This window comes from Impatiens glandulifera, chromosome 6 (assembly GCF_907164915.1).
Source record: "Impatiens glandulifera chromosome 6, dImpGla2.1, whole genome shotgun sequence".
In the NCBI taxonomy this organism is placed as follows: domain Eukaryota; kingdom Viridiplantae; phylum Streptophyta; class Magnoliopsida; order Ericales; family Balsaminaceae; genus Impatiens; species Impatiens glandulifera.
The window spans coordinates 7,579,489-7,651,577 of NC_061867.1; the positions used below are offsets into that span (position 1 = coordinate 7,579,489).

Genomic DNA, 72,089 nt, shown 5'->3' on the forward strand with positions numbered 1-72,089 from the left:
AGACAAATGTATTAGAAAAGATTCATAAAAGTAAAATTATGCAAAAAAAATAAAATAATTATTATAAACAAATATCTCAATCTTTTACCTTCTACACAATGTAATAAATCTTGAATAAAATAGAAAATCGTTTGTGGATAGTTTTTGAAATTTTATTAAATCATCATATATTCCAAACACGAGTATCAAACTACATAATACCACACATTATTGCTACAAGGAAAGACGTGAACGAGAATTCATCCGACTAGTAGAAAAGTATTTTTAATGACCAACATTAACCATGACGATCATACGCCGTGATTAACAGTATGCGATAACGCCCGTTATTGGTCTCGCCACATTGGCAGCGTTGTCCGAAAAGGCGAGTTGGTGCCACATCGTCTCAAAAACTGGTCTGATATCTCCCAATCCCAATTGAACCATATATGGTAGTCTATCTCCGTGAGTTTTATATTTTTTAACGTGTTATCTTATAATATGAAATTTTCACAATCCTAAAATATATGTTGTTATTTTCAGGATCATTTCGAGAGTTCAACATACATTCTCATTGAAGCCTATAGAAATAAGACGATGCCACAAGCAAAAGAAGTCATGGGATAGGTGGAGATATGCGAACAACATGACTTACATCGACCTATATACTGATAATGAGGACATAATCAGAATAAACCCTCCTCGGGGGTTTTATTACGAATATTTGAATTATTTGCTTCACAATCACTACTTTACGCTTGAATTTAAGGTATAATGCATAGTCATTTATATTTCATTATATGTATTTTTCGTCTATTAACTAACAACTACTATCTTATAATTGCAGAAAAAAGTAAGATAAACGCTGACAATAGAAAAAAATTGATGTTCCCCCACCACACCGGCAACAAATCATTTTCGCAGAAGGAACAAGATATGGTAATTTTTATTAAAAATATTCAATTTACATAATATCTAACATATGATATATGTATGTTATTTTTTATAGAAGATGGAGATGGGTCACCCCTAGTCAAGCAGAGTTCTCCCTACAAACACACACTAGGAGAGCGACTGTCGATGATCTGACTTCCGCGCATTCTCTGCTAATTCAGCTGACCATCGTAAATTTTTATAATTTCTATCGTTTTAGTTTGGATGTTTAAGTTTAAAATTACTAACTTTAGTGTTCTAAATGATTGTAGACTATGATGCGCGAGCGGCTCGAAGCAAACCCTAATATGTCGTTGCTCGAGGTGTTTGAGTCTGCTTTGGGATGACAAGGACACGTGAGGGTGATCGGGATGGGATCGGGAATACGTCACACTCACTCCAGACCCGATCAAAGGGGAAGTTCTTCTTCTAATGTCAACTCACATGTGTCACAACAAACGCTGATGGAGGAGAACAAAATCCTACGAGAAGAGGTGGAGATGTTGCGTGCAAATCAGGAAGCACAAATTGACGCACATGAGCAGAGGATGAACAATATTCAGGCACAAGTGTGCGCACAACAAGAGGCTTTAGAAGCGCTCATGTCTAGGATTCCCCCTCCTCCCCCCAATTAGTGATTAACATACGATTTGATTTGAGATTTTTGTATTACGATTTCAGATTTTTGTCGAATTTAGAATTAAATTTGATTTATGAATTGTCTTTTCTTTGCGTAAAAATATTTGAAACAGGTTTTGTGAAATTCAAAAAATAACCAAAAACTAGAGAGTGACAATTATTAATGTCGGCGTTAGGGAAGGTCGACGTTAATAAGTGAACCATAAAAACCAGAGAGCGACAATTATTAACCACGACGTTATCCTAAGGTCGTGGTTAATAATGATACATTATTATGCTGGGTTGATCGGCTAGGAAGTCTGCAACAACACTTCTTTTGACGGATTTCTGAGCGGTATATGTTATGTCGTATTTAGAAATCATCATCATCCATTTAGTGAGTTTAGGTGACAAAAACGTTCGCTGGAATAGATAATGCATGAGATCTAATTGGGATACCAACTTGATCGAATGGGCTTGAATATAGTGTCTGAGTCTTTTAGTGACCCATGTAAGTGCCCAACATACATTTTCAGGTAAAGAATAGTTCGATTTGCATCCCGTCATTCTCTTACTAAGATAGTAGACAGCGACTTCGAGTTTACTATCGTTTTCTTGAGCCAACAGGCTGCCCATAGCCGAGTTTAAGTGGTGTGAATATTGGTTACTATAAACCGATATTGATTTTGATTTAATTTTTTCAAACCGACTTCAACAATTTAGTCGCAACCGAAACACTAAGAGATTATTATTAAAAAAAATAAAGAGAAAGGAAATCATATGGATGAGCGTGCCGTCGCGAGACATGATTGTGTCGTCGCGAGATGCAATCGTGTCATCGCGAGACGTGACCAACCGTGTTGCGACTGTGCCGCGACTGTGTCTCATCTTCTCTTTCCACACTACCACGACAATGACGCGATTGTGCTGCCTCTTCGAATTCCATGCTGCTGCGACCGTGAAAAATGGTTGGTCGCCTTCCGTTTTCACCGTTCGCCGTTTAGGGTTTGAGTTTAGAGAGAATGAGGAGAAAAACGGGAATAGAGAATGGGAAAAAAGAAATGAAAAAAAGGGAAAATTATAATAAATATTAAGTGTATTCTTTGATTTTTCATAGACCATCACATTGCGTCACGCAACGTTGCGTGATGCGAAGGGGTATTTTTGTCCCAAGGGTTATTTTGCAATGTTTATTGGGCGCTGATCATTTCCCAAATAAGGGCATTATTAGGGTCATTTTATCAAATTTCTCGCTTATTCACCTAACGAAGAAAATCAAATCCCCCATAGTAACAACTCATTTAGGTCCTAGATTACAATCAAATATATCTAATCAAATATATCCCTAAATACATGCAATTCAAAAATTATTAATTACAAAAATAATTTGAATGAAATGAGTAACCCATTAATATAACTAATGTGTCAAGGTGAGTCTAAAGGTCAAGAATAAATGGAATAGGTCGATACATTATTTTTGTTTAATTTGTTAAGGTAAGAAGTCAAAATTACCCGGCTAACTCGTTAACTAGTCAAATATTTTTTAATTCTTTTTTTTTTTCTATATTAGGAAATTAGGTTTACCATGCCCATTAGTAAGACATAAATTTTTTCAATACATTAATTTTCATTTAGTTCAATTTGTTCACTAAACTTGTATAATTGTCTCAAATAACTTATTTTCACAAAGAAAATATTTCACAATCAGATATTAACTTTATCTTTTATTAATTGTTTCATTTTTTATTTTCATATTATCTAACGAAATAACTATAATTTACGCAACAATAAAATGAATACAATAGACTTGTAACAACGAAATAACTATAAGTGTTATTTTTTGAATTTAAACGAAATAACAAAGAAAGCAATGGTGATCGGAGTCTTTTGAGGGAAAATAGAATAGTACAATAAAATAGTAAAAGAAAACAATGGTGATCGGAGTCTTTTGAGGTAATGGGATGGGCAGAATGATGATGAAAATGCTCCACCAAAACCCTAGCTACTTATTATTTTATATTTGATTGTCATATTGTCTTATTTTCATATACAACTTTTGACATTTCAACTTATATGTAATGATTATCTAATTAAAAAGTGGCATCTAATATTTAAATTAGGACCCCTACAAAACATAAATTGAAATTAATCACATACAAAATTGGACCACAATTTCCTTTCCGTGTGGACCATACATACAATAATACACGCTTTTCTTTTGAAAATTCAGAAAATGAATGATTAACAATCTTAAGAAAATAAAGTTACTTTAAAATTAATTAATATTCAAGTTATAATCTTTTCTCATGAAGAATTAAGTATAAGTTAATATTGATTTATAATTTTATTTCATACCAAATCTTAACGGCAAAAACAAACTCTCAATTTCATTATAATGAAGAGAAATAACCGAGTCACAATATCATTATTCATTTAAATAAAAAAAATTCTATGTCAAAACAATAAAATAATTAACTACTAAATTTTTAATATTCCAATTCTGTTGGATATTAAATCATCTTCATATATAAGAAATGTTTAAATTAACTTAAAAAATATAACACTAAATCTATTGTAAACGTGTCAAATACTTATTTTACCTTTTGAAATATTAGTCTAAATCAAACTTTTCTAATTCATACATACACTAACAAAATTTAGGAACTTTTATAATAGAAAATACTTATTTATATTTTCTCTCAATTCAATTCAATTCAATGCAACAACATCATTGTGTGGACAAAGATATGGAGAACAATTAAGTATATTTACATATAAGGTTAAGGTGTTTTTTAGAGACAAAAGTATTAGTCTAAATTAAAGTTTTTAATTCTCAATAAATTTTTAAGGACTAGACTGAATATCTAAATAAAAAACGCTTCATTAGCGACACAAATTTACCGACCATTATGGATTGTCGGTGACGTGCGATGGATTTTGCGACAGTATTTTCCACTCAAAATATGATCCGTTGCAAATATTAATAAATAAATGAAACATTGTCCTAAATATTCAATACATGATTAGTCTTCGCTAAATTAAGAATTTTGGACGGATTTAACCACGAATTTTACCATGAATAAAAGGTTGTCGCAAAATCTGACAAAATAAAATATTACATAATTTTATCTTTAGCAAAAGTCGTCAGTAATATTTTGAATAATTCCAAATTTCGTAGCATCTTTCATAAAATTCATTTCACATGAAATCATTTCCTAGGAAATCAGCCTTAATTTAGGTAGATATTTCATTCAAAGTTTAGTATAATAATTTAAGAAGTATAAAAATTTGAAGAACTTGTATGTTAAAATATTAAATACCTTCGAAAATTATGTCAGAAACATAGATATTACAATCCCAGTTGAAAGTTGAAGATAATAAATTTATAACTATAAAAACCATAAGTATATGTATTACAAAATATTACCGTCAAAAAATTTATCAAAAGATTTGGATAATATAGATCGTAGTGACCGATAGAAACATTTTATAAAATTATTTACTCTTACAATATTTCAGCATTCTCTGATTTTTCCTCTGATATAGTTTCTTTCTCCTCTGATATAGTTCTCTTCTCCATTTTATTAGTTAGCACAAGTTAAGTAAGATCTGACATGTATCATCTGTATTTTTATTGATTTCAGTATAGCTAGCAGATTAGAAGAAGATGGAAGTCAGTAATTAACACAACAAATACTTTTACAAATTAAAATGAAAATATAATTAACTTATTTTCATCATCATTGCAAAGTAATATCAAATTTATGCATATTATAGCTCTATGTTATTTTCAGGTTATTCAATATTAGGCTTTCAATATGCTTAAAATGTTGTGATTTGTACATAATCATATGCACACCTATATTAATATTGAATCAATTCGCTAGGTTATGTTAATGATAATGATGTATTGATTAATTTGTTTGTTTATTATATGATGTATATACATTGAAGCAATCTGTTATTTGACTTTAGGATGTTCAATTCCTTAAGTGTTTTATATGACTATGTTTCACTATCTATTGGTTCCTCATTAATTTGTTTGGTTGAATCTAATGTGCATACTCAACGATAACGTTTTATTTGAAAACAAATATTTCATGCATTGTATGATTAATAAAGAGACAACATATTGGAGATGGTAGATATCAAGATTTTTCACCAATATTTATATCCTTTGTATTGCTTGTAACGTCATCCTTTTTTTAGCTTATTTTAGTTATCATAGGAGTAATATTTTTCAAATGGGATGTTTTATAAACAATACAATGAAATTCTCGTTGTGGCGATGATTCAATAATTTGTCAAATAAAGATGTTGATTGCTTATTTATGACAATGATTTAAATGAGTTGTGTATGTTTTGTATTCTCACATATTTTGGACTCCATGTGTTGTGCACACACTTAATTTGGCTTTGAAGAATATATGTGCTGCTAAGAATATCGAGTCTAATGAGGATGTATATGTTGAGTGTCACTGGATTACAGAGGTTGGAGACAAAGCACTAATGATTAAGAATTATATTCTTAATCATAATATGGTTTCAACAATGTTTAATCAATTTGCTCCTTTAAAACTTATTTCTATTGCTCAAACGAGATTTGCTTCGATACTTGTCATGCTCAAAAGATTTAAATTAGTGAAACGAGCAATTGAATCAATGGTTCTTTGTAATGAGTGGAGTACTTACCGAGAATGTGATCCCTCGAAAGCTCAAACTATTAGGAGCACGGTGCTTGATGATTTATGGTGGGATAAACTTGATTATATTATAGAATTCACTGCTCCTATTTATGATATGCTTCGTTTTGCGGATACCGATAGACCTTAACTTCATTTGATATATGATATGTGGGACGATATGATAGAGAAGGTAAAAAATATCATATATAGGCATGAAGAGAAAGAGCTCACGGAGGGTTCTGAATTTTATGATGTAGTCTATGCAATACTAACAGATAGATGGACTAAAAGCTCTTCACCGCTTCATTGCTTGGCTCATTCACTAAATCCGAGGTGAACTTTTATTTTATAATATAATACCATACTTCTTAAGATCATTTTTGTCATCTTTGAGCTTTAATTTAATTTATTTATTTGTTTTTGTTTAGGTATTATAGTGACACGTGGCTTAGTGCCGCTCCGAATCGTATTCCTCCTCATCTTGATATTAAGCTATCGGAAGAAAGAAATAAGTTCCTCAAACGATACTTTCCATCAAGTGAAGCAAGAACAACGGTAAATATTGAATTTGCTCGCTTTTCGGGGCAAATGGATATTTTTGGTTGTCCCAATTCTGTGGAAGAAAGAGGCATTATGGAACCACGAATGTGGTGGATTGTTCGTGGAGCTTCAGCACCAAATCTCCAAAAAATAGCTTTGAAACTATTATGCCAACCTTGTTCTTCTTTTGTTGTGAGCGAAATTGGAGCACATATTCCTTTATTCACTCAATTCGAAGGAATAAGATACTACCAAAACGAGCGGAAGATTTAGTTTTTGTGCACAACAATCTTAGGCTTCTTTCAAGAACGAATGAACATTACAAATAAGGACAATCAAGGTTGTGGGATGTAGGAGGTGACCGATTTGATCCACTTGATGGTGCCAAAGAACTTGAAATATCTAGCCTTTCACTAGATGAGCCGGAGTTTGAAGCAATGTTTTTACAAGATGATTAAGACTGTTGACAATATAGAAGTCTGATTGTAACTTTGTGTACTTATAATTTATATAATTATATAATTATATTTTATATGACGTATTCCCGCACCCGAATCCTTGTTTTTTAAATTTTGCCGAATCGGCGTATCCCCGCACTCACGCACCCGTATCCGTGCTTCCTAGATCTATTATAATTTGTTAACAGGTCAACTACTTATTTTACCTTTTTCTTTTTCATATTAGATATTTAAGAGCATTCTCTTTATTGACTCTCTCAAATTTAATTAGGTATATCATGTCTATAAGACATTTATTATTACATTTATCTTCAGCTTAATTTGTCCAATAAAATGTATCATTGTCTAAAATAACTTATTTTCACAAATAAAATATTTCACAATCATATATAAACTTCATCTTTTATTGATTGTTTCCTTTTTTACTTTCATAGTGTCTAACTAAATAAGAAATTATAACTTACATAACCATAAAATAAATATAGCTAACTTCTAACAACCAACTAACTACCAAATAACTATAATTGTTACACTATAGTTAACATTTGTAAATATGTTACAACATTTCTTGATCAAACTTACACAGCCATGTCACTAATATGTAGCTGATTTTGCGCATCAAATTACAATGAATTTTAGGGACCAAATTTACAACTAGTATGATTAAGTCATTTTGCAACCGGTATAAAGGATTGCAAATAAAACTAGTATGGATTTTACAATCTTTATTTAAAATATTTTTTATATAAAAATGGTCAAGGTGTAAAATTATTTCAAACCCATTAATTTATGGGCATTATTTTTTTCCTTTGTACCAATAGTCTTCTCTCATCATCTTTCGACTCTAACTCTCTTACTCTTTACTCTTTACTCTTTACTCTTTATTTAGTTTAAACTAAAGTTTTATAAATCAAAATAAAACTTTAATGGTCTAAATTAATAAAATAAAGTTTAAAAACTTGTAATAATTTTTTTTATCTATACGTAGTTTTCCCTCCATTCAATACAACGAATATCGCGTGTGGATAAATAATAGACGTAGAAAAATTAAATTTCAATGTATAAAGCGTTTGAAATATTAGTCTAAATAAAACTTTTCTAACTCGCAATAAAACTTAAAGGGTCTACATACAAGATCAAAATTTAGGAACTTGTATAATAGAAAATACTTATTTATATTTTCTCTTAATTCAATACAACAACATGTGTTGTGTGGACCAAGATATGGAGAACAATCTTTATAAAAAAAATTAAATTGCAATGTACATATAAGGTGTTTGTTAAAGACAAATATTAGTCTAAATTAAAGTTTTTTAATTCTCAATAAATTTTAAAGACTAGACTGACTATAAAAACAAAGTTTAGGGGCTTGTATTATAAAATATACTTAATTGTACTTTTTCCTCAATTTATCTTGAAGTGGATGGTCATCCCTCTATACTTTTGAATGGGTGATATAAATGGAACAATACAGGAATCTTTTTGAAACAAAATGAAAACTTTTCAAAATATTTATAAATGGAACAATACAGGAATCTTTTTGAAACAAAATGAACACTTTTCAAAATATTTGAGAAGCAAATCTCGTCGTCCAAGGAGACTAGTTGTCTCCTTGTGATCTTAAAAATATCTTTAATTCAAGTTTTGTTTCTAACCTCTTCTATCTTTTAGTATTTGGTTGGTAGAAATCAAACTATCAAACTATAGGTAACGTATCAAATTTCTTTTTCATTTATATTATTATTGTGAAATATTCTCTCATCATGTCTTGTTTTTCACAACAGGTGAATGAAATTGTTTTATTTGTTTCTTTAAAAAATGCATCCTTAAGAAATATAAAATTATAAACAAATTTTCATATGGGAGATCATAATAAATTAACCTTAGGCAGTTATTATCTTTTATTTTTTTCATATGAGATATCTCCCATTTATTGATCATTCATTTGCATCATTATGGTTTCAAAACTAAAAAGAACATTTACATTTTCTAGCTAGTTTTTTGTGTGCCCACTTATATTTACATTAACACCACTAGTTTCCTTCATCATCCTTTTCAAAGTTGAACTCCTTTTCATCTGCATCACCCATTTTTTTAAATTAAAAAGAAAAACAAATATTCGTTTTAGCCAAAGTAAACAACAAAACCAAAGTGTATTAGCAAAAAAATAAATTAAAAGAATAAAAGGAGTATATTATTAAGAATCTCATATTATTTTCTTATGTAATGGAATAACTCATCATTAAAGAAAAAACAATTAGGAATTTATCACTGTAGAGATGCCAAGTTTGAAAGCAAACCAGTGATTAGAGCTGCATCAACCATGGTGATTTCTCTCTAAAATGAAATCTGAGAATAAAAGTTGAAATCAATCCATACTTTGTGACTTGTAAGCATGTGTTGATGCTGCAGTTGAGACAAAAATAAAATAAGATCTATTTGCAAGTGGCTTGTTGACCAAAAGAAAATTAGATTGCAATGTATAAAAATTTGAAATCCGGACATATGATCAATTTATTTAAATGGTCTATTCATTAAATAGGAATGAAGTCATTTTAGCAAAAGAAAAGCAAATCCAAGAATAAATGGAATAGGTCGATACATTATTTTTGTTTAATTTGTTAAGGTAAGAAGTTAAAATTACCATGCTAACTTGTTAACTGGTAAAATACTTCTTTTTTTAAGGAAATTAGGTTTACCATATTGTAAAACATCAATTTTTTCCATACATTAATTTTCACCATGTACAATTATGTTTAGTTCAATTTGTTCACTAAACTTGTATAATTGTCTCAAATAACTTATTTTCACAAAAAAAAAATCGCAATCATCCATTAACTTTAACTTTTATTAATTATTTCATTTTTTACTTTCATAGTGTCTAACGAAATAACTATAATTTATCCAACAATAAAATGACTACAATTGACTTGTAACAACCAAATAACTATAAATGTTATCTTTGAATTTGAGTGGGGACCATGACGGTAAATGTCATTCTAATTATTCTTTAATTAAAAAAAAACTATAAATAATTATCATATATATATATATATATATATAATATAATATAATATAGTTACCATTGGTATATGATGTTAAACATTTCTTGAGACTTACAAAACAATGTTACTAATATGTAGTGCATTTTTTAAATCAAATTGAAATGGAGTTTAGGGATCAAATTTATAATTTTGTATGATTAATCATTTTGCAATAGGTTTTAACCATTGCAAATAGAAGTAATACAATTTTACATTTTTCTTTACAACCTTTTTTGGGTATAAAAATGGCCTCCTGTAAAGCTATTTTGAACCCATGAATTTCTTGGCATAAGTTTTTTTTGGCTCACAAGAGTTTCTCCCATCATCTTTCATTTCATTTCATTTCTATTTCACTTGAGCTCTCTTACGCTTTATGCGGACAAATATTAGTCTAAGCTAAAGTTTTCAAACTTAGAATAAAGCTTTAACTGAAATATAAAAATAAAGTTTAGAAACTTGTGTAATAAATATATAAGCCGAATTGTCAAATTAGGACTCCTTATTGGGTCCAATTGGGATTTCCGTCCTCTTCTTCTAAACTTCATAATTTGGGTTCTTATTGTTAAAGTTATAAATAACGAGATTTTTGTCTTAATGATTTCAAATATTCTTAACTTATTATCTATATTTATTCATAAGTAAATAAATAAAAGATTCACGTATTCACTCACAAACTCAAGACATAAGACATGATTAAAAAAAGGAATACATTTTTATTTCAGTTAATCTTCTCTCTGCAAATACAACTATTCTAATAATAGGAAAAAAAACTCTTAAATTTTAAAAACTTTCACGATCAGAATTAATGCAAATTAAGACACCTATAAAACAAAAGATAATAATGTATAATTTTTAATTAATTAATTTTATTTTCAACACTCACTTGTAAAATTAATTCTTCTTTGTTAATTTTAAAAAACCTATTAACACAAATTTTGCAACCAATTAAGTTATTGTGAAAAATAGAGTTACACATGGAATTTTGTTGCATAAATCGTGATATGCGAATCAAATATACACGGTCTAAGAAATGAGCTAAGACAAATTTATTAGAAAAGATTCATAAAAGTAAAATTATGCAAAAAAAAATTAATTATTATAAACAAATATCTCAATCTTTTACCTTCTACACAATGCAATAAATCTTGAATAAAATAGAAAATATTTGTGGATAGTTTTTGCAATTTTATTAAATCATCATATATCCCAAACACGAGTATCAAACTACAGAATACCACCACACATTATGTAAACAAGTTGCAAATTGCTACAAGGAAATGCGTGAATTCATCCCACTAGTAAAAAAAATATTTTTAACGACCAATAATAACCACGACGATTATACGCCGTGATTAATAATATTTATAAGTGTCGGAAATCGAATCGCAGTTGATAATAATATTTATTAGTGTCGTCAATGTGACGCCGACACTAATAAATATTATTAACCACGACTTTCATTGTATTCGTCTTGGCTAATGTTTTAGCTTTCCCGCCACACTCCTGCCATTATTATTTGCCATGGTTTTGTGGTGAATGTCGTGGCTAAAAGTCATATTTTCTCGTGCTTTCCCGCCTTTTTTAGAGAATATTAATAACCACGGCAATATCATATTTTCGTGGTTAATAAAAAGTTTATTAATCACGACTTTATGATAACGTCGTCAATCGTCCACTAAACAATTCTAGATCATTGATTATTAAGGACAATGGTATCATAAAGCCGTGGTTAATAAATTTTTTATTAACCACAATATTATGATAACGTCGTCCTTAATAATCGTCCACTGACAAATTCTAGATTATTGATTATTAAGGATGACATTATCATAAAGTCATGGATAATAAACTATTTATTAACCACGGTTTTATGATAACGTTGTCCTTAATAATCGTCCACTGACAAATTTCAGATTATTGATTATTAAGGATGACGTTATCATAAATCTGTGGTTAATAAATAGTTTATTAACCACAACTTTATGATAACACCGTCCTTAATAATTGTCCATTGACAAATTCCAGATTATTGATTATTAAGGACGGCATTATCATAAAGTCTATTAACCAAGACTTTATGATAACGCCGTCCTTAATAATCGTCCACTAACAAATTCTAGATTATTAAGGACGACGTTATCATAAAATCGTGGTTAATAAATAATTTATTAACCACGGTTTTATGATAACATCGTCCTTAATAATCAATATTTAGACTATTAATGACCCACCGACAAATTTCTTCATTGATAATCTTTGCCAAATCATTTTCGAGGCCTATAAATAGAATGCTTTTGTTTATCTCCATAAGAAATTTGAGATAGATTCTCCTAAACTACCAATTTCCTTCAAACGAATCTGCAATCCGTGTTCATTTGAGATATCCTTCAATTTGTTAAAAAGAAATTGAAGATATCTAAGAACAGACGCAGTTGTATATTGATTAGAAGCTCATTGGTTAAAGATCACAATGAGAAATCAATTTCTGTAGTCATTTAGCACGTTCCTTATAGAATTTTCTCAATGATCATCAATCTCTTTCTCGAAATTTTCATCTTCTTTAATTAGTTAGAATGATTAATTCAAGATGGAGATTTCGAAGAAGAGTCAGATTATCTATTGATGAAACAACTTCTCCTAAACTACTGATTTCCTTAAACCAATATGCAATCTGTGTTCGATCATTTGAGATATTCTTCAATTTTTTAAAAGGAAATTGAAGATATCTAATAACGGACACGATTATATATTGGTTAGAAGCTCATTGGTTGAAGATCACAAGGAGAAATCAATTACTACAGTCACTTAGCACGTTCCGTACAAAATTTTCTCAAAGATCATCAATCTTTCTCGAAAGTTCCATCATATTTAATTAGTTAGAATGATTAATTCAAGATGAAGATTTCAAATAATAGTTTGATTGTCTATTGATGAAACCACTTCTCCTAAACTACTGATTTCCTTTAAACCAATATGCAGTCCGTGTTCGATTATTTGAGATATTCTTCAATTTTTTAAAAGTAAATTGAAGATATCTATTAACGGACACAGTTGCATATTGGTTAGAAGCTCATTGGTTGAAGATCACAAGGAGAAATCAATTATTGCAGTCACTTAGCAACGTTTCTTACAAAATTTTCTCAATGATCATCAATCTCTTATATGTTACACATTTGGAGATTGATTTTTTTTTTGTAAAACACATAATTAACAAGATAATAAAAAAATGATATGATATGGTGTAGGATTCAATGATTTTTTTGTTCATTCATAAGATGTAACCATTTAGGGTGGAGTGGTACCTTTAGATTTTGGCCATTGAAAAAAAGGTCTCTTTAAATGAACCATTTTCATGGTTCAAATTTAAGGCGGGTATTTATAGGATTGGTTAATGATTAGGTAAAAAAACTTTAAGTCCAAGCCCATGCTAACTTACTTGACCAATTCTTGGGGAGTTTGTTGAAGACCATCTCTAAGTAGCTAGACAATTTGAGTGAATGTGGTGTTACACGTTTGTAGATTGATTTTTTTTGTAAAACACATAATTAGAAAGTTAACATTTCCTTAATCAAACATTATTAACTACATCATTAAGTAATTTTTTGATTAATATGTACACATTAACCATGACATTAGGTAATGCCGTGGTTAATATGTTTACACCAAAATACATTAACCATGACATTAGTTAAGGCCGTGGTTATTGTATTTATTTATTAACCACGATTTTACCTTAACGTCGTGGTTAATAATGCAAACCTAGTGGAAATCGAAACGTTTTCTAGGTTCATATTATTAACCACGATGTTAGGGTAAAGTTGTGGTTATTTATTAACCACAGTTTTACCTAACGCCATGGTTAATAATGTGAACTTACTGGAAAACAAAATGATTTTCTTTGTTCATATTATTAACCACAACATTAGGGTAAAATCGTGATTAATAAAAATCACATTAACCACAGTTTTACCCTAACGCCGTGGTTAATAATGTGAATCTACTAGAAAACGAAACGTTTTCTTGGTTCACATTATTAACCACGACTTTAGATAAAACCGTGATTAATGTGTATTTTATTAACCACAGTTTTCCTCCTAAAGTCGACGTTAATAATCATTAAATAATCATTAAATGATTATTAACGTCAGCACATAATAACACCGTGGTTAATATCTTTTTAATATAAAACCAAAACTTCTTCTTTTTCCCTTCTTCTTTCCCTCTTCTCCGATTGCGTCGTTCTCCGATTGCTCGCTGATTGTGCCGTTCTCTTCGCCTAAAAGTTGTTGTCATCGATTTTTTCGTCAATAACAACAAGATTCCAACTCTACCACTCTTCCTCTATCAAGGTATGTACGTTTCTCTAGATTCTAGCAAATTTAGCGATAGGAGCTTCTTGTAGTTTGTTGTGAATTACTAATTTATTTCTCAATTGAAGAGGTTATTGTTATGGTATTGTGTTGTTATGTTACCGAGAAAGTAGATTTCGACTAGGATTCGAAGCTGATTTAAAGAAATGATTGAATTAAACCATGTTTCAATCCTAGATTCGAAGATTGTCTTTATGATAATTTTGGATGAGTATTTGTGTTCTGTATTCAAACAATAATGATTATATGATATATTTTGATTTTATTCAATCAAATGAACAAACTCTGCACTCAAGGAGCATATTTCTTGCACTTATATTTTTTTATTTGGCTTAATGTTGATTTTGGAGTGGATTTGAGTATATCTTGAGCTCAAACATAGAAAGATAGATTGGTCTATTGATTTATAGTTCATTTTTCTTAACTTGGACTGGTTCACTTTTAACTTTGTCCATTTTCACTTTTGAAACATAAATTATTTATTGATTGTTTATTTATGTTGTTTTATCTATGTTTGCTAATTGATTGTTGTTTTTTTATTGCAGTTTTACTAGTTAAAATCAACTAAGTATTCGAAATTTTAAATTATATATTAGGGTTGCATGTTTAGAGAAATGACTTACTTAGATTGTTAAGGTTGCATGTTTAAAGAAATGACTTTCTTGTATTGTTAAGGTTGCATGTTTAGAGAAATGACTTACTTAGATTGGTAAATGTTAATTTCGTTATAATTGGTTGTTCATTTATAGTTAAAATGGAAGTCCCTGATAAATATTGGATGACTCTACACCGATGTGATCCAAAATATATCGAAAGGGTTGAAATATTCATAGACTTCACGATTAGGTCTACTAATAGAACTTCAATTTCTTGTATGTGTGTAAAATGTGCAAACCGAACCTACGAGAATAGAATAGTGGTGAGAGATCATCTAATTGTGTTTGGAATCCTTCAAAATTACAATTTTTGGAGTTGTCATGGAGAAAGAAGATCTTCGAATGTAAGGGTCGACGGTGATGATGAAAATGATGAATTAGATGAACTTAGAGATGAAACTCAGGGTGGAGTAGTAGATAATGTCGTTAATGATGAAATGAATGAAGAAATTGATCAAAATAATGATAAATTTATGGAAGACATCATAAATGATTTGTATTCAACCGCTGAAACCTCAAATAATGAACTCCATGTTGACGATGCTAAGGCATTTTACATGTTGTTGGATGATCAAGAAAGAGTGTTACATGAGTCATCGAATGTTTCTTCCACCTACTCATCGTTGGTGTAAGGAAAAAGATTCTTTTGACGGTAACACAGAGTTAAGATTGACACCTAATCTTTTATCTAGAACCTAATTATTAATGTAGTCAAGAGATATGAAAGACATGTGTTTGACTAAATACCTTCCCAAGAAGGTAAAAGTTAATCATGAATCTCAATGTGATAATTGGAATAAACTCAACATATTTTTCGAACTATCATATTGGAAAACGTTGTTATTAAGGCAAAATTTGGATATGATGCATATTGAGAAAAACATTTATGATAGCGTGTTGGACACTATAATGGATTTCAAAAAAAATGAAGGATGAACTCAAAGCTCGTAAAGATCTGGAATTATTGAACATAAAGCATTCATTACATCCCGTTTAGATCAATGGTGTTTTTCAATGTCTGGAAACCACATACACATACACATTCCTCAGATTAGAAGAAACAATTATATATGTTTCTTAAAAATGTAAAAATGTTAGAAGGGTTATGTTCTAATATTGGAGGGTGTGTAAACGTAATTGATAAGAAAATTTCCGGATTGAAGAGTCACGATTTTCACATCCTATTACAGTATTTGATTTCACTTTCCACACGTGCTTTACTTTCGGATAATGTGTACGATGCTCTAGGGCACTTGTCTAGGTTCTTTTGATTGTTGTGTCAAAAATCCTTAAATCAAAATGAATTGGAAGAGTTGCATGATGAAATTGTTTTGACCTTTATAAATTTAGAAAAAAATATTTCCACCTTCATTCTTTGATATAATGATACATTTTCTTGTACACTTGGCCTTTGAGGCTTTGTTAGGGGGTCATGTACAGTATCGATGGATGTATCCAATTGAACAATACGTAGGTACCTTGAAAAAGTACCTTCGGAAAAAAAACTTTCCTAAAGGGTCAATTAGTGAGAGTTACCTTTTGCACGAGAATATGAGTTTATGTGCTCAATATTTAGAAGATCAAGAGTCAATAGAGACATCGATACAACTAACTTCAACACTTTCTATATTTTTGGCAACGACCGATTTATCGATTGCGACACTTTACACATACGAAACGGGTGATCAAGAACGTGCTCACGTATACATTTTAAGAAATTGTATCGAAATCGAACAATATTACAAGTAAGAGCTATAAGATGATTAATGACTAAGTGTGAATTTTATAATTAATAAATTACAATTAAATTTCATTATATGCAACGAATACACGCAAGAACTGACCGATACAGGGCGACTCAATCTTTCTAGTCTTGAACGCGATAAACTTTACATAAGTTTTTTCAAAACTAAAGTGGAGCAATTGAATGATGAATCAGATCGAACTTTAAGTCTGAATATTCTTGGAAGTGACCCGATAATTTATGTTAAAAAATATAAATCCTATAAAATAAACGGGTATAAGTTCAACAATGAGTAGCATGACGAAGGGTTAAACACGCAAAATAGTGGTGTCTTTGTAGTTGGCAACAATGGGGCCGAAACGATAAATTACTATGGAATACTCACAGATATCATAGAAGTTTAGTATTTTGGTGGTACCCGAGTGATTCTATTCAAGTATAGATGGTTTTATGTACAATCCAAAGACCGTGGTAAAAAAGTATATATAAATATGGGTTTGTAAGTGTTAATGTGAATAGGATATTGAGAACTCAAAGTTATGATCCGTTTGTAATGGAAAATCAAGCACACCAGGTTTTTTATGTTACAGATATGGCATCTAGACATGGATGGAAAATTGTCACAAAGATAAATTCTCATTATTCAAATATTTAGACAGATTTTATTTATGTGTGTCAAGTATGATTGCTTATTTAAAATTTTAATGTTATTTTTTTGCCGATATCAATGATTACTTATTTACGTGTGTCAACTTTTTTATTCTTTTCAGACGCAAGTTCTTTAAATCGTGTTGCGACCGTGCCGCGACTGTGCCACATCTTCTCTTTCCACGCTGCCACGACAATGACGCGACTATACTGCCTCTTTGACTTCCATGCTGCTGCAACCGTGAAAAATGGTTGGTCGCCTTCCGTCTTCACTGTTCTCCATTTAGGGTTTGAGTTTAAAGAGAATGAGGAGAAGAACGGGGAAGAAAGAAATGAAAAAAATGGGAAATTATAATAAATATTAAGTGTATTCTTGACTTTTCATAGGCCATAACATTGCGTCACGCGACGTATTTTTGTCCAAAGGGTTATTTTGCCATGTTTATTGGACGCTAGTCATTTCCCAAAATAAGGGCATTATTAGGGTCATTTTATCAAATTTCTCGCTTGTTCACCTAACGAAGAAATTCAAATCCCGCATAGTAACAACTCATTTAGGTCCTAGATTATAATCAAATATATCCCTAAATACATGCACTTCAAAAATTATTAATTACAAAAATAATTTGAATGAAATGAGTAACCCATTAATGTAACTAATGTGTCAAGGTGAGTATAAAGGTCAAGAATAAATGGAATAGGTCGATACATTATTTTTGTTTAATTTGTTAAGGTAAGAAGTCAAAATTACCCGGCTAACTCGTTAACTGGTCAAATATTTTTTAATTCTTTTTTTTTCTATATTAGGAAATTAGGTTTACCATGCCCATTAGTAAGACATAAATTTTTTCAATACATTAATTTTCACAGTGTACATTTATGTTTAGTTCAATTTGTTCACTAAACTTGTATAATTGTCTCAAATAACTTATTTTCACAAAGAAAATATTTCGCAATCAGATCTTAACTTTATCTTTTATTAATTGTTTCATTTTTTAATTTCATAGTGTCTAACGAAATAATTATAATTTACACAACAATTAAATGAATACAATTGACTTGTAACAACGAAATAACTATAAGTGTTATTTTTTGAATTTAAACGAAATAACAAAGAAAGCAATGGTGATCGGAGTCTTTTGAGGGAAAATATAATAATACAATAAAATAGTAAAAGAATAATAATGGTGATCGGTGTCTTTTGAGGTAATGGAATGGGCAGAATGATGATGAAAATGCTCCACCAAAAACCTAGCTACTTATTATTTTATATTTGATGTCTTATTTTCATATACAACTTTTGACATTTCAACTTATATGTAATGATTATCTAATTAAAAAGAAAAAGTGGCATCTAATATAAATTAGGACCCCTACAAAACATAAATTGACATTAATCACATACAAAATTGGACCACAATTTCCTTTCCGTGTGGACCATACATACAAATAATACACACTTTTCTTTTGAAATTTCAGAAAATGAATGATTAACAATCTTAAGAAAATAAAGTTACTTTAAAATTAATTAATATTCAAGTTATAATCTTTTCTCATGAAGAATTAAGTATAAGTTAATATTGATTATAATTTATTTCATACCAAATCTTAACGGCAAAAACAAACTCTCAATTTCATTATAATGAAGAGAAATAACCAAGTCACAGTATCATTATTCATTAAATAAAAAAAGTCTATGTCAAAACAATAAAATAATTAACTACTAAATTTTTAATATTCCAATTCTGTTGGATATTAAATCATCTTCATATATAAGAAATGTTTAATTAACTTAAAAAATATAACACTAAATCTATTGTAAACGTGTCAAATACTTATTTTACCTTTTAAAATATTAGTCTAAATCAAACTTTTCTAATTCATACATACACTAACAAAATTTAGGAACTTTTATAATAGAAAATACTTATTTATATTTTCTCTCAATTCAATGCAACAACATCATTGTGTGGACCAAGATATGGAGAACAATTAAGTATATTTACATATAAGGTTAAGGTGTTTTTTAGAGACAAAAGTATTAGTCTAAATTAAAGATTTTAATTCTCAATAAATTTTTAAGGACTAGACTGAATATTTAAATAAATAACACTTCATTAGCGACACAAATTTACCGACCATTATGGATTGTCGGTGATGTGCGACGGATTTTGCGACAGTATTTTCCACTCAAAATATGATCCGTCACAAATATTAATAAATAAATGAAACATTGTCCTAAATAATCAATACATGATTAGTATTCGCTAAATTAATAATTTTGGACGGATTTAACCACGAATTTTACCATGAATAAAAGGTTCTCGCAAAATCTGACAAAATAAAATATTACATATAATTTTATCTATAGCAAAAAGTCATCAGTAGTATTTTGAATCATCCCAAATTTCTTAGCATCTTTCATAAAATTCTTTTCACATGATATCATTTCCTAGGAAATCAGCCTTAATTTAGGTAGATATTTCAATCAAAGTTTAGTATAATAATTTTAGAAGTATAAAAATTTGAAGAACTTGTATGTTAAAATATTAAATACCATCGAAAATTATGTCAGAAACATAGATATTACAATCCCAGTTGAAAGTTGAAGATAATAAATTTATAACTATAAAAACCATAAGTATATGTATTACAAAATATTATCGTCAAAAAATTTATCAAAAGATTTGGATAATATAGATCGTAGTGACCGATAGAAACATTTTATAAAATTATTTACTCTTACAATATTTCAGCATTCTCTGATTTTTCCTCGATATAGTTTCATTCTCCTCTGATATAGTTCTCTTCTCCATTTTATTAGTTAGCACAAGTTAAGTAAGATCTGACATGTATCATCTGTATTTTTATTGATTTCAGTATAGCTAGCAGATTAGAAGAAGATGGAAGTCAGTAATTAACACAACAAATACTTTTACAAATTAAAATGAAAATATAATTAACTTATTTTCATCATCGTTGCAAAGTAATATCAAATTTATGCATATTATAGCTCTATGTTATTTTCAGGTTATTCAATATTAGGCTTTCAATATGCTTAAAATGTTGTGATTTGTACATAATCATATGCACACCTATATTAATATTGAATCAATTCGCTAGGTTATGTTATTGATAATGATGTATTGATTAATTTGTTTGTTTATTATATGATGTATATACATTGAAGCAATCTCTGTTATTTGACTTTAGGATGTTCAATTCCTTAAGTGTTTTATATGACTATGTTTCACTATCTATTGGTTCCTCATTAATTTGTTTGGTTGACTATGTTGCCATAATCAGGTACCAATTGAATCTAATGTTCATACTCAACGATAATGTTTTATTTGAAAACAAATATTTCATGCATTGTATGATTAATAAAGAGACAATATATTGGAGATGGAAGATATCAAGATTTTTCACTAATATTTATATCATTTGTATTGCTTGTGACGTCATCCTTTTTTTAGCTTATTTTAGTTATCATAGGAGTAATATTTTTCAAATGGGATGTTTTATAAACAATACAATGAAATTCTCGTTGTGGCGATGATTCAACAATTTGTCAAATAAAGATGTTGATTGCTTATTTATGACAATGATTTAAATGAGTTGTATATGTTTTGTATTCTCACATATTTTGGACTCCATGTGTTGTGCACACACTTAATTTGGCTTTGAAGAATATATGTGCTGCTAAGAATATCGAGTCTAATGAGGATGTATATGTTGAGTGTCACTGGATTACAGAGGTTGGAGACAAAGCACTAATGATTAAGAATTATATTCTTAATCATAATATGGTTTTAACAATGTTTAATCAATTTGCTCCTTTAAAACTTATTTCTATTGCTCAAACGAGATTTGCTTCGATACTTGTCATGCTCAAAAGATTTAAATTAGTGAAACGAGCAATTGAATCAATGGTTCTTTGTAATGAGTGGAGTACTTACCGAGAATGTGATCCCTCGAAAGCTCAAACTATTAGGAGCACGGTGCTTGATGATTTATGGTGGGATAAACTTGATTATATTATAGAATTCACTGCTCCTATTTTTGATATGCTTCGTTTTGCGGATACCGATAGACCTTAACTTCATTTGATATATGATATGTGGGACGATGTGATAGAGAAGGTAAAAAATATCATATATAGGCATGAAGAGAAAGAGCTCACGGAGGGTTCTGAATTTTATGATGTAGTCTATGCAATACTAACAGATAGATGGACTAAAAGCTCTTCACCGCTTCATTGCTTGGCTCATTCACTAAATCCGAGGTGAACTTTTATTTTATAATATAATACCATACTTCTTAAGATCATTTTTGTCATCTTTGAGCTTTAATTTAATTTATTTATTTGTTTTTGTTTAGGTATTATAGTGACACATGGCTTAGTGCCGCTCCGAATCGTATTCCTCCTCATCTTGATATTAAGCTATCGGAAGAAAGAAATAAGTTCCTCAAACGATACTTTCCATCAAGTGAAGCAAGAACAGCGGTAAATATTGAATTTGCTCGCTTTTCGGGGCAAATGGATATTTTTGGTTGTCCCGATTCCGTGGAAGAAAGAGGCATTATGGAACCACGAATGTGGTGGATTGTTCGTGGAGCTTCAGCAACAAATCTCCAAAAAATAGCTTTGAAACTATTAAGCCAACCTTGTTCTTCTTCTTGTTGTGAGCGAAATTGGAGCACATATTCCTTTATTCACTCAATTCGAAGGAATAAGATACTACCAAAACGAGCGGAAGATTTAGTTTTTGTGCACAACAATCTTAGGCTTCTTTCAAGAACGAATGAACATTACAAATAAGGACAATCAAGGTTGTAGGATGTAGGAGGTGACCGATTTGATCCGCTTGATGGTGCCAAAGAACTTGAAATATCTAGCCTTTCACTAGATGAGCCGGAGTTTGAAGCAATGTTTTTACAAGATGATTAAGACTGTTGGCAATATAGAAGTCAGATTGTAACTTTGTGTACTTATAATTTATATAATTATATAATTATATTTTATATGACGTATCCCCGCACCCGAATCCTTGTTTTTTAAATTTTGCCGAATCGGCGTATCCTCGCATTGCGCACCCGCACTCACGCATCCGTATCCGTGCTTCCTGGATCTATTATAATTTGTTAACAGGTCAACTACTTATTTTACCTTTTTCTTTTTCATATTAGATATTTAAGAGCATTCTCTTTATTGACTCTCTCAAATTTAATTAGGTATACCATGTCTATAAGACATTTATTATTACATTTATCTTCAGCTTAATTTGTCCAATAAACATGTGTCATTGTCTAAAATAACTTATTTTCACAAATAAAATATTTCACAATCATATATAAACTTCATCTTTTATTGATTGTTTCCTTTTTTACTTTCATGGTGTCTAACTAAATAAGAAATTATAACTTACATAACAATAAAATAAATATAGCTAACTTCTAACAACCAACTAACTACCAAATAACTATAATTGTTACACTATAGTTAACATTTGTAAATATGTTACAACATTTCTTGATCAACTTACACAGCCATGTCACTAATATGTAGCTGATTTTGCGCATCAAATTACAATGAATTTTAGGGACTAAATTTACAACTAGTATGATTAAGTCATTTTGCAACCGGTATAAAGGATTGCAAATAAAACTAGTATGGATTTTACAATCTTTATTTAAAATATTTTTTATATAAAAATGGTCAAGGTGTAAAATTATTTCAAACCCATTAATTTCTGGGCATTATTTTTTTCCTTTGTACCAATAGTCTTCTCTCATCATCTTTCGACTCTAACTCTCTTACTCTTTACTCTTTATGAGAACAAATATTAGTTTAAACTAAAGGTTTATATTCACAATAAAACTTTAATGGTCTAAATTATAAAAATAAAGTTTAAAAACTTGTATAATAATTTTTTTTTTATCTATATGTAGTTTTCCCTCCATTCAATACAACGAATATCGCGTGTGGATAAATAATAGACGTAGAAAAATTAAATTTCAATGTATAAAGCGTTTGAAATATTAGTCTAAATAAAACTTTTCTAACTGGCAATAAAACTTTAAGGGTCTACATACAAGATCAAAATTTAGGAACTTGTATAATAGAAAATACTTATTTATATTTTCTCTTAATTCAATACAACAACATGTGTTGTGTGGACCAAGATATGAAGAATAATCTTTATAAAAAAAATTAAATTGCAATGTACATATAAGGTGTTTGTTAGAGACAGATATTAGTCTAAATTAAAGTTTTTTAATTCTCAATAAATTTTAAAGACTAGACTGACTATAAAAACAAAGTTTAGGGGCTTGTATTATAAAATATACTTAATTGTACTTTTTCCTCAATTTATCTTGAAGTGGATGGTCATCCCTCTATACTTTTGAATGGGTGATATAAATGGAACAATACAGGAATCTTTTTGAAACAAAATGAAAACTTTTCAAAATATTTATAAATGGAACAATACAGGAATCTTTTTGAAACAAAATGAACACTTTTCAAAATATTTGAGAAGCAAATCTCGTCGTCCAAGGAGACTAGTTGTCTCCTTGTGATCTTAAAAATATCTTTAATTCAAGTTTTGTTTCTAACCTCTTCTATCTTTTAGTATTTGGTTGGTAGAAATCAAACTATCAAACTATAGGTAACGTATCAAATTTCTTTTTCATTTATATTATTATTGTGAAATATTCTCTCATCATGTCTTGTTTTTCACAACAGGTGAATGAAATTGTTTTATTTGTTTCTTTAAAAAATGAATCCTTAAGAAATATAAAATTATAAACAAAATTTCATATGAGAGATCATAATAACTTAACCTTAGGAATTTATTATCTTTTATTTTTTTCATACGAGATATCTCCCACTTATTGATCATTCATTTGCATCATTATGGTTTCAAAACTAAAAGAACATTTACATTTTCTAGCTAGTATTTTGTGTTCCCACTTATATTTACATTAACACCACTAGTTTCCTTCATCATCCTTTTCAAAGTTGAACTCCTTTTCATCTGCATCACCCATTTTTTTAAATTAAAAAGAAAAACAAATATTCGTTTTAGCCAAAATAAACAACAAAACCAAAGTGTATTAGCAAAAAAATAAATTAAAAGAATAAAAGGAGTATATTATTAAGAATCTCATATTATTTTCCTATGTAATGGAATAACTCATCATTAAAGAAAAATAATTAGGAATTTATCACTGCAGAGATGCCAAGTTTGAAAGCAAACCAGTGATTAGAGTTGCATCAACCATGGTGATTTCTCTCTCAAATGAAATCTGAGAATAAAAGTTGAAATCAATCCATACTAAATGGCCGCACTTTGTGACTTGTAATCATGTGCTGATGCTGCAGTTGAGACAAAAATAAAATAAAATATGTCGTTGCTCGAGGTGTTTGAGTCTGCTTTGGGACGACAAGGACACGTGAGGGTGATCGGGATGGGATCGGGAATACATCACACTCACTCCAGACCCAATCAAAGGGGAAGTTCTTCTTCTAATGTCAACTCACATGTGTCACAACAAACGCTGATGGAGGAGAACAAAATCCTACGAGAAGAGGTGGAGATGTTGCGCGCAAATTAGGAAGCACAAATTGACGCACATGAGCAGAGGATGAACAATATTCAGGCACAAGTGTGCGCACAACAAGAGGCTTTAGAGGCGCATGTGTGCGCACAACAAGAGGCTTTAGAAGCGCTCATGTCTAGGATTCCCCCTCCTCCCCCCAATTAGTGATTAACATACGATTTGATTTGAGATTTTTGTATTACGATTTCAGATTTTTGTCGAATTTGGAATTAAATTTGATTTATGAATTGTCTTTTCTTTGCGTAAAAATATTTGAAACAGGTTTTGTGAAATTCAAAAAATAACCAAAAACTAGAGAGTGACAATTATTAATGTCGGCGTTAGGGAAGGTCGACGTTAATAAGTGAACCATAAAAACCAGAGAGCGACAATTATTAACCACGACGTTATCCTAATGTCGTGGTTAATAATGATACATTATTATGATGGATTGATCGGCTAGGAAGTCTGCAACAACACTTCTTTTGACGGATTTCTGAGCGGTATATGTTATGTCGTATTTAGAAATCATCATCATCCATTTAGTGGGTTTAGGTGACAAAAACGTTCGCTGGAATAGATAATGTATGAGATCTAATTGGGATACCAACTTGATCGAATGGGCTTGAATATAGTGCCTGAGTCTTTTAGTGACCCATGTAAGTGCCCAACATACATTTTCAGGTAGAGAATAGTTCGATTTGCATCCCGTCATTCTCTTATTAAGATAGTAGACAACGACTTCGAGTTTACTATCGTTTTCTTGAGCCAACAGGCTTCCCATAGCCGAGTTTAAGTGGAGTGAATATTGGTTACTACAAATCGATATTGATTTTGATTTAATTTTTTCAACCAGACTTCAACAATTTAGTCGCAACCGAAACACTAAGAGATTATTATTAAAAAAAATGAAGAGAAAGGCAATCCTATGAATGAGCGTGCCGTCGTGAGATGCAATCGTGTCATCGCGAGACGTGACCAACCGTGTTGCGACTGTGCCGCATCTTCTCTTTCCACGCTGCCACGACAATGACGCGACTGTGCTGCCTCTTTGACTTCCATGCTGCTGCGACCGTGAAAAATGGTTGGTCGCCTTCCGTATTCACCATTCTCCATTTAAGGTTTGAGTTTAGAGAGAAGGAGGAGAACGAGAATAGAGAGAACGGGAAAAAAGAAATGAAAAAAATGAGAAATTATAATAAATATTAAGTGTATTCTTGACTTTTCATAGGCCATCACATTGAGTCACGCGACGTAGCGTTTCGTGATACGATGGGTATTTTTGTCCAAAGGGTTATTTTGCAATGTTTATTGGACGCTGGTCATTTCCCAAAATAAGGGCATTATTAGGGTCATTTTATCAAATTTCTCGCTTGTTCACCTAACGAAGAAAATCAAATCCCGCATAGTAACAACTCATTTAGGTCCTAGATTATAATCAAATATATCTAATCAAATATATCCCTAAATACATGCAATTCAAAAATTATTAATTACAAAAATAATTTGAATGAAATGAGTAACCCATTAATGTAACTAATGTGTCAAGGTGAGTCTAAAGGTCAAGAATAAATGGAATAGGTCGATACATTATTTTTGTTTAATTTGTTAAGGTAAGAAGTCAAAATTACCCGGCTAACTCGTTAACTGGTCAAATATTTTTTAATTTCTTTTTTTTTTCTATATTAGGAAATTAGGTTTACCATGCCCATTAGTAAGACATAAATTTTTTCAATACATTAATTTTCACAGTGTACATTTATGTTTAGTTCAATTTGTTCACTACACTTGTATAATTGTCTCAAATAACTTATTTTCACAAAGAAAATATTTCGCAATCAGATCTTAACTTTATCTTTTATTAATTGTTTTAATTTTTAATTTCATAGTGTCTAACAAAATAATTATAATTTACACAACAATTAAATGAATACAATAGACTTGTAACAACGAAATAACTATAAGTGTTATTTTTTGAATTTAAACGAAATAACAAAGAAAGCAATGGTGATCGGAGTCTTTTGAGGGAAAATAGAATAGTACAATAAAATAGTAAAAGAAAACAATGGTGATCGGAGTCTTTTGAGGGAAAATATAATAATACAATAAAATAGTAAAAGAATAATAATATAAATTAGGACCACTACAAAACATAAATTAGGAGTTTATCGCTGTAGAGATGCCAAATTTGAAAGCAAACCACTGATTAGAGCTGCATCAACCACGGTGATTTCTCTTTAAAATGAAATCTGAGAATAAAAGTTGAAATCAATCCATACAAAATGGCCGCACTTTGTGACTTGTAAGCATGTCTTGATGCTGCAGTTGAGACAAAAATAAAATAAAATAAAATAAAATAAGATCTATTTGCAAGTGGCTTGTTGACCAAACGAAAATTAGATTGCAATGTATAAAAATTTGAAATCAGGATATATGATCAATTTACTTAAGTGGTATATATATTCATAAAATAAAAATGAAGTCATTTAAGCAAAAGAAAAGGCAAATCCCGCATAGTAAAAACTCATATGGATCCTACATTATAATCAAATATATCCCTAAATACATTCAATTCAAAAACTATTAATTACAAAAATGATTTGAGTGAAATAAGTAACTTAAGATTGGGAAATTTGGATGAATGACCCTAAAAATTGACTTATAATTGATCTTATTATAATGAAGAAACTAAAGCATAAACAGAGAAAGAGGAGAAGAAAACATACATTGCAGTAACAGTAATGAGTCCGTATTGGAGGAGCTGCAGAATATCCCACTGACTGCGAAAAGCAATATCACGGTCAAATCGAATTCAATTAGAAAACTATCACGGATTCGAATTTAAGTAATAAATAATAGATTAATATAATTATTATTTTTATACGTACCTCCTTCTAATTCACTCTTCTATTCCTCTTCCAATTCCAATAGAATATCTACATCGAAGTTATCAGGATCAAGTCTGGTTCGAAGGGAACGCAGGAGTGCGATAACATCGTCCGCTTCTTCTGAAGACACCAACTTAGGACAACCTTGAATCCTCAGTCTCTGTAGTGAATTATTATTAATATTGAGGTTTCCAACAAATTCCTCAACTGATATCATCAACTCCGGACAATTAATAATCCACAATTGCGTGAGAGAGTTGATGAAGTGTTTGTTCTGGCAGCCACTAATCTTTGATATCATTCCCTCATCAAACAAACGCCTTAACTTGAAGAAGCACTCAATAGTCAGAGATTGAAGAGATTGGAAAGTTGAGCGTACTCGTCCTCCTCCTCCTAATTGTGCTTCATTATTATCATCAAACATTAATGCCATATAACCAGCTCCAAATAAAACACTTCTTTCACCCAATCCAATAAGAAATAGACGAGTGAGAGCACTAAGATTTGAGATGCTATATAACAACTCATCCGAACATTCACCTTCAACGCTTACACATTCGAGTGATTTGAGATGCGGTGGCAAAGCCCCTAGCTTTGGGCAATCAGATATCATCAGTTTGGATAGATTAGGAAATACTCCGGCACTAGGAATAGTAGGAGACACCAATTTTGGGAGATTCGCACCTTTGTAACCATTCATCATCAATGTTTTCAGCATCGTTGAAACCTCTAGAGCTTCACCAATTTTCTCATCTCTAGTACTCTTGCTCTCATTATCATCAACTTCATCATTAGATCTCCATTCCAAATTCAACTCATTGATACTCGTCTTTTCAGCCATACTTACCCCTCTTGCAATAGTTGCATCACTAACTCTCCCAAGATTCTTAATTGTCAATGATCCGCAGATATCCAATTCTTTTAATTCATCTAGTTGACAGTTTTTTTCCTTCATGCCTATCACAAACAAGCTTACCGTCTTCAGATGTTTCAATTGCCCCATCCCTCTAGGCATATATTTTAATCCATCACACTCCTCCAAATAAAGATGTCGCAGACTAATAAGGTCTTTCGTATTTCTGGGCAAACTTTCAAGATTAGAACACCCATTGAGTTTCAAAGTTTGTAAGTTTAAGAGATCACAAATACTATCCGGTAATGTTGTTATCTCTTTATTACCGGAAATGTCTAAATATCTCAGATGTTTTAGACATCCCAGGTAATGCAAATCTTGATATTGCGCATAGTACCACCACAGTTCAAGGACGCGTAAAGTCGGAAGTTCCTTCTTCAAGACACTCAAAGAAATCTGCTTTTTGACATTTTTATCATCAACTCTGTCCTTGAATATTAGCGTTTGCAACCCTCCAATTTTCTTAAGAGAATGAGCTGATATTTTGACAAATTCATCAAACATTGCCGTTACATGACGGATTTCTCGTTTTAAACCATCATTTGAGTTGTTAGCATCCAACCTATAACATTCATCTTTCATAACAGATTGGGCAAGATCGTGCATAAGATCGTGCATCTTACATGTTTCATAAATTCCATAATTATATGATTTCTCGTCTTGAAAAAAGGATCTCCAACACAACTCTTTCCAAATTGTATTCCCAATATCTTCCACTTCTTGGTTTTTAACTGTAGGAATTAAACCATGAGCATTCCACAATTGGATTAATCTCTCCTTTTCAATTAAAGCATCCTTGAGAAATATAGCACAAAACACAAAGCATCTTCTCAAATGATAAGGGAGTTCATAGTAACTCAACCTTAGAATAGGCAAGAGATCAGATTCTTCATTTTGAGTCTCCCATATCTCATTATCTCTTATTTTACCCCATTCATTTATCTCACTTTTAAAGCCCAATTGTCCTCCAAATGTCTTGGCAACTAAGGGAACACCTTTACATTTTTTAGCTATTTCTTTTCCAATATCAACAAAGTTTGGAGTTTTTGGTGTCCCACACATAAATGCACGCTCTTCAAAGAGTAGCCAACAATCCTCGTCAGAGAGCAATGGTATCTGAATATGTTGAATCGTTTCCATAATTGTTGCCACATTTCTTTTCCGTGTCGTGGTAAGGACAAACGCACCATTTGATCCACAGTCCAAGATAGATCTCAACTGATCCCATTCATCAAATTTTTCATTCCAAACATCATCCAATACAATCAAATATCTTTTCCCGCTTAATTTTTCTCTAACATTTTTTTGCAATTCTTCCGAGCGTGCTTCCGCCTTTTCTTCTAAGATGGATTTCATCACCAATTGAATATCAAATTCATCAGAAACACAAACCCAGATTTTGGTTTCAAAATGCTTAGTAATCTCCTCGTCGTTGAAGACAGTTTGGGCCAGTGTTGTTTTACCAAGACCCCCAATTCCAACAATTGGCAGAACAGATAATTTTTTGGCACTAGATGTATTGACCAGAATATCAATAATCTGTTTCTTTTCCTTATCTCTCCCATAAACTTGATTACAACTAGAAAGAGAGATGGTTTCACGCGAACTACTAGTAAGCTTGTCTATTTTTGAGTCAGGAACAGATTCAAGCAAATGTAACTTTTGACGTTCTGAAGAAATTTGGTCAAGCTTCTTTTGAACATCCTTAATTTTGTGACCAACTTTTAGACGTGTCCTAGTACTTCTAAAAGGATGGGTTATTGAGTTGGTTACCTGGATCAGGGTTGAAGAGGAGGAGGCATTACGCCTGTTGACTTGAAGACGAAGATCTTCAAAGGTGCACTCATCCATGATGTCTCGAACCTCGTACGCCACATCTTTCAGTTTCCGCAACCAATCTTCCGTTTGTTCGTCCTTTTCCCGCACGGTCTTTCGCTCAGCATCTTTGAGTACGGCATTAATCGAAGATAGAGTGCTGGATAGCTTTTGAACCTCCTTCTTAAAACTCCAAAACAACGAGAATTCATCCTGAATCAGAGGTGCCAAGTTTGAAAGCAATCCACTGATTAGAGCTGCTTCAGACATGGTGGTTTCTCTCTCAAATGAAATCTGATGAATACACTTCTCACAAATACAAAATGTTATCTTGTGTCTACTGAAGAACAATCATTGAAATACAAAATGGAACACACTTTCCTTTCCGTGTGGACCATGATACAATATAAACCACATTTTCTTTTCAAATATCTGAAAATGAATGGTTGACAATCAAGAATTCCTTTTGTAAGCAGTAAAATTATTAATTGTCATGTCGGATAATTTTACAACTTATGCCCTTAAACTATATATAAAATTGTAACTAACTCCACCTTTATTAAATTTTATTCCATTATTACCTCATATCCATTCTTCCTTATCCTCCTTTTCAACACTTTTTTACTTCATCTTCAATCTTCAACAAAAAAAAAAAATAATAATAATAATATATTGTGTATTTTATTATTTTATTTGGGATTGTGTTTGATATATTGTTGATAGTATTAATTACAATTTAATTTTCTTTCCGTGTGGACCATACAATAATACACAATTTAATTTTCTTTTGTGGACTATACAATAATACACACTTTTTTTTTTAAATTTCTAAAAATGAATATTGACAATCTTAATCTTAAGATAATAAAATTATTTTAATATTAGTTTTTTTTAATTAAAGAGAACTAACACGAAACCCCAACACATAACCCACTTCTGAAAATGAAGATGTAAGTATAAATTTATATTGACATATAATTTTATCTCATACCAAATCTCAACAACTTATAATGCAAAAATCAAAGTCTCAATTTTATTATAATGAAGAGAAATAATCAAATCACAATTTCATTATTCATTTAAATAAAAAAAAATCTATGTCAAAAAATAAAATAATTGACTACTTTAAATAACTACTAAATTTTTATATTCCAATTCTTTTGGATATTAAATGATCTTCACATATAGAAAATGTTTAAATTAACTTAAAAAGTATATATACACTATATTGTAAACTGGTAAAATACTTATTTCACCTTTTTCTTTTTCATATTAAATGTTTAGGAGCACCTTTTGTTGACCATTTCAAATTTAATTAGATATATAATGCCCATTAGTAAGACATTTATTTTTTCAATAATATTACATTTATATTTAGCTTAATTTGTCCACTAAACTTGTGTCATTGTCTCAAATAACTTATTCTCACAAATAAAATATTTCACAATCATATATTAACTTCATCTTTTATTAATTTTTTTTTTACTTTCATAGTGTCTAACTAAATAAGAAATTATAATTTATTTAACAATAAAAATTATAAAACAAATACAACTAACTTCTAACAACCAAATAACTGTAATTATTACAATATTGTTAACATTTGTAACTATGTTACAACATTTCTTTAGAGACCTACACAGCCATGTTATTAATATGTAGCTGATTTTGCACATCAAATTACAATGAATTTTAGGGACCAAATTTGCACCGGTATAAGAGTGCAAATAGAACTAGTACGGATTTTACCATCTTTATTTAAAACATTTTTTTATATAAAAATGTTTTTTATATATAAAAATGATCAGTGTAAAACTATTTCAAACCCATTAGTTTAAATCAAACTTTTCTAACTCACAATAAAACTTTAAGAATCTACATAAAATAACAAAATTTAGGAAATTGTATAATAGAAAATACTTATTTATATTTTCTCTCAATTCAATGTAACGCATACTTTGTGTGGACCAAGATATGGAGAAAGATCTCTACAGAAAAATTACATTGCAATTTACATATAAGGTGTTTGTTAAAAACAAATATAAGTCTAAATTAAAGTTTTTTAATTCTCAATAAAGTTTTAAAGACTAGATTGACTATAAAAACAAAGCTTAGGGGCTTGTATTATAAAACATACTTAATTGTACTTCCTCAATTTAATAAAAGCACATGCCATGTCGTGTGTGGACCAAGAAAAATGGACAATAATTTTTATAGAAAAATTAAATTGCAATGCATAAAAGTTTGATAAATCCGTCCTTGTGTCACACTTGATGATGGTCTTCCATTTATATTTTGTAATGGGTGATATAAATGGAACCAATACAAGAATCTTTTGAAACAAAATGAACCAAATCTCATCTAAGGAGACTAATTCACTAATAAGTCTCATTGTGATCTTCAATTCAAGTTTTGTTTCCAACCTTTTGGTCTTTGGTTGGTAGGAATCAAACTATAGGTAATGTATCAATTTTTTTCATTTACATTATTATTAAGAAATATTCTCTCATCATGTCTTGTTTTTTTTCACATGTTAATGAAATTATTTTATCTGTTTCTTTTAAAAAAAAATGCCTCCTTTAGAAATATAACATTATAAACAAATTTTTCATATGGTAGATCATAATAACTTAACCTTTGGGAAGTTATTATCTTTTATTTTTTCATATGAGATATCTCTCATTATTGATTTTTCATTTGGTTCATTAAGGATTCAAAACTAAAAGAACATTTACATTTTGTAGCTAGTTTTTTGTGTGCCCTCTTATATTTGCATTAGCACCACTTTCCTCAATCATTCTCTTTAAAGTTGAACTCCTTTTCATCTGCATCACCCATTTTTGTAATTTAAAAAGAAGAAAAAATTCTTTAAGGCAAAATAAACAACAAAACCCAAGTGTATTAGCAAAAAAAAATTGAAAGAGTGAAAGGAGTACAAAAATACTTGTACATTATGAATCTCATATTATTTTCCTATGAAATGGAATAACCCATAATTAAAGAAAAAACAATTAGAAGTTTATCACTATAGAGATGATCTAAACATAGGTTAATTCCTTAATGCACATTGTACCCTTTCGACTTCTTTACCGCACCTTCGTCTCCATTCATTGCTTCTTTGTTAAAATGATCAAACTGCAGCCTCCTGTACCAATATAAAATAACACCAGTTTCCTCCGAGTAATAAACTATGACATATTTAAAAGAAAATGAAATCCGCCTCAAAAGTTCAACATCATGTGAAGAAGTTGTGATATCAAGTTATCAAATGCGCAAAGCTCGAAGAAGAACGCGAAACCAAAAACCACAACCATAGCTAAAGACACAACAATATTAATCATTTTTTTGGAAAACGGTTAGAAACATTTCATTAAAATCTCAAAAGTGGGAGAGTCAGAAATCAAAACTAGACAAACTCTATGTATAATTAAGGATGACAATCAAAAGACTTCAAAAAAACTTATTAGTGTTAAGGAACCAGACAATCTTACTCCACAAAATCTGCAAGTCAAAGATGCAATCAAGTCACAATATATTCCTCCATAATCTTAGTGATTGCACAGCTAATTGTTACCCATATTTAGACTCCACAAAATCTGCAAGTCAAAGATGCAATCAAGTCACAATATATTCCTCCATAATCTTAGTGATTGCACAGCTAATTGTTACCCATATTTAGACTTTACATATAACAAATTGTAATATAAATAACCTGTACATTTCTCACTCATATATACAATTATTCCTTTCAATCATACATCTTCTCTACATGGTATCAGAAGTCTAGATCCTACAATGTCATCAAACGCCTTCTCCGTCCCAAACCCTACCGTAACAACTACTTTAAACTTGGAAGTAAAAAAGTTTTGTTTTTGGAAAACAATCATACTAACCCTCAAACTTTGTAAGAGGTGACCTAATCAAAACAAAACTTTTCATTTACATCATCCACTTCAAAGCTATCCACCACGTCTGCTCTCCTATGGCATCACCGTCTTGGCCATCCGTCATTTAATTTTTTTTCTTATATTTCAAATTTATGTAATTTAGGTTCAATTTCATCCCTTGATTACTGCAATTCTTGCAAGATTAATAAAGCACACAAACTTCTTTTCTCTCAATCCACTCTTACGTCTACAGCTCCCATTGAATTATTATTTTCAGATGTTTGGACCTCACCCCACCTCTCACATGACAACTACAAATATTATCTAATCTTTGTGGACCATTACACTAAATATGTATGGTTTTACCCTCTCAAAAATAAATCCGACTCTCTCACAGTCTTTCTTGACTTCAAAAAAATTAGTTAAAAATTATTTCAAAAGAACGATCATAACTCTATTCTCTGACAATGGAGGCGAGTTCATCAAATTGGCTTCCACCTTACGCGCTAATGGCATCTCACATCTTACTACACCTCCCCATACCCCTGAACACAACGGCTATGCAGAACGCTGTCATCGTCACATTGTCGAAACTGGTCTCTCTCTCCTATCTCATGCCAATCTACCTGTCACTTACTGGACACATGCATTCTCCACCGCTGTGTATCTCATAAATTGATTACCTACACCAACCTTACAAAATGACTCTCCCTACTATCGACTCCTAAATGTCAAACCTATCTATTCCCAATTACACTCCTTTGGCTGTCTATGCTACCCATTACTACGACCTTATGCTTCCAATAAACTAGATCCTCGATCTCAACCATGCATTTATCTTGGTCGTTCCCTAACTCAAAGCACTTTTCTGTGCCTAAATCTTACCACAAACAAAATTTACACTTCTCGTCATGTCACTTTGATTGAGCATGATTTTCCATTCCACCGTCTATCAAACCAACAAAATTCAACTTCGCTTCCCTCACCTCACGAATGGTTTCCCACTCCTCTCATACATATTTCATCACATAACCCTACAACACCATCCACCACTGCCACACCCCCACTGAACACACCTCCTACGTCACCACATCCATCACATAACCCTACAACACCGTCCACCACTGCCACACCCCCACAAAACACACCTCCTACGCCACCACATTCACCACCCCCCTTCGCCCATTCTCCCTCGTCCTATAACTCGTCTCACAAACAACATAACCAAACCTAACCCAAAGTATGCCCAACTTACCACTATCTCCTCACCCACGTCACTACCAACAACCCCCAAACAAGCACTATCCATCCCTCATTGGCGTGATGTTATGCTTGCTGAATACAATGCTCTACGGAAACACAATACATGGACTCTCGCACCACCTAGTGAAGCTCGAAATGTCATTGGTTGTAAATGGGTCTTCAGAATCAAATATAATCCTGATAACACGATTCACAAATACAAAGCTCGGCTTGTCGCAAAAGGTTTTCATCAACAAGCTGGTCTTGACTACTCTGCCACCTTCAGTCCGGTTATCAAACCAGTCACAATTCGACTCACCCTCTCAATTGCTCTCCAACACAACTGGATATTACGCCAACTCGACATCAACAACGCCTTTCTCCAAGGTGATCTCCAAGAGACGGTCTTCATGCAGCAACCATCCGGCTTCATCGACGCTAACAACCCTTCTTATGTGTGTCGTTTAAACAAAGCCATATACGGGTTAAAACAGGCTCCACGCGCATGGTTTACAGCCCCCACCTCCTATCTACTACAATTCGGTTTTACAGCATCTCTCGCCGACCCCTCTCTCTTCATTTACAAAAAAAATGGCGATCTCTTATATGCACTTGTTTATATCGATGACATTATCGTAACTGGTTCTTCACCTGATTTTGTCTCGGTTTTTATTTCCAACTTTGCCAAACGCTTTTCTCTCAAGGACTTGGGGCAACTTTCCTTCTTCTTAGGGGTGGAAGTACAACACAACACTTCTGGTCTCCTTCTCTCCCAAAGAAAGTACATACACGACCTCCTTCAACGTCATGACATGCTTGACTGCAAACCATCAACTACCCATATGCTTGCTCACCCTCAACTGCTACAAAATACCTCCACACCTCCATGTGATCCTACTACTTATCGTTCTGCTGTTGGAAGCCTCCAATACTTATACCTCACACGTCCTGACATTACTTACTCTGTCAACAAGTTAGCCCAGTTCATGCAACACCCGCAAGAAGCTCACTGGACAGATCTCAAGAAGCTCCTCCGCTACCTTCACGGGACTTCTCACCTTGGTTTGCAATTACATCGCAATACTCCGTCATCATTACATGCCTTTAGTGACGCGGATTGGGAAAGCGATGTTGATAAATTCATCTCCACTACAGGTTATATCATATATCTCGGCAAAAATGCTATCTCCTGGACATCTCGCAAACAAAAAACGATAGCCCGATCCTTAACCGAAACTGAATTTCGTGCCATTGCTGACACCACACTAGTAAAAAAATCATTAATAGTAACCAAAAATAGTAACCGTTTGTTCAGCGGTTGATATTAAAGGGATAATACCAACCGTTTTAAAAACCGTTAATATAAAGGGGGTCAATATCAACCGCTCTTAAAAACGGTTGATTTTAACTCATCTATATTAACGGAATTTTAAAACGGTTGATATTGACTCCACTCTATATCAACAGTTTCAAAAACCGTTGATATAAAGGGGGTCAATATCAACCGCTCTTAAAATGGTTGATATTAACTCATCTATATTAACGAAATTTTAAAATGGTTGATATTGACCCACTCGATATTAACAGTTTTAAAAACTGTTGATATTAACCACATCTATATCAACCACTTTAAAAACTGTTGATATTGACCAAATCTATATCAATCATTTTAAAAACCGTTGATATAAAGGGAGAAATATCAACCTATAATAAGACTTATTCTGATATATATTTTGTTATATTATATTTTATTATTGACGCAAAAGTTTGAATAAATTTTATTCTTAGTAAAAAGAAATTATTCAATATTTTTATTAAAAGTTGTTATGAGAATTTATTTGTAATTTTTGAGTTTTTTTATTTATTTTATATGAGGAATAAAAGTGAGATAAGATAAAAAAAATATATATACAAAGGAATATTTTTTTAGGGAAAGTAAAAATAAAAATATTAACAAAATTTAGTGTTTATGAAAAATATAAATATTAATAAATTTTAATATTTAATAAGAATAAAAAAATACTATTAAAAAGGAGAAATTAAAATTTAAGATTTAAAGAAAAAAAAATAATAAGTGGAGAGAGATTAGAGAGAAACTAGTAAAGATATATAATTATATATTTTTATTAAATTTAAAATATAATTAATAATTATTTATATAAATATATATGAATTTATTAATAATTAATTATATGAATTATATATATAATATAAATATTAAATAATAATAATAATAAGTAAAAAAACTAAAATTTTATGACAATATATTTTAAATTTAAAAACATAATATAATTTCATATTTTATGTAATAAAATAAATATATATATATATATATATATAATTAAATTTGAAATATTCATATTTATTTAATAAAATATACATATAAAATATTTAAAATTTTTATATAAATTAATTTGATTTGTTATTTAATAGAGTAAATATATATAATATTACCATTTTAAAAATAGTTGATATTAAATATTTTTTAATATTTTGAATTTAATAATTTATATTTATATATAATATTTAATAGTTAATATATATATATATATAATATTTAAGCAATTAAATTCGTTAAATATAATATATATATATATATAATTAAAATAAATAAATAAAATATCATTAAAATCGTGGGTTGTTATACAAAATAATTAATTAATTACTTCTCCATTATCTTACAAAATAATTAATTAATTACTTCTCCATTATCTGATAACTTCTCCTTAACCTCGATAACTTCTTCTCTCCTCAATCACCTCTCTTCCCACAACCTTTATTTTTATGACCTTGATTACTTATTCTCTCCTCAATCTCTCTCTCATCCCTTAACCTCTCTCATCCCTCAACCATATGCTCTCAAATCCCAGAGACAACTCTCCTCCTTCAAATCAATGCTCTTAATTCCTTTCTCATTTGTCTTATAGGTAAAATTATCAAGTTTTTGAGATGCACTAAGAAGGAAGTTGTTAAATAGATTAAACATATTCCTCCAACAATGTTTATATTATTAACTTTAATTTTAATTATTTATGTTGTAATATACTAAATTTGGACGGAATTAATTATAAAAAATAGGAGGTAGTTAATTATGAAGAAAAGGAGGATTATGTATAGGAAGAAGAAATAGATGATAGAAGATGAAGATTAAGGAAGAAGAGATAGAAGATGAAGATCAAGGAAGAAGAAAAGATGATAGAAGATGAAGATCGAATTATTATTTTTTATTTTTTGTATTATGAATTTTTTTTTATTTAAATGTAGTATTTGTATGTAATGAAATTAAATTATTTTAATGTTATTTGGAATTATATTTAAAAATGATCTTGTCATTTTAAATTTTGTATAAAATAATTAAATTTATTTTAAAGTGATTTTTAATTAAATAATTGAAATATTTTTTTTATAAATTCGGAATAAAAAATGTCAACAACCATTATAATTAAGAAATTACAACCACTTTTATAGTTCTTAATAACAACCGCTTATAAAATGGTTAATATTGAGTAATGACAACATTTTTTAAAACGGTTGATATTGTTTAATAACAATTGCATGTAAAACGGTTGATATTTCTTAATAACAACCGCTCAAAAAACGGTTGTTATTGAGTAATAACAACCGCTCCAAAATGGTTGATATTTCATGTTTGAGCAATGCCTACAGAGGCTCTAGTAACGGATGTCAACCGCTTTTTGAGCTATTGTTATTACTCAATACTAACCATTTTTTGTTTAATAACAACAGTAAAAACCGTTGATATTGACCTTTTTTTTACTAGTGCCACTTCCGAACTCAATTGAATAAAATCCCTTCTATAAGAACTCGGCATCCACTTACCTTCTACACCTGTTATATATTGTGATAACTTAAGTGCTACAAATTACTCCGCCAATCCGATTTTTCACTCTCGAATGAAGCATGTTGCTCTCGCTTTTCATTTTGTTCGTGAACAAGTCCAAGTTGGAACACTTCGGGTACAACACATTAGTGGACATGATCAGCTCACCGACGGCCTCACCAAACCTCTCCCTCGCCCGCGTTTTGAGTTCCTATTATCCAAGATTGGCCTCTTCAATGGAAGGTCCATCTTGAGGGGGAATGTTAAGGAACCAGACAATCTTACTCCACAAAATCTGCAAGTCAAAGATGCAATCAAGTCACAATATATTCCTCCATAATTTTAGTGATTGCACAGCTAATTGTTACCCATATTTAGACTCCACAAAATCTGCAAGTCAAAGATGCAATCAAGTCACAATATATTCCTCCATAATCTTAGTGATTGCACAACTAATTGTTACCCATATTTAGACTTTACATATAACAAATTGTAATATGAATAACTTGTACATTTCTCATTCATATATACAATTATTCCTTTCAATCATACATCTTCTCTACAATTAGTAGCATTCATACATTTTAAAGAAAACAGAGATTACAAACAGAAAATGCCATTTCTAATTTAACCATCTCAACCTGGTATTTTCGCATGCCATCTGTTTTCATTGAGAGATTTTCTTCCCCTTCCTCTTCCCCTTCCTCTAACGATGAAAGGAAATTATATTGAAGAGGATGATAATTATTGTTGTTTCTCATTTACAAGCTCATTCTAATTTGATAGAAAGATTTTTTTCTGAGAATTTCAGAGTTTTTACTTTTGTTATCTTCAACTTGAATTTATGTGTTCTTGTCTTCCTTATCTTCGCTTCAGCTTCAGTTTCAGACACCACATTGGTTTTGGAATCTTCTTTATCGACTTTAGAATTTTCTGTTTCAGCTTTGAAATTATGGATATCTTCCTCTTGAGTTTCCTCAACAACAAATAGAGGTTTATCTTCCATTTCCATTTTGATCCTTCGCATTATAACAAATTTTCTTTTCCTCTTCTCTATGTTCCTTTTACCTTTTTTTCATTAATTTCCTTTTTCCCAGAATCCGATCTTTGAGTTTAGCCTCCTCTATTTCCTTCTTTTTCTTTTTTGCTTCCTGGCTTTTTTCTAGTTTTTATGCTCTTTTTCTTTAGATTTATCACATTTATTATGTAGGAAAGTGTTACAAAAAACACACCTCATTGGTTTCCATTCATAAAGATCTATATGACATTGTGCTTTTATTTCCTGTCAACAACTGCCATTTTTATTGGCAGAACACTCATATGATGCACTTCAATGTTAATTCTAAACAAATGATAAGTGTTCTTCTCCTTCAATTATTGGGTCCATATATAATGGTTTCCCAATTGTACTTGCAAAATGACTAATTGCTTCAACATTGTAAATGTGGGCTGGAATGTTTTAGAGTTTGAACCAAATCTGGGTCGTTTTCTTTGGTCTTCTTTGTAAATTCATCTCTTTCAACCACTTTTCCAACTTCATGCAATTTGATCATATGTAAATATGCCGTTTCTCCAAGATTTCTTTCAGATTTGAGTCCTTTTTGAAATGCAAGAAGTAAAGGTCATATATGTTTGTAGAAACTTTTTCGAGCCCCTTTTCTCATCACTATTTAATTAGAGCATCTTTGGTAGTTGTGAATGATACTTCGTTTTTATCAATGAAGTTTTCAACCACCACAAACTTCCAGTCTTCAATACATTTCTCCTCTAGTTTAGAAGACAATTTGAATTTAAAAGAAGAGTTGAGTACCTCTACCTTTGTTTGGATATCCTTTAAGTAGACTTTTCCTTTATAGGCATGATCTTTAAATTACTCTTCATAGTGTAGGTCTTGGATTTGGGAGCCTTAATCAGCTCCTTCATTACATCAACTGACCATTTAACTATCCTCATATTATGTTTTCTTTAGTAAATTTCAGTCCTGAAGATAATGAATATTGAGTTGGACTGTTATTTGCTGAGCTTTCTCTTTACTGATTGTGATTTTTCCTTCTTAGCATGCATTAAGAGTTTGGTAATTTGGTTTTTAAGACCAAACAGGTTGGCTCTCGTTATAACCAACCTTCTAAATTACTTCTTTTTTCCCCTGTTTTCTGTTACATTTCTTCAGAATTTTTATCAGTAATTGGTTCCTTGCCTTTATTACAATTCTGTTTTTCCTGGATAATTTCTTCAGTAATCATGTCAATTTCCTTTTTAGTTGTCTCCTTTAAATCTTCCATCACAAATTCTTTTACTTCCTTATATTTATTGATTTTCTTTCTTTCAATTTTAATGAAAAATAGAACACATCAACAAATCAACAAAGAAAAGCAATTACATAATAGGGTACATCAAAAACTCTAGTTATAATAGAACAAGGGTAAACTAGAAACCCTAACCTTCCAACCAAGATTTGAAGATGAATGAACGACCTAGCTATTAGAGCTTATACAGTGACGTTTGTACCGATCGTGCACACGTTTGACGAGCGACGCTGAACGAGAAACAATCGTGACCACATTAAAAGAACCACGACCTTGATACATGGCAATTGTGTCAATCATTCTATTTGTGTCGATCGTGTCGTTTGTGCAATATAAATCATTTTATTCTCTCATGATCATGTGATCCGTTGTTGACATATTGATGATCTTCCTCACATGGGATGACTTAAAAAAAATTAAAAAATAAATAATCTAATTTCCTTCCAAAACTAAATACATTCAATAGCAAGCTTCGGTCACCATGTGGTGCTCCGTGCTCAGGTGTGATGAAGCCCAACAAAAATTACTATAGATATAGAAACGTCACACTGACGAATCCTCCTTAATTTCTTAATTGTTTTCAATTTAATTCGTCGACTTATCTAATTATTAAAAAATGGACAAAATTTACAATTATTCACTTGTTTATAATTTTCTGTTATGATGTTTAAATATTTCTTAATCTGAATATTTTATGAAGAAACAATGGAGTAGTTAGAGTTTCAATTTAAAGTTTCTAATCATGTGAAATTAATTGGTTCCTAATTAAACTAGGAGAATCCTTCTACTAGTTATGTAAATGAACATAGAGTTATTTGAATCTCAGTTAGGTAAAATGCTCATTGAGCTCATTTGTTAGTCTTTGGAGAAAAAACTTTTACTCATCTCTAATATATAGAATCATTAATTAAACTTTTATTGACATCAAACACATAATTTTTTTTAGAAGAATACTTAACAAATCATTAATTAAGCTTCTATTATTATATTTATTTTATGTAATATTTAGTTAACTTAGACAATGTTATTTAGTTTGAATTAAAAAAATGTTTTATTAATTGCATTATCAAATGTGATGTAAAATAAATAAATAAAATTTAAACTATTACTTAACAAATAAAAAACAAAATAAATATAAAAAAAATGATAATATTAACAGTTATTAATTATGTTAATGGGTATCTTTTAACTTTCAACATTAAAAAATAATTAAAAAACAAACAACCATATTAAATAATAAAATAAAAATAGTTATAATTATCCAAATCATACTAAGTTTGATGTCTCTAATGTCTCACTCATTCCCAAGGAGTGCATTAATTTCATTAATAGGACAAAAAAGAAAAATTGCCTTTACAAATTCGACATTGAAAAAAGTTTTGATCATGTCCCAAAAAATGGACTTCGAAAATAAATGGAGAAAATTGATAAAAAAAAATGCATTTCAGAACCAATCAAACTCATCTGACTCGTATATTCTCAACATGGAGTAAGTATCATATAATTCCTACAAAATAACACATATAGACATACCCAAACAGACCAAGTAATATCATCTTCTTCTTTTAAACCAAGACAAATGTAAATGTTACATAAACTACACAAAAATCAAATCAGTTCAACACAAATTCCAACAAGTGTTGCCATGAATTAAGTTCAATAACACATACTCACAATCACTGCATGGAAGGATGATCTACTAAAAGGTTTTCGAAATTGTTAAGATCCACTTGAATACATCTACTCCAATAGAACACACTTTATTTTTACGTTAGTAACTTTAGATTATGAAAAGTATATTTCATTTAAAAAGAACCCACCCGTAAAGGTTAACCGTCGCGTCTTCTCCAGATGCAGCCTGATATTAGAGTCACAAAAGAATTTATATAGCAGAAGAACAAGGTAATGATTCAGTCTTTTAGATGAGGGAATTAAACAATAGTGTAAAGAAGAAAGAAAGAAAGATACATACACATTTTAACATGACATAAAGCTCCTTGGTCTTTTGCCGTCTCTAATATCTTCTTGTTCAAGCATGGGGGAAGCATTAATAGAGCCATTCAAAACAATTTTGGTAGTTGAATCAAACATAACCACCTCTTTGATCTCGTTAGATACACAAGGATCTTCGAGATGTGTTCCCAAATTGATACCTTTGGTAGATTTACAGAAAAAATGTCATTTCATAATAATAAGAAAAAGAAACCTCAATTTGAGTACCAGCATATTTCTCTTATAAAAGTGGATCAATGCCCATTTGCAGATTTTCTAAGTGCAAATTTTCTGCAGTTAGGAGAACAAAATTGGAAAGCATTGCATCATCGTCTTGTGGACTATTTGGCTTGAAAAGAACTGGAGTATTTATCAAGGCAAGAGAAGTCCGGTTAGAATCCTTGAGAACTCGATCCTCAGGTTCCCTTGTTTTCTCTGTCTGAGCTATTATTAACCTTCTTTAGGAGCTCAGAATGAATGAGCTTATCCACTACTTTTGTTTCAATTTGTTGTTTTTGTGTAACTTGTTTTTCTTTTGTTCATTGTCTCAACAACATTTATTAAATGAACCATACAAAAAAGGTCATTTAGAAAGTTAAGGCTAGGCTACATGGTACACCCTAATGATTTCTAATGTTTGATTAGGTGAAATAGAGGACAATCCTGATGAGTATGGCCTAGTTGACCCTTTGTGAGTTTGTTTTGCTCAGATCGGTTTTTTCTTGCATTTTGATATATGGACAGCTTGACAATTCATCTACAAATTCATGTTACAGTCCCCTTCTATGCTTATCAAAGGGGTATGGAATTGGAAATGAAAGTGAGACCTTAGGTGATTTATCCCTCAAACATGAGACAAAAAGCAAAACAACAGAGAGGCAACTAAATTGGTACAAAAAATAATTTTCACATAAATAACATGCAAGAAAATCCACATTTACTAAGGAAATCAACTATTTCGCAACCAATAACAAAAACAAATATGTGAAGAAGAACATCTTACAACCTTGAAGTGAATCATATGCTGACTTGGCTGCGTTGACCTCTGCCTGCTTTTTGCTCTTCGCAGCTATCCCTAGGTAAATTTTGTCATCTACTATCACGGTTGAAAGAAAAGTAAGCGAGTGACCTGGACCACAGCTTTCAGTCTTATAACTTGGACTCAAGAAGCCTCTTTTGTGAGCCAATTCTTGCAAGGCATTTTTATAAAGACCAGTATCACCCTATATAAATTCAACATATTATTGTAGTATGCAAAATAACTTAAAAGTAAGACAATAATGTTACAAACTGTATTAGAGGCCATATCAAATCAAACTGTCTAAAAGGATAACCTTCTGATCTTCATTGACTGAAATTTGTTCAAAAGAAATTTTTGCTGCAGCATTCTCAGCATCTCTCATGCTGAGGAAAAATTCATTACTCTGATAACTCTGTCCACACACAGTAACCTTACACTTGAAGTAAGAAGCATGTGGAGGACCTTGGCTCTCAAATGAATACTCTGGAAACCTAAGATTTCTCTTTTGTAAATAATTTTGTAACCGATTTTTATACCATTGTCCTCCATCTGTAATCAAAATGTGCAAGAGAATGAGATGTAGTCTAGCGATTAGTTGAATTTGAAATTAGACTTGCTACCAGTGTTAAATCATCAAGAAATACAGTGATGAATGAAGGGATGTAATGAAGAATGAAAGTCGGCAAGTACAAGATTTAGAACAAGATCATTATTGGATTAAGAAAATACAAACTTTTACATTTTAACTGCTCCTAATCAATAAACACTAACAAAAATCATAATAGGTTTACAAGTTTCTGAATGCACAAACTGCAAACCCATGAATCATGTAATATATTTAGGGTTCATATAAGAAAGGGGTGAGTGTCAATGGAGAGAGCTACAAGAGAGAATGTGAGGAGAGGGGCCAACACAAATCTACATTCGTTTGATAAAAAAAATTGAAAAAAAAAACATGAATGAAAAGAGAAAATTGACATTTAAGCTCAGCGAAAGAAGCATGAAAAGAAAAAAGTACAGAGACTAACAAAGACCTGACGATCAAAAGAAATGACTCAAGAAACAACAAAAACATGGGTCCAGGCAAACAGAAAACAAAGAAATTTATTCCACCTGTAGCTGCACAAAGCAATCATGTCCCCGACAAAAAATCTCCATTCATTTGATCATCTTTTCCTATACCCAACTATCTATTTATAGCCATATAAATTATATTTAATAACACAATTACAGCTATCCAAACAATTCTCTAACAAACTTGGTACAAGTAAATAACATAGTATGGTCCAAGGCATTCTTTACTAATATTTAATGACCCTCCCCTAACCCTACCTTACAACACCTGAACCCAATGTAATGCATTACTGACAAAATTACTATGTTTACTCCATCAACTTTTCATAAGAAATTGGTGTCATTGTTCACATTGAGCATCCAAACAGTTCTATTATCATCACATATCTCAAGCACAGGTATCAACTAGAGAATGCCACAAAACAAGCTGCAAAATGCTACAAGAAAAGGCATGAATTAGATACATTTTCCTTACCAAGAGAATTCTTATGATCGGTTAACTCTAAATGGGTAAGAGGACGCTGCGACTCGTTTATGCTGTGTGATTGTAAAGTCAAATTCGCTTCCAATCCATCATTATGTGAGGCGGGAAGAACTGAAAAAACAATAATGAGAAAGTCATAAAGATAATGCTAATATTACCAACAAAAAGATCTCCATCCTCAACATTCTTCACTTAGCCTATTAGTATCATCTTCCCATATTTTAGTAATAGAGCTGAGGGTAGGGATTTGGCTGAGTGAAAGCGCCCAGATTTGTCCCTCAATTCGAGAAAGGGCAAGAGCTACAATAGTGGTATTTATAGTCTAAGTAGCTATTGTATTGGCTAAAGTAATCTGGTTTAAGAGAATAAGTAAATGGTTAAAATTGCAATAAAATAACTCTTTAGAACTTCCGTGTTCTTGGCCATTGAGTAGATTAAACCCTACAATTGAATCAGATCTTGACAAAATCCACCAGCTTTGGACAAAGGAAAAAGGAATCCTTTTCAATGTAAGATAGATCAATCCAAATACGAAAATCGCAGGGTTTAGAGCTGTTGGTCAAGGTAAAGACTCCATTAAAATTGAAGCCCCAATCTAAGATACACATTGACTAAAAGCATGCAATTTACATAAATTTGCTAAAAAGAAAAGAAAAAAACGTACCAGAAAGCAGAGGATCAGAAACTGGAGCATTTTCATTCTGCAAATCTTGAATACATCTACTCCAATAGAACACACTTTATTTTTACGTTAGTAACTTTAGATTATGAAAAGTATATTTCATTTAAAAAGAACCACCCGTAAAGGTCAACCGACGCGTCTTCTCCAGATGCAGCCTGCCTGATATTAGAGTCACCAAAGAATTTATATAGCAGAAGAAGGTAATGTTTAGAAAACAATAGTGTAAAGAAAGAAAGAAAGATACATACACATTTTAACATGACATAAAGCTCCTTGGTCTTTTGCCGTCTCTAATATCTTCTTGTTCAAGCATGGGGGATGCATTAAAACATTTTAAAGCATGGCCAGTACGTATGCTCTGCTCTTCTTCGTGTTTGTTTTCCAATAGATTATCTTTATACTCTGAACTTCAAGTAAATAAGAATTACAAAATGAATATAATTATTTCACTAGTTTAATCAAAGCTTTTTTTGAGCCTCTACCACAGATCTTCTCATTGATTTTCTCACAATTGTTTCAACCTCATATTGTTTTCTCTGTGTGGATGGACGTCCTCGAGCTCGTACCTTTAATGAAGAATGTATTATTTTTAAACTGAATGTAGATACTTCTTTCAACTTTTCATCATTTTGAGGTATTAGCGACAAATTACAATTATTTTCGGTCATTGAATGCTCAAGATTAATAACAATTAGTTTGTCTTTCACATCTTTCAAAACTTCAACCAACATAGAACAACATTCGTCATATTTTTCTCCAAGTTGTTGAACCTCATTTATCAATGGAGCTTGTATATTCAATTCAGCTTCCCATCTATATTGTGAAGCAGGTAGAAATGAAAAAACAAAAATAAGGAAATCATACAAATCTCCAACCTTATCTATTACGTAAATTTCATGACGAGTTATCATAAGAATTAGTTAATACTTTATTACAAACTCAGTTCTTCTAGGCTTAACATATGATTTTGGAAACACATAAAAGGCTCGAAAAAATGTTAATAAATTGATGCTAGGATTCTGAACTTGAAAAGATGTACGTGTTAATATGTTATTAGCTGATAGAGCAGCAGGTTTATGTAAACACCCTGCAGTCAGTCACTAATATTTATCACCTGATACTCTGTTCTTTACATTTAGTATCAGAGTCTTGTTATTTTAAAGTTCAAATATTTAGTCAGCAGAATAGTTATCATCAATTGATAGCTACCAAAGAAGTATAAAACACGTTTTCAGCGCTGAGAGTAGCTAAAGGAGAAAACAGAGGACTAACAATGAGATGAAAACGGAATGATATTGCCTACTCAACTTTTACTCTTCAATATTTCCAAATTTGCTTTCTTGATTTGAATTGATGTTTATTTGAAAACTTCTTATTTTATTTTGGGAAAAAACTTATTTTATTTGGATTAAGAGAGTGCAATATATGTTTTTTTTCTGTGTTTTGAACTACACAATAGATAGCTAAGAATATTCAACATCGGACACAAAATATATTGCATTTGAATATAAATAATTGTGCAGCTCAAAGGATTAGTGTTACGTGAAAATGATTATTTCTAAGGTATTACCCTACATGTCTATCGAGACTCCCTCCAGACTACCATTTGCTGATTATCACTTCCTTCCTGAAATTGTCACCAGCGACATCATTTCAGACTTTTCAATTGTTAATAAAAGATGCAATTAATCGATGAATATCTTTATACGTACAGTACCTTCTAATTGACTCTTCTTCTTCTATTCCTCCTTTATGATATTTACATCGAACTTCATCGAATGAAAACACAACATAACTAGGGTTCGAATGAATCATCTCCCCTTTGTTCTAGGGATAAAAAAAAGAAGGAATTTTGTGTACAAGCCTTTAAAGATTTGTTTAGTTGCATTTAAGCTTCTCCCCTTCGAGTTCTTGCTTCAGTGTTTCAACCCTTTCCAACAGATCCGTGTTCTCCTGTTAGTTTGATAATACATACCATATTACGAAAACAACAAATATATATGATCAAAACAAGTTGATTGAATATTGAAGAATCAATCACCTTCTGAAGCAATTCCAGCCTCTTGTTCAAGTAGTTATTTGCACCATTTTCCTCCATCATCCTCTTTTTCATCTGCCAAAACATAAATTTGTATACTCTATTCAGCTTGAACTATTAATGGATGATATGTTTAACTAATAACCTAACAAGCAATGGGAATGAGAAAATAAAATGAACAGAAGAATTGAGAAGATTAATTAATTCTCACCTTGTTTAATTCCTTAATGCACATAGAAGATTAAAAATAAAATCATAGAAACAGAGCTGCTCTACATACCAAATTTGGTTATCTATCTACTCTGAACTTCAAGTAAATAGGAATTAAGAAACCAATAGATTACAAAACGAATATAATTATTTAGGTACTACCTCTTTGATGAGTCTTCTACTCCTTTAAGTTATCACTGTATGCTTGACCCTCAAATAGGATAAATGCTTCCAACTCTCTATATATATACCATTCAAACAAACAAACAAATAAACAATTGAAAGTCACAATCAAATTGATCTTATTATAATGAAGAAACTAAAGCATAAAACAGAGAAAGAGGAGAAGAAAACATACATTGCAGTAACAGTAATGTAAGCAGCTGGAGAATATCCATGTGGCTTTAATTTGCAGAATAGCCTACTGACTGCTGCGAAAAGCAATAACACGTTCAATTTGAAAACAGATTCTAAATTGACTTTATATCGTGGCCGTGGTTATGAAGATGAAAAGAAGTCACATACAAGTAATGTGGATCGGTGATATTCTATCCTCCTTCATAGTACGTACAAGTCACATACAAGTAATGTGGATAGGTGATATTCCATCCTCCTTCCTCCTTCATAGTACGTACTTGAAATCATTCAAAGGATCCTTTCTACGCGTCCTGTTTGCAGCCAATATTAAAATACTTGAAGAATGTGATCAAGCTTCGGTTATCTTAAAGTTCCTCTTTGTTGAGTCTTCGACTCTTTTAGGATACGTCAAGAAATTTCTTACATGTCATTAATTAATAGATGAATATGTACCTTCTAACTGACTCTTATTCTTCTTCTATTCCTCTTCCAATAGAATATCTACTCTGAACTTCTCAACGATCAAGTCTTGTGTAAAGGGAATACTCTGAACTTCTCATGACCAAGTCTTGTGTAAAGGGAATGCAGGAGTGCCATAACATCGTCCGCTTCTTCTGAAGACACCAACTTAGGACAATACAAGATACGCAATCTCTGTAGTGAATTATTAATATTGAGGTTTCCAAATTCCTCAACTGATATCATCAACTCCGGACAATAACTAATATCCAATTCCGTGAGAGAGTTGATGAAGTGTTTGTTTTGGCAGCCACTAATCTTTGATATCATTCCCTCATCAAACAAACACCTTAACTTCTTGCACTCCCTAATATACAGAGATTGAAGAGATTGGAAAGTTGAGCGTACTCCTCCTCCTACTATTTGTGCTTCAAACAATAATGCCATATAATCAGTTCCAAATAAAACACTTCTTTCTTTCATATTTTCAATGCGGAGATGAGTGAGAGCACTAAGATTTGAGATGCTATATAACAACTCATCCGAACATTCACCCCAAACAGTTATATCTTTGAGTGATTTGAGATGAGGTGGTAAGGCCCCTAGCTTTGGACAATAAGCTATGGTCATCCTCCATAGATTAGGGAATGCTCCAGTACTCCAACAACTAGGTGACACCAATTCCCTCAAATTCTTCATTCCATTAATAACAAGTTCCTCTAATAAAGGGAATAATACTACTTCAATTCCATTCATGTTGTTGTTGACGGTGAATATGTGCTCCACATCATTATTCAATTCATTAAGATACAGACTTGTGAGAGTACCATTAAGATTCGAGATGCTATATAACAATTCATCTGAACATTCACCAATAACACCTACATTTTTGAGTGATTTAAGATGTAGTGGCAAGGCCCCTAACTTTGGGCAACCAGATATCTTCAGCGTGCATAGATTAGGGAATGCTCTAGTACTCCAACAGCTAGGTGACACCAATTCCCTCAAATTCTTCATTCTCCAAATAGACAAATTCTCTAACAAAGGGAATAGTACTATCATTTCATTGTCAACGCTATTATTAGCAATAGTATTCACATTGCCCACCCATTTAGGGGGATTCACACCTTTGTAACCCCTCATTATCAAAATCTTCAACCTTGCCGTTGAAACTTCTAGAGCTTCACCAATTTTCTCATCTCTAGTACTCTTTCCCTCATCATCTTCATAATCAGATCTCCATTCCAACTCCAATTCATTGATATTCGTCTTTTTAGCCATACTTATCCCTCTTTTCATAGATGTATCGTTAACTCTTCCAAGGTTCTTCAATTTCAATGATCCGCCAATATTCAATTCTTTTAATTCATCTAATTGGCAGTCTTTTTCCTTGTTGCTTATCACAAACAAGCTTAACGTCTTCAGATGTTTCAATTTCCCCATCCCTCTAGGCATATATTTTAATTCATCACAACCCTTCAAATAAAGATGTCGTAGGCTAATAAGGGCTTTTGTATTTCTGGGCAAACTTTCAAGATTAGAACAATAGTTGAGTTTCAAAGTCTGTAAGTTCAAGAGATCACAAATACTATCAGGTAATGTTGTTATCTCATCATTACCGGAAATGTCTAAGTATCTAAGATGTTTTAGACATCCCATATAACGCAAATCTTGATATTGCACATTGCAGCTCAATTCAAGGACACGTAAAGCCAAAAGTTCCTTCAAGACACTCAAACAAATCTGCTGTGTGACATTTCCATAAACATCTCTTCCATTGAGCATTAGTGATTGCAACCCTCCAATTTTCTTAAGAGAACGAACTGATGTTTTGACAAATTCATCAACCATTGCCGATACATGACGAATTTCTCGTCTTAAACCATCACTTGAGCTATTAGCCTCCATCGTATAACATTCATCTTTCATAACAGATTGGGCAAGATCGTGCATAAGATCGTGCATCTTACATGTTTCGTATATTCCATACCGATATGATTTCTCGTCTTGAAAAAAGGATCTCCAACACAGGTGCTTCCAAATTGTATTCCCAACATCTTCCACTTCTTGGATATTATCTTTAGGAATTAAACCATGGGCCATCCACAATTGGATTAATATCTCCTTTTTTATTTCAGCATCTTTGGGAAATATAGCGCAAAATACAAAACATCTTCTCAAATGATAAGGGAGTTCATAGTAACTCAACCTTAGAATAGGCAAGAGATCAGATTCTTCATTTTGAGATATCTTCCATATCTCATTATCTCTTATTTTACACCATTCATTTATATCATTTTTGAAGCCCAATTGACCTCCAAATGTCTTGGCAACTAAGGGAACGCCTTTACATTTTTTAGCTATTTCTTTTCCAATATCAACAAAGTTTGGAGTTTTTGGTGTCCCACACATAAATGCACGCTCTTCAAAGAGCAGCCAACAATCCTCGTCAGAGAGCAATGATATCTGAATATGTTGAATCGTTTCCATAATTTTTGCCACATTTCTTTTCCGTGTCGTGGTAAGAACAAACGCACCATTTGATCCACAGTCCAAGATAGATCTCAACTGATCCCATGCCTCAAGGTTTTCATTCCAAACATCATCCAATACAATCAAATATCTTTTTCCGCTCAATTTTTCTCTAACTTTTTTCTGCAATTCTTCTGAGCGTGCTTCCGCCTTTTCTTCTAAGATGGCTCTCATCACCAATTGAATATCGAATTCATCAGAAACACAAACCCATATTTTGGTTTCAAAATGCTTAGAAATCTCCTCATCGTTGAAGACCGTTTGGGCAAGTGTTGTTTTACCAAGACCCCCAATTCCAACAATGGGTAGAACAGATAGTTTTTTATCAACACAAGCACCAGATGTATTATTGACCAGAATATCAATAATATTTTTCTTCTCTATATCTCTCCCATATACTTTATTACAACTAGAAAGAGATATGGTTTCACGCCAACGACTAGTAAATTTGTCATGAATAGATTCACGCAAATGTAACGTTTGGCGCTCTAAAGAAATTAGGTTAACCTTCTCTTGAACATCCTTAATTTTGTGACCAACTTTTAGACGTGTCCAAGTGCTGATAAAAGGATGGGTTATTGAGTTGGTTACCTTGATTCGGGTTGAAGAGGAGGCATTACGCCTGTTGACTTGAAGACGAAGATCTTCATAGGTGCACTCGTCCATGATGTCTCGAACCTCATACGCCACATCCTTGAGCTTCCGCAACCAATCTTCCGTTTGTTTGTCCTTGTCCTTCTTTCTTTCTGCATCCTCAAGAACGGCACTAATCGAAGATAGCGTGCCGGATAGCTTTTGAACCTCCTTCTTAAAACTCCAAAACAACGAGAATTGATCCTGAATCAGAGGTGACAAGTTTGAAAGCAATCCACTGATTAGAGCTGCTTCAGCCATGGTGGTTTCTCTCTCAAATGAAATCTGATGAATAAACTTCTCACAAATACAAAATGTTATCTTGTGTCTACTGAAGAACAATCATTGAAATACAAAATGGAACACACTTTCCTTTCCGTGTGGACCATGATACAATATTATAAACCACATTTTCTTTTCAAATATCTTAAAATGAATGGTTGACTGTAACTCCTTTTGGTAAGCAGTACAGTACACATACAGTAAAATTATTATTTGTTATATTGGATAATTTTCAACTTATGCCTTTAAACTATATATAAAATTGTAACTAACTCCACCTTTATTAAATTTTATTCCATTATTACTTCATATTCATTCTTCCTTATCCTTCTTTTTCCTCCTTTTCATTTTTTTTACTTAATCTTCAATCCTCAACCAAAAAATAATTATATTTTATTATTTTTGTTGTGATTGTGTTTTATATATTGGTGATAGTACTAATTATTTATAATAAAATTTATTCTTATTTTATACTTTCAACCAAAGTATAATAACTTATATCTTCTAATAATTCTTTACAAAATTCTAATAATTTATAACTTCTAATAATTCTTTACAAAACTCTGATAACCTATAACTTCTAATAAATTTTATATTCCAATTTCGTTGAAGATATTAGATGATTTTCATATATTGGAAATGTTTAAATTTAAGTTAAAAAACATATAACACTAATTTATATATTATTGTTAACTGGTCAAATACTTATTTTACTTCTTTTTTTTTATTTCTTTTTTGTTATCGTATTAGGAATTTATAAGTATCTCTTTGTTGACCTTTCAAATTTAATTAGGTATATCATACCCAACAGTAAGATCTATTTTTTCAATAATATTAGTTTTTAAAGTACATTTATGTTTAGCTTAATTGTCTCAAATAACTCCTTCTCACAAATATAATATTTTATAGTGGATTGTGCATATCAAATTACAATAAATTTTAGGGACCAAATTTGCAATTAGTATGCAACCAGCTTTAACGATTTTAAATATAACTGATTTTAAATATAACTAGTACGGATTTTACAACTTTTCTTTAGGGTTTGAGTGCAAAGCTATTTTGAACCCATAAACTTCTGGGCTTCTCTCATCATCTTTCATTTTTACTTTATTCTAACTCTCTGGTTCTTTATGTGAATAAATATTAGTCTAAATCAAACATTTCTAACTCACAATTACATTTTTTTTAAAGGCCTAACTGAATATAAAACAAATTTAGAACTTGTATAATTAAAAATATATTTTTACGTGTAGATCAAAAATAGACCTCTTTATAGAAAAAATAAATTGCAATGTATAAAGCGTTTAAAATCTGAGACAAATATTAGTCTAAACCAAACTTTTATCTCACAATAAAGTTTTAAGGGCCTAGTTGAATAAAAAAATAAAATTTAGGAACTTATATAAATATATTATTTATTGTTTTCTCTTAATTCAATGCAACGAACATGTGGGTGTGGACCAAAATAATGACAACACTCTTTGTAGAAAAAACAAATTGTAATGTATAAATAATCTATGAACCAAGAAATGGACACCATCTTCATTGAAAAATTAAATTGCAATGTAAATCCGTCCTTTTGTATAATGATGATATACATTGCTAAAAGAAATATATGATAATCAAGTCTCATTGTGATTTTGAAAAAAATTCTTCATTTCAAGTTGTGTTTCCAACATATTCTATTTGTTGGTATTTGGTTGGTAGGAATTTGATTAAACTATAGGTCATGTATTCACATTTGGATAATCTTTCTTTTTCATTTTTATTTCGCAATAACATGTTAATGATATTGTTTTATATTTTTCGTTAAAAAAATTGTATCTTTGGAAATATAATGACATAAACAAACTTTTGTTAAGGGAAATTATAATAACTTAACATTTAGATAGGCAAAGTTTTTATTTTTTATTTTTAGATATGGGATATCTAAATTATATCTTTCATTTGGATCATTATTGATCAAAAACTAAAAGAACATTTACATTAGCACCACATTCCTCCATCATTCTCTTTAAAGTGAACTATTTTTCATTGCATCACCCATTTATTTAAATAAATAAAATAAATATTCGTTTAAGCCAAAGTAAACAACAAAATCTAAGTGTATTAACAAAAAATAAATTTTGAAATACTAAGTTTATTTTTCTGAAAGACTGAAACGAGTCATGAACATTAAGAATCTCTTATTATTTTCCTATGAAATGGAGTTTATTACTAAAGAGATGATTCAAACCTCAGTTAATTCCTTAATACACATGGTGTACCCCTTTCGACTTCTTTATCTTACATTTCCTTTCCGTGTGGACCATGCATATATATAATACACACTTTTCTTTTGAAATTTCAGAAAATGAATGATTAACCATCTTAAGATAATAAAGTAACTTTAATATTAATATTCAAGTTATAATCTTTTCTCATGAAGAATTAAGTATAAGTTAATATTGGCTTATAACTTTATTTCATACCAAATCTCAACAACTTATAATAAAAAATAAAAAAAATCTCAATTTCATTATAACGAAGAGAAATAACCAAGTCACAATTTCATTATTCATTTAAATAAATTAAAAAAGTCTGTCAAAAAAATAAAATAATTGACTACTTTAAATAACTGCTAAATTTTTATATTTCAATTCGTTTGGATATTAAATGATCTAAGAAATGTTTAAATTAACTCAAAAAATATAACATTATATTTATTGTAAACGGGTCAAATACTTATTTTATCTTTTTCTTTTTCATATTAGTTATTTAAGAGCACCTCTTTGTTGACTCTTTCAAATTTACATTTATGTTCAGCTTAATTTGTCTAATAAACTTGTGTCATTGTCTAAAATAACTTATTTTTAAAAATAAAATATTTCACAATCATATATAAACTTCATCTTGTATTGATTGTTTCCATTTTTACTTTCATAGTGTCAAACTAAATAAGAAATTATAACTTACATAACAATAAAATAAATATAACTAATCTCTAACAACCAAATAACTACGAAATAACTATAATTGTTACACTATAGTTAACATTTGTAACTATATACAACATTCCTTGAGCGACGTACACAGCCATGTTACTAATTTGTAGTTGATTTTGCGTATCAAATTACAATGAATTTTAGGGACCAAATTTGTAATTAGTATGATTATTCATTTTGCAACCGGTTTAAACGATTGCAAATAGAACTAGTACTGATTTTACAGCTTTTATTTACAACATTTTTTTATATAAGAATGGTGGGTGTAAAACTATTTCAAACCCATTAATTTCTTGGCATTACTTTTTGCGTTGTACCAATAGTGTTCTCTTATCATCTTTCGACTCTAACTCTCTTACTCTTTATAAGAACAAATATTAGTTAAATTACAGTTATATTAGTTAAATTACAGTTTTATAATTCACAATAAAACTTTAATGGCCTAAATTATAAAAATAAAGTTTAAAAAGTTGTATAATAAAAAAAATCACCTAAAAAAATCACCTATATGTAATTTTCCCTCAATTCAATGCAATGATTACGTGGTGTGTGGATAGAAATAGACAAAACTCTTTGTAGAAAGATTAAATTTCAATGTATAAAGGTTTTGAAACATTAGTCTAAATCAAACATTTCTAATCTATATATAATGATGTTTAATTTTTAAAGTGTCCAGATTATCGGGTCGAGAGCTGTGGTTAATTTGGATATATGTGAGAGTAAATGTATACTTGGGTCGGATTGTGGTTTGACCTGCCTATAAACTTACAATGGTTAAAAATAAAATTAAAAATATTATAGGTATGATTCAAACTTGCAACCTAGCAAAACAAATACAACATTTTAACCAATTAAGCTAATAATACTTTATATTTTAAATTTAACACCAAATTTAATGAACGTGAGACATTTTAACAATATAAGCTCAACTTTTTAACTAACTAATATATATATATATATATATAATGATGCTTAATTTTTAAAGTGTCTGGATTGTCGGGTCGAGAGCTGTGGTTAATTTAAATATATATGTGAGAATAAATGGATACTTGAGTTGGATTGTGGGTTGACCCGCCCATAAACTTAAAACGGTTAAAAATAAAAATAAAAATGTAATAGATATGGTTTGAACTTGCAACTTAACAAAACTAATACAACCCTTTAACCAACTAGGCTAATAACATTTTATATTTTAAATTTAACACCAAATTTGATGAACGCGAGACATTTTAATAATATAAGTTCAAAATTTTAACTAACTAATCTATATATATAACACGTTTTTGGCACGTTTAACACGTTTTTTACATGTTTAATACGTTTAACACATTTTTACACTAATACCACATTTTCACACATTTTGACATGTTTAACACATTATCACACTAATAACACGTTTTTCACGTTTTTGTCACGTTTAACACGTTTATGACATATTTAATACGTTTAACATTTTTTGACAAGTCTAACACGTTTTTTACATTTTTGGCACGTTTAACACGTTTTTTACATGTTAACACATTTAACACGATTTTAGCTCATTTAAAACATTTTTAGCACATTTAACATGTTTTGGGTACGTTTTTCATGTTTTTCACGTTTTTGGCATGTTTAACACGTTTTTACACATTTAACATATGTTTGATATGTTTAATATGTTTTTGCACGTTTAACACGTTTTGACAGGTTTTAATACGATTTTGGCACATTTAACATGTTTTTCACGTTTTTGGCACGTTTAACACGTTTTTCACATTTCCACAATTTAGGCACGCTCAACATGGTTTTCACATTTTTGGCATGTAAAACATGTAAAAAACGTATTAAATATGTCAAAATGTGAGAAACGTGTTAAACGTGTCAAAACGTGCAAAAAACATGAAAAACGTGGAAAATGTGTTAAACATGTCAAAAATGTGTTAAACGTGTCAAAACATGTTAAACGAGCAAAAAAACATGTTAAACGTGTCAAAAACGTGAAAAACATGAAAAACATGTTAAACGTGCAAAAAACGTGTCAAAATGTGTTAAATGTGTCATAATCGTGAAAAACGTGTTAAACATACCAAAAACATGAAAAATGTGTTCAACGTGTCAAAAACATGTTAAACGTACCAAAAACGTAAAAACAACGTGTTCAACGTGTGAAAAATGTATTAAACGTATCAAAAACGTGAAAAATGTATTAAACATGTCAAAATGTGAGAAACGTGTTTAACGTGTCAAAAACGTGTTAAACGTGTCAAAAATATGTTAAACGTGTCAAAACGTGCAAAAAAATGTAAAAAACGTGGAAACATGTTTAACATGTCAAAAATGTGTTAAACGTGTCAAAAACGTGAAAAACGTGTTAAACGTGTTAAACGTGTGAAAAACGTATTAAACATGTTAAACGTGTCAAAAACATGAAAAATATGTTAAACGTGCCAAAAATGTGTCAAAATGTGTTAAATGTGTCATAATCGTGAAAAACGTGTCAAACGTGTTAAATGTGTTAAACATTTCAAAAACATGAAATATGTGTTAAACATGTTAAACGTGTCAAAAACGTGAAAAACGTAAAAAACATGTTAAAACATGTTAAACATGCAAAAAACGTATTAAAATGTGTTAAATGTGTCAGAATCGTAAAAACATGTTAAACATATCAAAAACATGAAAAATGTGTTCAACGTGTCAAAACATGTTAAACGTGCCAAAAATGTAAAAACAACGTGTTCAACATGTGAAAAACGTATTAAACGTGTCAAAAACGTGAAAAATGTATTAAACGTGTCAAAATGTGAGAAACATGTTAAACGTGTCAAAATGCGAGAAACATGTTAAACGTGTCAAAAACGTGTTAAACGTGTCAAAACGTGTAAAAAATGTAAGAAACGTGAAAACGTGTTAAAATGTCAAAAATGTGTTAAACGTGTCAAAACGTGTTAAACGTGTCAAAAACGTGAAAAACGTGTTAAACGTGTTAAACGTGTGAAAAACGTATTAAACATGTTAAACGTGTCAAAAACGTGAAAAATATGTTAAACGTGCCAAAAACGTGTCAAAATGTGTTAAATATGTTAAACATTCCAAAAACATGAAATATGTGTTTAACGTGTCAAAAATGTGTTAAACGTGTTAAACCTGCAAAAAACATTAAAAAATGTGTTCAACGTGTGAAAAGCACATTGAATGTGTCAAAACGTGAGAAACGTGTTAAACGAGTCAAAAACATGTCAAAATGTGCCAAAAACGTGAAAAACGTGTTAAACATGTTAAAAACGTGTTAAACGGATAAAAATGTGTTAAATTAATCAAATATATATTAAATAAAAAAATAAAAAAATAATTTAAATTATCCAATCAATTTATACCCAATCTATATAGTAAATAATATGAGTTAAGTAATACGGGCTGAGTTTAATGTTTGCTCGCCTCATTATTATAAGAATCAGTTAATAATTTATTACAAACTCAGTTCTTCTCGGCTTCACATATGAATTTATTTCGTATTATCAATAGAACAACCATATACAAGAGTAACAAAACTGATCAACAATACCAATTGTACCCTTAATTTAAGCGTGTGTATTTGATTCATCTCCTAACTAATGCATAACAGGATACTTTGCATCTTCAAGAAAATTTCGGCTCAATTTTATCTACCATTAAGTGACATTACATCTCCATTAATTAACCATGGAACAAGAACTAACTCCCCAAACAAGTAATGACAAGTTTATTCGAGAAAAAGAAAAGGATAGAGAAACTAACCATCTCATTCAAAATGCCAAGAAAATGATTAGCAAAATCTGGTATAAGGACTCAATAGTAATATTACTAGATTAGGGTTAGCCTGTTTTTCTGTTTCTAATTGAACCTTGGAAAAGAGGTACTTCTTCTACCTTCTTTGCTATCTTCTCTAACCTAATTCTTCAATTCTCCTTCTTAAAAGTAGAGTTCAAGTATACTACACAAAATTCATAATAAAAAAACTAAACCCAGAATCAAATTCCTAAGATATCAATGAAAGACATGAATGGACATTTACTTGAATCATCAACAGATTAAGTGTATACCAAAAGACAAAGAATTATCATTCGCTCCTGATAAATGATTCAAAGCAACCTCAGCAGCGCTGTCCTGAGCTGCTTTAATAGTTCGGCAAGGAGTGGAAGATTGAAAGCTAACGCCGTTAACGGTGATAGTGGTGGTGAAACACGAGTTGTGATCTGGACCATCCTTTGAATTCGAATACTCTGGAAGTTTCCATAGGTTCTGTTGACAGAATTGATGAAGCTTAGATTTGTGCATTTTGGATCTTCTTCTTCTTCTTCTTATAGAACCAGCGAAAGTGATGATGAATGGCGAAAAAGAAACCCCTTCACTAGTTGGTTGTAACATGATTCGTGGCTGTGTGCAAAAAAATAAATAAATAAAATTTACAATTAAGTAAAATAAATTAAAAGTTATAGATTTCAACTTTTATAATGGTTTTTTATTTTAAAATTGTTTTTTTAAGGTTTATAAATGAATTATTTATATTGTTTATGTGAGGGGTGATAGAACTTCGCTTCTTAATCATTATTATTAATTATTATTTGAGTTACATTTAATGAATACAAATTTATTAACTTAGTTCCTGAAATGTGGTAATCATTCAAAAATTAATAAATTCATTACTTTTATAATCATTTTTAAATAGAAAGCGCGACTTGAGGTTGCAATTGTCTCCGTCAGCGTGAAAAAACAAATTAAACGCGCGCATCTTTGATTTCAAACTCTAACATTCCCCTTTCTTTCTTACGTCATTCTTCATTCCGCTTATCCTAGCAGCCTTCCTTCAGTTCGTCTTTCTTTTTCTCTGTTCTCCGTTCATCTTTCTTTCGCTTCGCTCACGCGATTCATCTTACTTTCGTTTCAGTATGCCCGATCAAACCCTAACAATCTTCGGTTCGTCTTCTTTTCGTTCTCCGTTCTCCATTTGATTTCTGTTATTCGTTCGATTTTTGTTATCCCTTTTGCGCTTCAAAATGGTAAACTTATCATTCTTTACTTCAGTGTGATATTGAGTCTAACTTGTCAAGTTAACTTGAAGTAGTCTAACTTAAGACTATGTGATTTTAGGATTCAGATAAACAAATAGTCACATATAATGCTAATAAGAACGAAGCTAATGAAAAAAAAAACGGATCGAAAAAGAAAGCGAACTTATTCGTTTCGTTTTCTTTGCATTTGCATTAGCTTCGTTTTTCTTAGCATAATATGTGACTATTTGTTTATCTGAATCATAAAATCACATAGTTGCAAGTTAGACTACATCAAGTTAACCTGACAAGTTAGACTCAATGTCGCACTAAAATAAGAATGACGAGTTTACCATTTTGAAGCGCACAAAACGGAGAATGGAAATCGAACGGAAAAAGGAAAACAGAGAATGAAAATTGAACGGAAAAAAGGAGAATAGGGAACGGAAGGAAGACGAACTTAAGGTTGTTAGGGTTTGATCGGGCAGGCTGAAGCGGAAGGAAGATGAATCGTACGGGTTGAAGTAGATAGAAGATGAACGGAGAATAGAGAACAGAAGAAAGACGACCTGAAGGCTGTTAGGGTTGTATCCGATGTTGTTCTAAAAAAATATACTAAGAAAAATAATAATATAATTTTATTTGCTCTCCATGTAAGTAGTATCATTCCTAGGGATGAAAAAATTACCGATATTAAATGTATATCGAAAATACTGTACCGTAAAATATCGATATTTTTGGTATACCGAAAAAATGTAAGGTATGGTACCGATATCGAAATTATTGGTAAGATAAAGGTATGGGATTTTTAAAATTTTGGTATATCGAAATATGCCGAAACCCCAAAATAATATTTATAAATTAAAAAATATATATTATATAATACTTATAAGGAAGTAAATAAAACTGATATTAACTTAATTACATAATCATAATTTTTTGAAATAAATCAAAATATAATTATATTGTAATATAATTTAATATATGCAATCTCTATACATTCTATTTTATAATTTATAAAAATAATTTTATTTCACTATATAGTGTGATTTTTTTTTCAAAACAAACCTAATGGAGTCTAATATGTTGTCGAGTTCATTATAAAATACAAAATACGACTCGAAAAAGAGTAAGAATAACTTTAAAATCAAAACTCAACTCCTAAACAAAGTAAGAGTATATTTTGGGAATACTGTAAAAATAAGCAAAGAGATTTGGTTGATGGAAGAATACAACCAATCGGGGTATGCAAGTACTGTCAAGTTGAGATTTCATCCATTTTTGAAAGTACTAGTGGGTTGAAAAACCACTTATTAAAAATGTGTAAGTTGAATCTACTATATGAAACAAAGTAGAGCATGTAGAGGTGATAAAAGTCAAACTATATTTATGAACGAGACAATAGTGATAAAAATCAAACTATATGAGAAGATGCTTTATATTTGTGCTATATTTCCTAAGGATGCTGAAATTGAAAAAGAGATGTTAATTCAATTGTGATGACCCATGGTTTAATTCCTACAGATAAGAACCAAGAAGTGGAAGATGTTGGGAATACAATTTGGAAGCACCTGTGTTGGAGATCCTTTTTTCAAGACGAGAAATTAAATTGGTCTGGATGTTATGAAATATGTAAGATGCACGATCTTGCCCAATCTGTTATGAAAGATGAATGTTATAGGTTGGATGCTAATAGCTCAAATGATGGTTTAAAACGAGAAATTCGTCATGTAACGACAATGTTTGATGAATTTGTCAAAACATCAGTTTGTTCTCTTAAGAAAATTGGAGGGTTGCAAACGCTAATGTTCAATGATAGAGATGTTGATGAAAATGTGCAGATTTCTTTGAGTGTCTTGAAGAAGGAACTTCCGACTTTACGCGTCCTTGAACTGAGCTACTATGCACAATATCAAGATTTGCATTACCTGGGATGTCTAAAACATCTGAGATATTTAGACATTTCCGGTAATGTACTTTAATCATTAAATGGCATCGGTGTACAGAACCGATGCCTCAATCAATCAATTAAGAACTACATTGGACAAGGGACAAGGATGTTACTTGATTAGCAAAGGGAAATGGAATAGAACGAAGAAACGAAACGAATCGGCCGGAATCGAAGGAGCTTCAGCCAAAGTTTCTGTCGTTCTTCACGTTCGTCGATCCAATAGTCGGAAGCAACGAGCTAAGGGACAAGTTCTTCTCTGCTCTTCCCAAAAACTGTCCTCCTCGATGATCTAACTGCTCTTTTCTCTAACTGGATTGGAACGAACTCAAAAACTGATCTGAAAAACTACCCCTTTTCTCAATGGAGCGGTCCCCTTTTGTCTTTTGATTACAGGAGTCTATTTGAAATTAAGGGATAAAGTCGAGGGTACACTTGGAATAAAACAAATATATATATGCTTTTCCCTTTTCCTTTTCCTTTCCGTTTTTTCCTTTTCCAGTTTTTTTCTTTGCACCTTCACCTTAAATGAATCACCCCGATCGCATCATGGATCCAATGGCCTTAAATTTTTATGAAAAATTCACAGCATAATAAGCATGAACCTCCTTTTTGAATCAGCCCAAATAGTAATTCGTATCTCGAGTTATGTGTTTTCAAAGTCTTCAGCTATTTATCATTTCGGTTCTTGTACCAGTTTTACTACGGGCGATCTGGGATGAGTTATGCAACGAAATGGAAGAGATACTTGATATTATTGGAGAGCTGATTCAAAGAGCTTTCTGACATAGCTCATACATTCGAAATGGATCATTGGTTCAAAAGTTATGATGTTTTAGAAGTGTGGCATAGTTTTAACTAGTTCCCAGGATTTGAATCGGTAGTACTACTTCCCTTGTACAGATCGAATGAGGGCCTTAATCTGTGAATCACGGTTCGGGGATGGTACCATTGGAAAGATATGCGAGTTATATTTCCAACCCAACTTGAATTATTCAAAACCATCAAGCACAAATCAAGTTACGAATTTTTAAGTGAAAGGGTGTTCGATTTAAACCTTTCAGGAACACCTTCCACTCATGACCGGATTTCGTCTAGGTAGAGGGAATCAATGGGAGATTGGGCTACACCATATGAAAGTGGACTAATTTCTCTTTTCAAAACATCTATGATCATAGAATTTCATCCAGTATTGAAGCCGGGATAAATTCATGAAATCTAGGGTTTCAATGGAAGCTCAATGGGGACTTCAAACTTAAGGATTCTTGATTTTCTTTTCCAATAATCCCCTTTTCAAATAACCCACTTTTCAAATATTCCGATTTTCCCACTTTAGAAGACCAGTCTACTCTTTTCCACTTCTTCTTGACACGTTTTTGATCCCTGTTTGACCCGGGTTGACTCGTCGGTTGGCAGGTTGACTCGAGTTGACCCGTTCTCTTGTTTTCCCTTTTTTTCGAGCATTTTCTGCACAAATTTGCAAATAGTAATATTACACTTAAAATTCAAGATTTTTCAAAACGTACAACATGAACGTGTTACGGGTTGGGAAAACAGAGTCGTTATGAAATTTGACCTTTGGATTGTTATCTTTTAAGCTTTTCTAGGTCGGTTTTCCACGAGGTGTTTTTATTTTTATTTTCCCGGTTCAATGAGCAAACATGAGTATTATTTCGAGCCGGGTCTTTTTTATTATGTATTTAGGGTGTAAAAATGGGGTGTCTACATGTATGTTTAATTAAGTTCTATTTTAAATTAATATTAGGATGAATTTTGACAAAAATAAATATTTTCAATAAAATTTATCGAAGATTTTCCATCAAAACTAATGTTGAGTTTAAAAATTGTTTTCAAATGATTACGAGGTATGCTATGTATAAAAATTATTAGTCAAATGAAAATGTTGAAGAAGTTAGATACTTGATAATCATGTATTAACTAAGTTATATATATATATATATATATATATATATATATATATATATATATATATATATATTTAAGAATATTAGTTGATCAACTAATAAGTATTTGTATAATTGCAATTTTAAATGATTCATCCAATGAGGTACATTTGTTGGGTTCCTCCCAATTAAATATGTACCACTTAAAATAAGACTATATTTTATTCAAATATCATTTTTATTGCTCTTCCTACTTTAAAAATTTCCAAAAACAGTATGATTCATGATTCAAATATATTTTACCGTATGTGAATCATGTATTCAGATGTTTGAATCTATTCGTCCATCGCATCTATCATGTCCCTAGTTTCGGGTCCATCATCTTTGTCGTCAATATGGTAATCCTTGTCAATTGAAATAGTCTATTAATATGTGCCCAAAACATCCTGCCCAATTTGGAATCTTTGTGGGGTTGTTCTAAATAATAATAATAATTTATCACACATGTATAATGTTATCATCTCGTCTCTTGTGAGCAAAAGTTGATCACAACTTTATCTAATTGATATATACAAGTCATCATATACACCTTTGCTATTTTGTCCCCTTTAAGATCATGTATTATAATGATATATTTCATATGACATATTCACTTTATTGTTTTTTAAGAGGTTGAATCTTGAAATTAGTATTTTGATTCACCAAGATCTTGAATTTTTTATTCAGTTTTATGTGTTATATAGGTATATTTGTCTGAAGTATATAATAATTTCATGTCAGTGGAATCCTCATAATTGAAAATAGCCTATTTATATATGTGTGTCCAAAAGGGTTTCAAATGTGACCTTTTGTGGATTGTTGTAAATAATAATTCTCAAGAGGTTTTCATGGGAAAAAAAATTACCCACTTATTATTTGTTAATAAAACTAATACTCCAAGATATTGTATAATTTAACTTATTCGCTAAAATCTTAAATACGTTTGATAATATTTAACTTATTCAAATCACAACTTATCTTTGTTATTTGATTTATATTTTTGTGATAATTTATTAGTTAAAATTATTATAATATTTTATCCTTATATCAAGGATTAGGGTTATATACTTATACTAGTCTAATGAGCCCACCTTAATTTGAATGTTTGTAAATAGAATCAACTTTATAAGCTTACTAACAAAAAAACAAAAAAAAAACAAAAGGGCTAATTAATAATTAATGTGGGGCCTATATAGTGCAAGTTTCCATTTAGATAATATAAACTTAGCTTAGGTCTTAGGTCTTAGGTCTTAGGGCCTTAGGGCCTTAGGGCCTTAGGGCCTTAGGGCCTTAGGGCCTTAGGGCCTTAGGGCCTTAGGGCCTTAGGGCCTGGGGCCTTGGGCCTTAGGGCCTTAGGGCCTTAGGGCCTTGGGCCTTAGGGCCTTAGGGCCTTAGGGCCTTAGGGCCTTGGGCCTTAGGGCCTTAGGGCCTTAGGGCCTTAGGGCCTTAGGCCTGTTTCTCTTTGGGTATTTAAAAAAATTCATTCAAAATCAATTTTCCAATCAATCACTTCTCAACAATCACATCACTTGTTTCATTAACCAAAATACTAAAATACTCTCTATTTTAAATTATTATTTTTTTTATTTTATTCATATATATCAATACCCTTTAAGTTTTTTTTATCAAAAATAATCATTAACTCCTCAAAATCATCACCCATCATTACTTTTTTTCCTCTCTAGGTTTTTTCAAAAACCCCAATACGAACAAGCTCTTAGTTAGCAATGTGAATGTTCATACTCTAAGTCTTAAAATAAGTAGTGGAAATACAAAATTTGTATTTAAATTCCAAAACGACAACTATTTGTAGAAGTTTGGCAAACCAATATTATTAGTTTTTATACAAGTGGTAAGAACAAGTTGTCATAAAAATATCAATAATCAAAATTGGTAATTAATTAGATTACAAAACAAGGAATTATGTATAACTCAAAAGGGAATAATTTTGAATAACCAAAATTGAGATATTTAATATATTAGATGACTTTTTTCACTCAAATTGCATTGACACGTGGTTGATGATGTCGTTATCGAGATGTTATTATATAAAATGAAATTATTCTAAAAAAAAAATTATTAGAAGCTTATAAAAAAAAGAAGGAAAAAAAAGAGAAAATGATGCTAGAAAATTGATATTTTTTATTTATTTATACCAAACATTTAAACTTGCATTATAAATTCCGGATTTCGAATCATGATATCTTAATTGGTGTTCCCACTCTTTACAATAACTTTTTCTATACATTTTCTTTTAAAGAAAAAACATATTATTTCATAATTATACTTTCAAATAATTTATCTTTTTATATTTTTACACATTATTCTTTGTCTCGTTTATCACCACTCCGCAAGTTTAGGTCTTGTTTGAATTGAAATTATTTATGTAAAAGGTCAAATATTTAGGGCCGATAATTATTGACCCAACACGAAAATACGATCCAAATTGAACAAAAAATTCAGATTATGGTCATTTATTTTTTAGTGTCAAAATCATGTCGACATGTTTAACCTGATTAATAAACAGGTCAAAATCGGGTCGACCTGAAATGACCTTAAATAGACCTGTCAACTCATTTATAATTTTCTTTTGTAATTTTTGTGTTTGTCATTTCCTATTTACTCACTCATATTTTATTTTTTTATAAATAGTTTTTTGATTTGGTTTCAATATTCTTTTGTGTTGATATCATTTTAATCTGAAAAAGAGATGTGTAATATTAATTACATCAGGTTAAATCGGTTTGAGTTCGAGTTGAGTTGTGTTAAGTCAATCGAGTTGGGTTCAAATTAATTACAAATTAATCGAGTTCGAGTTCGGTTTCAATTTCTTGAGACTTAAAAAAACAATGTTACTAATATGTAGCACATATTGTAAATCAAATTGAAATGAAGTTTAGGGACCAAATTTATAATTTGTAAGATTAGTCATTTTGCAACAGGTTTTAACAATTCAAATAAAACTAATACGAATTTTACAACTTTTCTTTACAACCCTTTTTTTTTTTTAAAAATGGCCTCAGTGTAAAGTTATTTTGAACCCATGAATTTTTTGACTTAAGTTTTTGCGCTCCACCAAGAGTTTCTCTCGTCATCTTTCATTTCTAGTTGACTCTAGCTCTATTACTCTTCATGTGGACAAATATTAGTCTAAACTAAAGTTTTCTAACTTACAATAAAACTTTAAGGACCTAACTGAATATAAAAATAAATTTTAGGAACATGTAAAAAAACGAGATTTTGTTTTAACGATTTCAAACGTTATTAACTTATTATCCATGTGTTATTCATAATTAAATAAATAAAAGATTCACGTCACTAATTTAATATCTTTTATCATCAGGTTTCCACTTCTATTCCATTATATATATTCACAGTATAATAACATATGTTATATAATCTTTTGCATCAGGAATCTTCGGTTAAAAATTTTGTCGCAACAGTTAAAAGCCAAATGTTGTATAAAAGGATTTGAGCTAACCAGGTCAAGAAGTGGGTATCAAACGAGGTCTTAGGAGAATTAATTAAGTAACATATATAAATATTAGGTGAAGGCTAAATCAATTAAAACATGGAAGACCCAATCGGCCGCTAATCATTTTTCATTTGGAGAAGTCCAATAGCAAGCTAGTGATTGACTATTTTCAGAAAAAAAAACTAAAAAAATGTTAGGTGACCACGAATCTTTGAGGAATATAACTATAACAACCTCAAGCCACCTAATCAAAGGTGAAATTCCAATTTTAAAATTATTTCTAAGCTCTCAGAAAATTTAGGAGAATTGACTAGAGATATTTTAAAAGGTAACGTTGATTTCATTAGCTCCTAAGCATGGTAAGAGTGTGAGTTGATGGGTATAAAAGAAATAGTGATGTTGTCATTTCTCACGTGTAACCAATCTTGATCGAAATCTCTTTTATTCGCGTTCGAAAATGCACAATATTTTATTTTCTACGTTTTTTAAAGATAAAATTGGGTAGCGACTCTAAAAAGTCAAAGATAGTCTAATCGATACCATTTTAAATTTTATTTTGGTTCCTCACATCATTTCATACGAGACAACTTTTAAGAAAGTCATACTCTCGTTTTGTTTTACGAGGTTCAAGAGGAAGGTAAACCAAGTGATTTAATGAAATCAACATTAAATTAGACTTTAGTTTAGCCTATCATTTTGGTTCTTCTTCATCCCAATCGGAATTCGAGAGAAAAAATAAGTTATGAGATGAAAACTATTGAATCGAATAAACGTTTTAAGAGGTCGACCGTTTTTAGACGTTACAATAGTAAATAAAAGTAAATCAAAAAGTTGGCTTAACCAAAATGGAACCCAATTCATTTGTAACTTTCCTTCAATATGTGTTTTTTGGTAAAAAAAAACTTCGAATTTTAGTTGCTTAACTATATTTAACTATATTTTAATAGCATAACTTTAATATCTGGTCAAATTCACTGCTAGTTTGAAATCACCATGAAATGTCACGATAATCTGGTCAAATTTTACATGTTATAAATTTTTACATTTGAAGTTATTTAAAAGCTCAAATTTCCTGATTTTCAAACTATTGTATAGCTGAAATGTATAGCTGAAATGAAAACTGAAATAATATATGACTCTTGTTTTAAAATCAAAATTGAGAATTATGTGTAACTCATGGAAAATATTTTATTGGATGATATTTTGAATTTACACACTTAAAGTTAGATGATAGAAGTTTGGTTTATGTTTATAATGAAAATCAAATTTAAAATGACAAAAAAACTTCAATGCTTTTTCTTTACAACTATCATGTTTTTCTTAAGAAAAATACCAAACATCCTTATTCATTTGTAGCTGAAAAGATGTAAAAAATTAGGGTAACTTGTAAATACTAAATTGAAGAAAATTATATTAAAAAAACCCTAATATCAGTATGCTGTCTTGTTGATGTTCAACAACAAGACAGCCTGCTGTGATATTTTGTTTAAGAAAAAAGCTTAACAATCTTTTGTTATTTGGAGCTAAAATTTTGTTATATTGCAGTTAAAATATCAAAGAATATTATGTAAATAATTATGGTCACTTACTTGTTAAGGCCAAATTGAATAAAATGAGTTGCAAATTTGACAAAATACTAAAATTTCATATTTTTTGGAATTTCAAAAAATTGATTTTTCTTTGTCTTTTCTTGATCACTTTCATCTATCTTACCTAATAATAGGATATTAGAAATGTCTATGGAAATACTTTTTGATTCCCATTTTAATTTAGGTATAAAAATGATGTGGATGTATTTTCATATATTTTTGTTCACACCAATCGTTGCTTCCACTAAATACTTCTCATTATAAAACAATGAGATGAAAACGCAGAGAGTAGTGAAAGGAGAAAACAGAGGACTAACAATGAGATGAAAACGGAATGATATTGCCTACTCAACTTTTACTCTTCAATATTTCTAAATTTGCTTTCTTGATTTGAATTGGAGCTTGCTTGATGTTTATTTGAAAACTTCTTATTTTATTTTGGGAAAAAACTTATTTTGTGTTAAAAGTGATTTATTTGGATTAAGAGAGTGCATTATATATATCGTTTTGTCTGTGTTTTGAACTACACAATAGATAGCTAAGAATATTAAACATCGGACACTAAATATATTGCATTTAAATATAAATAATTGTGCAGCTCAAAGGAGGATTAGTGTTACGTGAAAATGATTATTTCTAAGGTATTACCCTACATGTCTATAGATACTCCCTCCAGACTACCATTTGCTGATTATCACTTCCTGAAATTGACTCTTCTTCTCCTTCTTCTATTCCTCCTTACATAACTAGGGTTCAAATGAATCATCTCGCCTTTGTTCTAGGGATAAAAAAAGAATGAATATTGTGTACAAGCCTTTAACGATTTGCTTAGTTGCATTTAAGCTTCTCCCCTTCGAGTTCTTGCTTCAGTGTTTCAACCCTTTTCCAACATATCCATGTCCTCCTGTTAGTTTGATCATACACACATACATACCATATTAACAAAACAAGAAATAAGATGAAAACAAGTTGATTGAATATTGAAGAATCAATCACCTTCTGAAGCAATTCCAGCCTCTTTTTCATCTGCGAAAACATGAATTGTAATACTCGTAATGAGGATCTATTAAGCTTGAACTATTAATTAATGGATGATATATATGTTTAACTAATAACCTAACAAGCAATGGGAATGAGAAAATAAAATGAACAGAAGAATTGAGAAGATTAATTCTCACCTTGTTTAATTCCTCAATGCACATAGA

The 72,089-nt window shown here is 30.7% G+C and overlaps 4 protein-coding genes across 18 annotated transcripts in view; 1 reads left to right on the top strand and 3 right to left on the bottom strand.

Moving 5' to 3' along the window:
* The first annotated feature begins 21,793 nt into the window (after nucleotides 1-21,793).
* Nucleotides 21,794-22,497, top strand: LOC124943061. Its single transcript, XM_047483626.1, has 2 exons — nucleotides 21,794-21,960; nucleotides 22,056-22,497. The coding sequence occupies exons 1-2, from the start codon at nucleotides 21,794-21,796 to the stop codon at nucleotides 22,495-22,497; spliced, it is 609 nt and encodes a 202-aa protein (XP_047339582.1).
* A 4,738-nt stretch (nucleotides 22,498-27,235) lies between these two features.
* On the bottom strand, nucleotides 27,236-31,235 carry LOC124941273 (putative disease resistance protein RGA1). Its single transcript, XM_047481574.1, has 3 exons — nucleotides 28,169-31,235; nucleotides 28,007-28,060; nucleotides 27,236-27,599 (listed from the first exon to the last, which is right to left on the bottom strand). Exon 1 carries the CDS (start codon nucleotides 31,164-31,166, stop codon nucleotides 28,188-28,190), a length of 2,979 nt encoding a protein of 992 aa, XP_047337530.1. The 5' UTR covers nucleotides 31,167-31,235; the 3' UTR covers nucleotides 27,236-27,599; nucleotides 28,007-28,060; nucleotides 28,169-28,187.
* A 12,364-nt stretch (nucleotides 31,236-43,599) lies between these two features.
* LOC124942166 (putative disease resistance protein RGA3) lies at nucleotides 43,600-53,976 on the bottom strand. Of its 12 annotated transcripts, XR_007099658.1 has the most exons (15): nucleotides 53,613-53,742; nucleotides 50,199-50,341; nucleotides 50,032-50,104; nucleotides 49,836-49,912; nucleotides 49,467-49,538; nucleotides 49,143-49,378; nucleotides 49,001-49,052; nucleotides 47,908-47,991; nucleotides 47,674-47,827; nucleotides 47,408-47,580; nucleotides 46,735-46,854; nucleotides 45,499-45,734; nucleotides 45,171-45,387; nucleotides 44,145-44,325; nucleotides 43,600-44,030 (listed from the first exon to the last, which is right to left on the bottom strand). XR_007099658.1 is itself a non-coding variant. In XM_047482608.1 (13 exons), exon 1 carries the CDS (start codon nucleotides 53,913-53,915, stop codon nucleotides 50,553-50,555), a length of 3,363 nt encoding a protein of 1,120 aa, XP_047338564.1. In that variant the 5' UTR covers nucleotides 53,916-53,976; the 3' UTR covers nucleotides 45,230-45,387; nucleotides 45,499-45,734; nucleotides 46,735-46,854; nucleotides 47,408-47,580; nucleotides 47,674-47,827; nucleotides 47,908-47,991; nucleotides 49,001-49,052; nucleotides 49,143-49,378; nucleotides 49,467-49,538; nucleotides 49,836-49,912; nucleotides 50,032-50,101; nucleotides 50,199-50,341; nucleotides 50,484-50,552. The 12 variants fall into 12 exon arrangements, 9 of the variants coding, with proteins under 9 accessions (XP_047338564.1, XP_047338556.1, XP_047338557.1 ...); XR_007099659.1 differs by lacking the exon at nucleotides 50,199-50,341 and having other exon boundaries at nucleotides 53,613-53,719; XM_047482608.1 differs by lacking the exons at nucleotides 43,600-44,030; nucleotides 44,145-44,325 and having other exon boundaries at nucleotides 45,230-45,387; nucleotides 50,032-50,101; nucleotides 50,484-53,976.
* Nucleotides 53,977-71,440: 17,464 nt separating this feature from the next.
* Nucleotides 71,441-72,089, bottom strand: part of LOC124942167 (putative disease resistance protein RGA1) — a 19,990-nt gene continuing 19,341 nt past the window's right edge. For all 4 annotated transcript variants that reach the window (XR_007099665.1, XM_047482611.1, XM_047482610.1 and 1 more), the window contains 2 exons: nucleotides 71,881-71,910; nucleotides 71,441-71,788 (listed from right to left, as the gene is read on the bottom strand). The gene's annotated coding sequence lies outside the window, so the exon portion shown is untranslated. The remainder of the gene's footprint in view (nucleotides 71,789-71,880; nucleotides 71,911-72,089) is intronic.

Excerpts from the sequence above, each read along its gene's own strand:
- LOC124942166 (XM_047482608.1), bottom strand. The coding sequence starts at position 53,915 with ATGGCTGAAGCAGCTCTAATCAGTGGATTGCTTTCAAACTTGTCACCT.
- LOC124941273 (XM_047481574.1), bottom strand. The coding sequence starts at position 31,166 with ATGTCTGAAGCAGCTCTAATCAGTGGATTGCTTTCAAACTTGGCACCT.
- LOC124943061 (XM_047483626.1), top strand. The coding sequence starts at position 21,794 with ATGTGGGACGATGTGATAGAGAAGGTAAAAAATATCATATATAGGCAT. Across the intron at positions 21,961-22,055 it reads GCTCATTCACTAAATCCGAG|GTATTATAGTGACACATGGC; the intron begins GTGAACTTTTAT and ends GTTTTTGTTTAG.